The 56,597-nt window shown below is 38.8% G+C and overlaps 3 protein-coding genes across 3 annotated transcripts; 2 read left to right on the top strand and 1 right to left on the bottom strand.

The window, feature by feature from the left end:
* Positions 1-19,435: 19,435 nt before the first annotated feature.
* On the top strand, positions 19,436-34,710 carry tin (tinman). The gene is made up of 3 exons (XM_065237618.1): positions 19,436-19,791; positions 33,505-34,097; positions 34,161-34,710. The coding sequence occupies exons 1-3, from the start codon at positions 19,613-19,615 to the stop codon at positions 34,655-34,657; spliced, it is 1,269 nt and encodes a 422-aa protein (XP_065093690.1). The 5' UTR covers positions 19,436-19,612; the 3' UTR covers positions 34,658-34,710.
* A 9,287-nt stretch (positions 34,711-43,997) lies between these two features.
* On the top strand, positions 43,998-45,117 carry LOC135714284 (uncharacterized). The gene is made up of 5 exons (XM_065237620.1): positions 43,998-44,007; positions 44,058-44,122; positions 44,356-44,560; positions 44,763-45,027; positions 45,111-45,117. Exons 1-5 carry the CDS (start codon positions 43,998-44,000, stop codon positions 45,115-45,117), a joined length of 552 nt encoding a protein of 183 aa, XP_065093692.1.
* A 937-nt stretch (positions 45,118-46,054) lies between these two features.
* On the bottom strand, positions 46,055-46,909 carry LOC135714283 (uncharacterized). The gene has a single exon (XM_065237619.1). The coding sequence runs from the start codon at positions 46,907-46,909 to the stop codon at positions 46,055-46,057; it is 855 nt and encodes a 284-aa protein (XP_065093691.1).
* Between the last annotated feature and the right edge of the window lie 9,688 nt (positions 46,910-56,597).

Here is a 56,597-nt window from a genome sequence, read left to right as displayed (position 1 = left end):
TAGATCGATATTTTGATAAATTTCAACTTTTAAGGGGAAAACGGGTGAATTAGGCTACTTCTCCAATTTGGATATACTGATGGGACACCGATACTGGATTCCTTGGACTTTTTTTTACATAAGGTAGCATGGTTTTGAATGTATTTATTGAAGTTGTGTATTTTTATAGATCGAAATTTCAAAACATTTCAACTTCAAGAGCAAAACGGGCGTTTTGGGCGACTTCTCAATTTTTGAAAGTAAAAAGATACCGGTAATCAATTCCTTGGACTTTTTTTTACATAAGGTAGCATGGGTTTTGAATATCTTAATCGAATTTGCGGATTGTTATAGAATGATATTTACAAAAATTCCAACTTTTAGGGGATTACGGGTGAATTAGGCAACTTCTCGATTTTGCATGTTAAAGGAGATACTGGTTCTCGATTCCTTGGACTTTCTTACATAAGGTAGCATGGTTTTGAATGTCTTTATCGAAGTTGTGGATTGTTATAGATCGAAATTTAAAAATATTTCATCTTATAGGGGAAAACGGTTGATTTGGGTCACTTCTTGATCTTTGACGTTGAAGGGATTACCGGTATTCGATTCCTTGGACTTTTTTTTACGTAAGGTAGCATGGGTTTTGACTGCCTTTATCGAAGTTTTGGATTGTTATTGATCGATATTTTGAAAAATTTCAATATTTAGGGGAAAACGGGTGAATTAGGCCACTTTTCGATCTTTAACATGAAAGGGGATAACGGCATTTGATTCCTTGGACTTTTTTACGTATAGCAGCTTGGTTTTTGAATGTCTTTATAGAAGTTTTGGATTGTTATTGATCGAAATTTAAAAAAAAAATCAACTTATAGGGGAAAACGGGCAATTTGTGCCACATCTCGATCTTTGACGTTGAAGGGGTTACCAGCATTCAATTCCTTGGACTTTTTTACGTAAGGTAGCATGGTTTTTGATCGCCTTCATCGAAGTTGCGGATTGTTATTGATCGATATTTTGAAAAATTTCAATTTTTAGGGGAAAACGGGTGAATTAGGCCACTTTTCGATCTTTGACATGAAAGGGGATAACGCTATTCGATTCCTTGGACTTTTTTACGTGAGGCAGCATGGTTTTTGAATATCTTTATTGAAGTTGCGGATTGTTATAGATCAATATTTTCAAAAATTTCAACTTATAGGGTAAAACGGGTGAATTGGGCCACTTTAAGATTTTTGACATCAAAGGGGTTACTGGCATTCGATTCCTTAGACTTTTTTACGTAAGGTACAATGGTTTTTGAATGTCTTTATCGAGGTTGCAGATTGTTATAGATCGATATTTTCAAATATTTCTCATTTATAGGGGAAAAAGGGAGAAATCGGACGTTTCCTGCCATTTTTTCGGAAAGGGGTTGACACCATGAGATTCCCCGGAATTTTTTACATAAGATTCACTATCTTCCGTAAGCTGAAAACCCGTTTCTGAATTGCGTCTGTTTTTTTGCTCGAAATAAGCCACTGTGCGATGTATTGTCAAAATATCTAGAGAACATTGATTGAAATCTTTAGAATAATATTAAACCCTCTCAAATATTAAACCCCCTCTTGTTAAAATATTCAGAGAATACATTGTTCAGGAATAAGACCAACTGATGGTCTTTGGAATAATTCCTGGTCAACCTGCTGTCTTCTGACGGTATGTTATAACTTTGTATGCTTTGAATTATTGAACAATTAAACATCTTCAGATTAATAATAGATCATCCTGAAGCATTGTCAACATATCCCAAGTACGTTATGTAGGTATATGACCAACTGAAGACCAAGGATTTTTTTTTAAACTAAGCAATTTTTATCAAGGTATAAAAAATATTAAGATATTGCTTTGGCTGTTTCAAAATATTATACGATCATGATTTGAAAACAAAATGTTGTCATTGAATTAAATCTGTTATTTTCTTGAAACTCTTTCTTCTAATGGGTGCTCTAAATAAACAATTTTTTCACATATTTCCTATTCTTTTTATTTCCCATTATTCTGGTAATTAGTTTTCCGAACATTGATCTAAATGGGCACCAATATGCTCACGTGGTTGACCCATTGTGGTTTAAAATTTCCGGTAATCGGATAGTAGAAATAGATTTTCTAATGCGATGGACATTGAGACTGGGATCAGAACATGCAAAGCAATGCAATGATTGCAACTTGGTAGTAACCAATGAAAAGCACATATCAATGGTATCCACTATAACTATAACCTGCCAGACGTGTGGGCAGATCTTCGTCGGCAAAACTGTAGATCCTGCACATGAACTTCATATCAGAAAATCTGCTGTATGGGGAAGTGTTGTTGCCGGGGAGACTCATTACCACCTTGAGGAAATTTTGGCACACCTGGATGTGCCATTTTTAAGCCACAACACATATAACCGGGATTTAGAGGAAATGTACACCATAATAAAAGCAGCAGCTGATAGGAGCACATTTAGAGCGATAGAGGAGGAGAAAAAGCTCTGCCACACATTTGATCGACAGGGCGTCCCAATTTCTCAAGTAATTTTGGACGGAGGATGGCCTGTTCGATCTTACGGGAACCGGTACAAATCTAGACCTGGAGCAGGTAAATATTTTCAGCATTTATAATACTGTAGGATTTATATTACCTTAATTATTGCAGCAATTATGATTGGAGAAAAATCTGGAAAAATATTGTACGGTGATGCCAAAAACACTTTCTGCATACAGTGCTATATGAACGATAAATTTGACAAAACAGACAATCACGTGTGCTATAAAAATTTCAAGAGCACTGCAGGAGCTATCGAGCCAACGATCGTTTGTGAAGGCATTAACAAACTCTATGAGAATGGTCTGAAATTTTCTACAATTATAAGTGACCGAGATTCATCGGTTTTTGATGATCTTCAAAATAATTGTGCTTACGGTGAAGAGCTGGAGAAAGCCTTATTGCGGTAAGTTTGCATTTTTGCAAAGGTAAATAAACCTAAATATTCCTAAATTATTATTATGCTAATTGTACCATTACTAAAATTCCGCTCATATTTAAAAAATGTAAAAAATCAGTTAAATTGGTTGCAATTAGGAGTGCCTCAACTTGACTGAATGTTTAAATGGAAATTACTATACATTTATCATAGAAAGTACTAAATTGAAGTGTGGACATAAGCTCGTGTAACAACCGCAAAGACACAAAAAAGAAAAATCATTATTGGTAAGCGGTTCGGGATATTTCACGGAATCATTTATTATTCATGCACAAATTACGTTGCATATGAATGGGAAAGGAAGTCAAGCTTCTTTTATTGCCGTTTCAGGGAAAAGAATTCGACGCAATTGACAACCACATAGCAAGCTGATAATCTAATGTCAAATGCTTATTTTTCTCTGTATTGGCAATACTTATTGCAGCATCTGGGGGAGGGGATAAAATGAGAAATGTTACTTAACGGATTGACCAAAGTTAAACCAAATTCGAATAGCAAAAAAAATGTTTTAAGGTTAAATAAATCGTCGACAAACTGAAAATTTTCAATTCTTTTTTATTCGAACTTACTTAATTTGGAGGATGGTTCTTGTCAAGAGTTACTTATTGTAACATGAGGGTGTGTTCAATATGTTTCACAGCAGGAAAATGTGTTGTCTAATTAAAATTATGTCTGCCGGTGAAAAAAATTAAAAAATTGTTAAAAAATCAAAATAACTGTTTTTCTTTCAGAACAAAAAAAGCGAAATTGAAAAACTTTTAAGCTAATAAAAACTCATCAATAGTGCTTACTTTTCTGAAATCTTCAATGAAGACGCATTAAAATTCACAAACATCGTAAGAGATCAACTTTTACTAAAATGTTCAAACATATCATCATTGCAGAATGAGATTTCTTGTGACTGAAGCAATGTTTTTCAAGAGTAAATTTTACTAAATGTGACCGAGAAAAGTTCAACCATCCAACAATCCTTGACCCCCTGATCAACTTTGCCGAAGAAATCATCCGTCTAAATAGTCAGGATCTTGAGATACAGCAGCACAAATATATTGACTTTCAATAATCACTAGCGCCACCTAGTGGAGGAATTCCGAATTTTTCTGTCCATCATCCAACAATCCTTGACCCCCTGATCAACTTTGCGGAAGAAATCATCCGTCTATATAATCGGTATCTTGAGATACAGCATTCAAATCATGCAAAATAGGAGATTTTAGGGCAAAACTGTGAAAAACCCCAACTTACCCTATCGTGCCCAAGATGAAACCCACTCCAATCGATTTCTGAGACTTTTTTTTCTATAAGAATGACTAATTTTTAGTCTCTTGCTCCAGCGAGCACCGAAGTTATTGAATTTTAACACATTGTTTCGATTTTGTCCCCACAGTGGTCCTCTACGGCCACGAGACATAAACTATGGAACAAAAGGTGTTGCGTACCATCTAAGTACGGTGAAGTGTAGATGGATGACGGAACGTGACGAAGCGAATGAACCAAGAATTGCATCAGCTTCTACACTGCAAAAATTAGGCGACTACGGTGGGCTGGCCAGGGCTGACAAATGTCATTTTCAATGAAAGATCTCACGCGTTTTTTACAGAGATACTTCAGTCACTATCATTGGATGAGAAAACGATGATAGAGATTTTCTTCAAAATCTCATCGATTTTTTTTTGTCATGACAGAACGTGACAGTGTTGTAATCATCGTAATAACTAATTCATTTAATGCTATCAAAGTAACTTGTACCGAGGAAATCTTAATAAAATATTCACTCTACCAATGTACATACGGTTGTTTGTTTAAAGGGCGAACACGAAATTATTGCGACACATTCAACAGGGCATAAGTTTTTTACCATTGGGTAAAAATCAACCAAATTTTGCACACTTTCTCATTGATGTGTATTGTGTACATGCTGTCAAATTCGAAGTCGTGTTTTTCGATTCAACGAAAATGGAGGTGAACCAACGCGAGTTGAGAGAACAAATTCTTTCCAAACACCTGGAATTTCCTGACCTGTCGCACCGGCAGTTGGGAAAAATGTTGAACATTCACCATTCAACCGTCTCCAGAGTGTTGAAGCGGTTCCAGGAGTGGTTGACGTTGGACCACGGCAAAGGAGCTGGAAGAAAACCGGGACCGGAGAACAAAAAGACGGAGGGAAAGGTGAAGCGGATGATTAAAGCAAATCCCAACGTCTCAAGCCGTGATTTGACTAAAAAGATCGGCATGTCGCAGAGCTACGTCCAGAATGCAAAGAAGAGAGCTGAACTACATACATACAAGGTACAGAACTTCCCAAACCGCGATGAGCGGCAACAATCGACGGCTAAAACTCGGGCACGGAAGCTCTACGAGAAGATGCTGACAAAATATGGCTGCTGTGTGATGGACGACGAAACGTATATAAAAGCCGATTTTAAGCAAATTCCGGGGTTGGAGTTTTTTACCGGCAAGAGCAAGTTCGATGTGGACGACAAATTTAAGAAGAAGAAAATGTCGAAGTTCGCCTCCAAATGTCTCATTTGGCAGGCCATCTGCTCTTGCGGACTGAGGAGTGAGCCTTTCGTGACAAAGGGCACAGTAAATGGCGAGATCTACAAATCTGAGTGCCTCGAGAAGCGCCTTTTGCCGTTCTTGCAGCAGCACGACGAAGGTCCGCTATTTTGGCCAGATTTGGCATCATGCCACTATTCTAAAAGTGTCCTGGAGTGGTATGAGGCCAATTCTGTCCATTTTGTTCCAAAGGACATGAATCCGCCAAACTGTCCGGAGCTGCGCCCGGTGGAGCAGTACTGGGCAATAATGAAGCGGGAACTTCGGAAGAGCAAGAAGACAGTCAAAGACGAGAAGGACATGTTAAGAAAATTGAAAAAAAAACTGAGAAACTGGTACCGGATGACACTGTAAAGACTTTGATGGAGGGCATCAAGCGAAAATGCGTTCAATTTTACACTCAAGGCTCCATCGATTAACTTTTCTTTTGATTTTTGAAGTAAATATATGTATAAAACTACCCTAAAATTTTGGTTTGATTCTAAACATTATAAGAAAATTGGCATGACATTTTCGGTGTCGCAATAATTACGTGTTCGCCCTTTCAATTCATCTAAATCCGTTAGAAATGTTGATGTTAAAACCGCATAAGAATAATTCTCATGACTGCTTGATCATTGAAAAATGACAAGAAAGCTAATGATACGTAGTTTCATCTCGTGATAGTGAGCGGGCCTGTTTTCTCATCGTCACATGACGGTCGTGATATTTAACCAGCTCTTGGGCTGGCACGTCGTAAGTGAAAATGGTTCTCGAAAGCAACAGAAACAAAAGAAGAGGCGCGCAGCGGGCAGGTGGATCGACCAAGTTGTAGGCAACATGTGGCCATGGATCAAGTAAAGTGGAGACATCAAGGCCTTAGTCTGGTTGGTAAGGCAAGTGTCCCTGCAGCCATGTATAGACGTTCCAGCTTTTTTCTTTTGTTTTTCCTTGATTTGTTTTCGTCTATATTGTTTTCCGTGCTAAGAACTAATGCCAAAGATGAATACTAAGATGAAACTGTCGGAAGAAAAACTTTCTATTTTAGTGTCTTCTTTCACGGTCCCTTTCATCCAATGAATACCCCCCGTATTCAAGGTAATTTTGTGGTTTTGCTGCCCCCTTGGTAGAGATGAAAACTTTGCGCTCATTTTTATCAAAACAAACACACCAAAATCAGAGATGTCCCATTTTTTAATTACTCGATTAACAACTAATCGATTATTTTTTGTTCGCTGTGCTGTCATTTTCCCACCAATGAGAGTGCAGCACATGTTTGAAACGATCGGTGCTGATCCTCTGGAGATGTTAATGCTTATATCGGCACGATATAACCGATTACAAATATTTTACTTTTCGTTTCGTTAAACGATTAATCAATTATTCGTAAGAAAATCGGCCACCACTAGATGAATGTGAAACGTCATTTCAAATATAAGGACCATACATAAATAATGATACAATTTGAAAGGGACCGGGGCTAATCACAAATTATGTCCCCATGGTAACTGAAATAAACACGAGTGTTCACCGGTTGCTAATGCTACCGACGCCAGGGAGGCAGCTCCCACACCTGGACCCTACTTATCGACCCATCAACTCAACGGCTTTACTTCCCTTATGAACGAAGGCGTTATCAGAGATGTTATGCCTCAGAACATCCCGACGGTGCCGACTGGGATTGAAACCAGGCCTGCTGGGGTGATAGGTAATCACGCTTACCACTACACCACCGGTGCCGCTGAACAAGCTAATGTCTCATTAGTTTTGTTCGTGATTTACCAGTTCTGATAGCGATTGTAAGAATGAGGATGATGTATGGACAAAGATTCAAAGCGCTAGTTACACTTATCAATATATTCATACCGAGATTCATACAAAAATTAGGGAAATATTGATGGCATAAAGTTAACCTGTCATTATTATTGTCAATCTTCAAATATTGAAGAAATTGAAATTTAATACGATTTTTGTGAATATATTCACATGCACACTTAGAAAAAAAACTAATTTAACACGTGACGGAATCCATCTATGACATAAAATATGAAACGTAAACAAACGTATCTTGTAATTTTAAGAGCTCCGAGACTGAAAATTTCGTTGCAAATTTATGTCAAAATTGACGCTCGTATATGTCAGTCTCAGAGCACCTAAATTTACATGATTTTTTCTAAGTGTGTGTGTAACGTCCGCTTTAGATGCTTAGTCCAAGGTTATGCGAATTGCTCAGGTTATACACGGGTGCAAGTAATTTCAAAACAACCCAAATTTGAGAAGGATCTACTCATATCCACCAAAATTAAGTAATGGTGTGCATTAATCGATTTGCTTGGGTCCAATAGGCTAGTCAAGTAGTGAGCCAATTTAAAATCGTTAGTTTCCACCGGTTGGTATAATGCTTTTCCCCTGTTAAAACCAATTTGAATGTGTCAGTTTATGTCTAAAGCTAGAAAATAAAAAGTGATTCATTATGCAACATTCTTACTCAGCTCACTCAGCAGAATCTAAGATCAAGAGGAGACAATTGGCTTCTTACTATTTTATCTCTATCTCTATCTCTATCTTACGCACTTCAAATAGGCCGAGCTGGTTCGCGTTTGACAGAAAAGTGGTTCGTTTTCGGCCCCGTATTGTCTCCTCTTCTCTTAGAGCCGAATTCAATCGTAAATCAGCATGCAAAACATAACACAGATAAAAATTCTGAATTTCAATTATGATGTAAACATCCATTCACGAAAACTTGTATTTCATTTCACGCAACCGAGCAACTTGTAAACAATGTTGTTTACAAAGATGGGCTTTTGTATAAAATATTTGCTACATTGCACGAAATCGTCAGAATTTTACATGATAAATAATGTAAACGTATATGATATGTGGCGCTCCAATCATGCGCATCATTGAATCATTGAACAGTTCTAAAAAGTAGTGTAAATTTCTGTTCAATGATTTGATATTTTACGATGTTTTAAAATGACCCCAGCAGGCCTGGGTTCAATCCCAGTCGGCGCCGCCGAGATGTTCTGAGGCATAACATCTCTGATCACGCCTTCCTTCAGAAGGGAAGTAAAACCGTTGGTCCCCGGTTCATAAGATGATGGGTCGATAGGTAGGGTCCAGGTGTGGGAGCTGCCTCCCTGGCGTCGGTAGCATTGGTGCTCAGCACGGAAAACAAGATCGGCGGAAAACAAATCCAGGAAGAAAAAATGTTTTACCATGAGGACAAATATCTTTTTGAGGTGCTACAGTTCCTTATTTAGGAACAGATCGTGTTCAATGAATGAAGATTTGTGCCTAAATAAGGAACTGCTGATAAGAGATTGGTAATTACTGTAGCACCTCAAAAAGATATTTGTCCTCATGGTAAAACATGGTAAAATATCAAATCATTGAACAGAAATTTACGCTACTTTTTCGAACTGTGAAGTTAGGAATCATCCACACAACTACACTCAAAATCATTCATGTTGTCTGTTTTGCTCAATTCTACGTTCACCGAAGAAAATAGAAGCAGTGAGAATACGAACGAAATCAGTGCGGCTCGCACAATGTCAATCTATCCAGCAGGCCACTTTTCACAAAAGTTGATAAAATTATGTTTTTCATAGTGTACCAACTGCGTACCATAGCGTACCTTGAAGGATTTTGAACGTACCTCGCAAATTCCTTGTTTTAGAGTGTCCTGCTGAATAGACGGGTGATTTTTCGAAAACCTTCATTAAACCTTCCAAAACCTACATCAATGTAGTGTACCAATAGCGTACCTTCCGAATCTGAGGTTCATTTTTAACGTACTTCAAAATTTACTATACTTACTTTTATAAAACTCTTTGAAATACATTATATGTAAAATCTGACCTCGGATTTGAATTTCTCGGAAAACTTTAGCGCGATTTGACCCAAAAAACATATTACTTAAGTGTATTATACGCTACTTAATGACCAAAAACGTTATTTTAAAACAAAAATATCGAAATACCCTTGAATACCTACATCCAGCTAAACATTCTGTTTACCCCTGAAAGAAGATATTGAACAAACATGGGAGAAGAAACTTTTAATATCTTTAAAAAACATTATCAATCTCTTCCATTTAATTCCACTTAATTAATTTTGGTATCCATGACAGATACGTATTTCGACTACAATGTGCAGTCTTCATCAGTGTCATTCCCACTAAAGAACTTATCAAAATCTAACCCCCTTAAGTACTCATCCCCTAGGTAAAAAAAGTCAAGATCATAGGTATAAAAATGAAACTACAATGTGTTGAATCGGAACCTACCTAACTAATAAAAACCAAAGATTTAAGTAAGCTGAAGGAGAAAAATCTATACAACTCTCTAATAAGGAAAATCCCCAAAGGCTTGGTAGCCATCATAATGAAGTAATGAAATTGGGTTGTTAGCGGAATGCTAAATAAAACAGGAAAAAAGGTTATCTTCCATTTAATTCCACTTAATTAATTTTGGTATCCTTTTTTTACCTAGGGGATGAGTACTTAAGGGGGTTAGATTTTGATAAGTTCTTTAGTGGGAATGACACTGATGAAGACTGCACATTGTAGTCGAAATACGTATCTGTCATGGATACCAAAATTAATTAATAATTCAAATGGAAGATATCCTTTTTTGCTGTTTTATTTAGCATTCCGCAAACAACCCAATTTCATTACTTCATTATCAATCTGTATGGGTACAGGTTGAACGTACCTCAAGGCAAATCATGTTAATATGGATGAGATGGATGATTTTCTAAGAAAAATTAATTCTTATGATTATTTTAGAAAGTTTGTAGTTTTGTGAATATTTAGTATTTTTTTACGCATTTTAGGATCTTTTTGAGAGCTGCATATAGATATGGTATTTTTTTACTCATTTATTTGTTTACGCTGGTTACCGTGTACTCGCGTTCTCATTTTTGACATTTTGAATGCCGAACGTCGACACCAAGGTCAACACTAGAGTCGGTGTATAATGAGTCACGCCAAGAGTGAAGCCAAGTCTACCTATTGAACTGTCAAACCGGCTACCTATCGAGCAAAGTAAACAAACATTACGATGCTATGAAAGGTCCACGAAAGGTATTGCAATAAAATATAAAATATAATCGAGAAATGATCTTAAATACGCAGTGAGCATTAATTTGTCATGGGATACGTTTAGTAATGACCAGTAATGAGAATTTCTACTATTTTTTTGTTAAGATAATTTGACAAAATCACTGATATAATGATTTACTACAGCCGCTATTTTTATTTATGGCTACAAGTCATTTGAAGTTGATGTAGAAGTCCTCTGTTGCCAAGTGAAAAGAAAGGGAATCTTTCGAAAACCGTGATGCGAGTTAAACTGTTTTTCTCTTGGCGTGACTCATTATACACCGACTCTAGTCAACACCATATCGACACAGTAAAACCGTCGACCAAAAAAATGTTATAGCGATGCATACATTAAGGCGTAGACTGTTTGAATACTGCTAAGAGAAGAATAACCAGTTAGTTAAAGTTCGCCACAAAAACAAATCAATAAAAGAACATGTGTATTTTTAGAATTAATGGAAAAATTGATTTTCCTACGAAATCGCCCCGTCATTGCTTCTCAATGTTTGAGTGCATTGAGATACGTTTAATCAGCACCCATACCCAACAGGGATATGTAAGATTCTCTTACAGATTTGAATGAAAAGTATGCATAATTTGCAATGTTTCGCGAAATGAACAGATTCTGAAAAGTGGTCTCCGAAAGGATTTCCAAATAACTTTGTAATTTTTATGTAAGTTCATTTTTCATTTGATTTTCAATTTTGATTCCACAAGCACAATTTCACGTATGTATGTTATACGTAGAATGTTAAGATTTTTTTTTAATATAATCATAAAAAGTAAATTTTCTTAGAAAATCATCCATCTCATCCATATTAACATGATTTGCCTTGAGGTACGTTCAACCTGTACCCATACAGATTGATAATGTTTTTTAAAGATATTAAAAGTTTCTTCTCCCATGTTTGTTCGATATCTTCTTTCAGGGGTGGGTAAACAGAATGTTTAGCTGGATGTAGGTATTCAAGGGTATTTCGATATTTTTGCTTTAAAATAACGTTTTTGGTCATTAAGTAGCGTATAATACACTTAAGTAATATGTTTTTTGGGTCAAATCGTGCTAAAATTTTCCGAGAAATTCAAATCCGAGGTCAGATTTTACATATAATGTATTTTAAAGAGTTTTATAAAAGTAAGTATAATAAATTTTGAAGTACGTTAAAAATGAACCTCAGATTCGGAAGGTACGCTATTGGTACACTACATTGATGTAGGTTTTGGAAGGTTTAATGAAGGTTTTCGAAAAATCACCCGTCTATTCAGCAGGACACTCTAAAACAAGGAATTTGCGAGGTACGTTCATCTGCGCAACAGACTGCGTAAAGCACGTAAACGATTCTTCGCTAACAAAACCATTGAAAACCGAGAATCGCTTCACCTTGTGGAACTGTCCTACAAAGAGCTCGTAGCATCAAGCTACCATGAATACATGCAGAGGCTGCAATCGAATTTGAAACAAAACCCATCAATGTTCTGGAGGTTCGTGAAGCAACAAAGGGCAAGCAATCGTGTTCCGGACAATGTCAAGTATGGTGACGCTTTGGCCTGCTCTTCTGAAGAGGCAGCTAATCTTTTTTCGACCTTTGTTTGTTTAATGCGGAGTCGCTCCAACCTCACCCGGGTTGTTTTCAAAATGTGCCATCCCATGATATCCACCTTCCTTTTTTCAATTTTTCTCGTGAGGAAGTGTTGAGAGCGTTAGCCAAACTAGATGCGTCGAAAGGAGCCGGAGTCGACGGTTTAACTCCAACACTGCTGAAGAATTGCGCCGAGTCTATAGTTAAACCTTTGACGATACTGTTCAATCGATCGTTAAATGAAAAAACATTCCCAGGTTTATGGAAAACTGCCAAAATGATTCCCATCCACAAATCGGGTAGCGTGCGGCACGTTGAAAATTACCGCGGGATCTCGATTCTCTGTTGCCTGGGAAAGCTCTTTGAATCCTTGGTCCACGAGGTCTTACTGTCTGCAGCAAAACCGATAATTTCGGAATACCAGCATGGATTCGTTCCCCATCGCTCTGCAACAACCAACTTATTATGCTACACCAACGTTTTGTTTCGTGAGATTGAAAGCCGGAATCAAGTGGACTCTGTATACATTGATTTTTCGAAAGCATTTGATACTGTTCCGCATAGCTATGCCGTGGAAAAGCTGAGACATATGGGTTTTCCCGATTGGATAGCCGACTGGCTAATGTCTTACCTGACTGGTAGGAAAGCATTCGTCCAGGTGAACTCAGCACGATCCAGGACCTTCTACATTCCATCTGGAGTTCCACAAGGGAGTGTGTTAGGTCCATTGATCTTTGTGCTCTTCATCAATGACTTGTGCCTGCAAATATCTTCTGGAAAGTTGTTCTTTGCCGACGACCTCAAAATCTTCAGAGTCATCAAGTCTGTTTTGGACTGTGTTGCTCTGCAGATTGACATCGATGCCCTTTCACGATGGTGCAAGGAAAATGGAATGTGCGTGAACATCAATAAGTGCAAGGTGATCACTTTTAGCCGTTGTTGGATTCCCATCAATCATCTTTACAATATTGACACTGCTCCGCTGGAACGTGTGCAGTCTATCCGTGATTTAGGAGTTATCATGGATTGTAAGCTTCGATTCAACGAACATATATCCACCGTTACTGCCAAAGCCTTCTCCGTTCTTGGGTTCATTCGCCGCAATGCATCTCAATTCACCGACGTGCACACATTAAAAGCCTTGTTCTGTGCTTTAGTGCGAAGTATCCTGGAATATGCTGCTCCCATTTGGGCACCGTACCATACATCTCAGGTGATCCGCATCGAACGTGTGCAGAAATCATTCATTCGCTTTGCTCTTCGGCACCTACCGTGGAATGATCCTGTCCATCTACCTGCATATCCAGAACGATATCAACTAATTGATCTGGAACTGCTATCGGCAAGACGGCTGAAATTGCAGCGGCTGGTTATATTCGATATCGTCCAGAATAACGTCGACTGTTCGGATCTTCTCCTGCAAGTATCACTGAACGTTCCACAGCGTCAGCTGCGGTACTCAGCACTTATCGCAGTTCCCGCACATAAAGGGTGTCCACGATGAAATTGCCACACACAAAATTGATTCGCAAAATTCGAGTTTTCATCCGATTGCCATCAAATTTTCAGGGATTGAGAAATAACTATTAAACTTCATTTTACCATTTTACTCGTATTTTATTTACAGTCCATACGCAAATGCCCGCACCTTGGCCTTAACCCCGGCCATAAGATTCTGCACAACCTGTGAATCAACCGTTTTTTGCATGTAAACCCATACTTTCTTCAGTTCCTCGACTGTCTTCACTACCTTAGGTCGTTTAAGAAGGTGCTGCTTCATAATCGCCCAGTACTTCTCGATGGGGCGGAGCTCCGGAGTGTTGGGAGGGTTGAACATTTTCGGCACGAAATTGACCTTATTGTCCGCATACCACTTCAGCACGTCCTTGGAGTAGTGGCATGAGGCCAAATCCGGCCAGAAGATTGTTGGGACGTTGTGGGCCTTCAGGAGAGGAAGCAGCCGCTTCTGGAGGCACTCTTTTATGTACACCTGTCCGTTCATCGTGTCCTGGGTCACGAAAGGTGCACTCCGCTTCCCGCACGTGCAGATGGCTTGCCAAACCAGGAATTTCTTCGCAAATTTGGACATCTTCTGAGTGCGGACATGCTCCGGAACGCTGAACTTATCCTTGGCCGTGAAAAACAGGTTGCCGGGGATCTGTTTGAAGTCGGCCTTCACATATGTTTCGTCGTCCATGATGCAGCATTCAACTTTCGTCAGCATGTTGAGGTACAACTTCCTGGCACGGGTTTTGGCGGACTTGTTCTGCTTCTCGTCGCGATTAGGGGCCTTTTGTACCTTGAACGTTCGAAACCCAGCCTTAGTTTTGGCCTTCTGGACAAAACTTCGGCTTAGGTGCAGCTTCTTAGCCACATCCCTAACGGAGGCGTTCAGATTTCGGTTGAAGGCCCCAACTACGCGGTTGTGATTTTTGGTGTTGTACGGAATACTTTTTCCTTCACTTCTGGGCTTCCGATCGGTGGTCAACCGTTCCTCGAACCGCTTAATCACTCGCGACACCGTGGAATTCGCGATTCCCAACGTTTTACCGATGGAACGATGCGAGAGATCCTTGTTCTCGTGATGAATGCGCAAGATTTTATCACGCACGAGCTGTTCTTTCGACTCCATTTCCGCGAGTTTTTATCACAGGACTTTAAAACTTGCAGGATGTAAATAATGCACTGTGAACTAAATCCACCCAAATTTTCATTAAATTCTACCCAACGGTTAAAAAGTTAGAGCAATTTCATAGTGTGGCAATTTCATCGTGGACACTCTTTAGAACATGTTATGGTCATAACAACCCGCTCAGTTCTTGCCTCAGAGCTTTCAACAATGTTAGTGATTTGTTTGATTTTAATGTGTCCAAAAATTGTTTTAAAAATAGGATTAAAAACATAGCATAAGTTAAACTAGTCTGTACGACACTGTCGAAGACGAAGAACAAATAAACAAATAAACAAATAAACAAAATCCTTGAAGGTACGCTATGGTACACAGTTGGTACACTACGAAAAACAAAATTTTATCAACTTTTGTGAAAAGTGGCCTGCTGGATAGATTGACAAGCTCGACAAGCTACTACTTGGTTCTGATATTGTATGCGAGTGAGTGTGAGATTTCTCCCATGCTTGGGCATTACTCGGTATTTATGTATTGGTATATTCCGAATCGATTCAAATGTCAAACATTCTCACCAATAAACTTAACCAACATGGAAAATATAAAGTGTCCCAGAATAAATGTATTTTACCATGTTTGTGGGAATATGGTGCCAAAATGTGAAGGTAAACAACGAAGTAATTTGCTATCTGTGGAGTTTAAGTTACGCATATACGCGATATTTTGATGAAGTGGATTTAAGTGGAGAAGATTTCACGTCAAATGTAATATGCATGGCTTACTATTGCAATCTTTTGCATTGGTGGCACAATCGACGAACAAAATTGAAATCTATTAAGCCAGTGATCTGGATGAAAGATCCAAACGGACATGTTGCATCCAGGTGCTACGCATGCATTAATGTTGATCCTACATTCAACAAGAAAAAGTCGAAGACAAAACAATATGTTGCCGCTTTTACTGCTTCACTTCCAGTGCCACTTTCTGCTGGTTTCGAGCCTCCCATAGCTCCAAGTTTATGTACTGTCTGTACTGACAGCCCGAAGTGTTTTTACTGTTGCACAAGATCCCGATTGGATGCCCGACGATGTAGATAACCTACCAAAACCGTTAACACAAAACGAAATGGATTGCATTGTGGCTAAGTTGACGTTATCGCAACGAAAATCAGAAATGTTGACTTTATTCTTGAAGCGCAGAAAATTCACAAAGCAAGATGTTAGTGCCGCGGCATACCGGAAACGCCAAACTGAATATCAGAAATTATATACTATAAACGACGAAAATACGTTCACTAACTGTAACGATATCAAAGGTTTAGTGAATAAATTTGAAATGGAGTACATTGCTGGCGATTGGCGATTATTCATTGACGGTTCAGTTTCTAGTTTGAAGGCTGTTTTGTTGCACAAAACAAACAAACAACCCTTCATTCCGTTAGCATTTGGTACAAATAGGAAAGAATCGAATGAAATTTGAATTTGAAAGAAATCAAATATGATGAACATAAATGGAAGATTTGCTGTGACCTGAAAGTTGTGAACATATCGCAAAGTGTGATTGCAAAGGGTGGTTTGCCGAAATTCTTTTGCTTTCTTTGGATTATTAGATAAAAATAACTACCGAAAACGAAAATAAGATTAAATTTGTTTAATAAACCTTTAATACAGAATATCGATCGCATACTGCTGCCACCGCTCCATATAAAATTGGGAATTGCTTCGAAATTCATCCAAGTGGCCGTTCACGATGCTGAAGGAGTTTATGACTGTTTACAGGACATCTTTGAAAAACTCAGCGTTGACAAAATTAAAAACGGTATGTCGTTCAATTACATATTTTCATATCTATGTTTCTTCACTTTTCACATAGCTATAATTTGTTTTTTATTGTTTTCCACATTGAACAGGTGTACTCACTGGACCAGATATTCGAAAATTAATGAAAAGTGAAAAGTTCACAAACGTGCTGACACACAAATTACCGGCGTGGCTGGATACGTCTATTAACGTCTCTTTAAACTGTTCCCCTACAAGAGGAGAATTTAGTTCATTCGAGACGGAAGGCGTGCCTGGGATGCAATAAAATCTGTAATGAAAATGAAGGCATTGAAGAGGAGGTCGAAAGACACACAGAAAGTTATATGTCCTTGAATGTCTTATTCAGTGGTGATGACAGAGATGATGATGATAAATTACAACGACCTTCGAAAAGATCAAAACCATCTCGAGCAACTTTGAATAAAACCACATTTTTTTTTTGCTTTTATAGGTATGTTGAAATTGTGACAAAATTCCTTACAACGACCAAAACAAATAAATTCGATCGTAGGTTATTGCAGTGTTCAGCATAGTTACTCGTGTTTATGTAAGATAAGCATGCTTAAATATACATAATTTGTTATGTATGGCCAAAAACGTGAGAAAAAATGTTTTTTTTAGCCTTCTGCACTGAAAACACCTCGAAAAAATAAAATACTGGCCTTGGCATGTTCACAAAAGTATTGTATTTCGATGTGAAGAATATTTCGTCAGAAAATTGCATTGAGATATACCACATAGTTTACGAGATATAGCCGTGCAAAACCAAAGCGCGAGTAAAAATATTGATGATGGCATAAATCAAACTTTCGAACTAAATTCTCAAAACCCAAATAGGGTTTTACTAATTTGGGTGGGTACTGGCAGAAATTGAAGTTCAAATTTTGTATACATTTTATGTGTTTCACTGTGTTATGATATAGTAGCAAGAATTTTTTGGTCTTCGAACCAAGCATACCAATGTTGCCTGCTGAGTAGTTTGTGGACCATGTCAGAAGATTCCTATTTAATTAATAGCTAATTTTCCTGACGTTCAATCTAAATGCGGTCTACAGCAAAGTAGCTAATGCAATTTCTCATGAGTTCATATAGCAAACTTTTCCGCAGATCATTACAGTAAAGGGCTAGAACGATGAGATTAAAAAAAAATCACTATTCCCAGACTTTAAAGCGTTAGTGAAGTATGAGTTCGCATCCAAATGAGCTCAAATTTTGAGAGAATTACCAGGACTTGATTTGAAATCTTTATTTTGAGTCACTCTACACATGTTGTTTAATATGCAGAATAGAAACGGTCATTTCTTTGAAGAAGATGCTCAGCAAAATGGAGACAATTTCAGAATGTCCAGAAATTGTTTTAAGCTTCTCTGTTAAAAACTACACGGTTTGGGAAAGCAGGATACGGCGTTGCGTCAATGTATTCCGCGTGCTGTATATGCGCTGAGTTCTGCAGTGGAATACCGTACCGTAACTAATATATTTGGTGTAGGGAAATCCACGGGAAGCAAAATAGTCCAATTGTGTTGTCATGAAGTGTGGCAAATCATGCGACTTGAGCACATGGGTTTGTTTTCATTTATCAATAACCGCAAAGGAATATGATTTTTTCCCTGTTATGGTACTAAAGGTAAGATTGAAATATTTTTAACTATTAAGAACACTGCTCATTGTTTACACTTGTGCCATACTTTGTGCACTTTAATATCATTTTCATTGGTTACACTTGGCGAAAGTGTTTTCTACAAAATGAAAAACATCTTCGAACAAACCTCCTGCGATTGAATGAGTGGTTTCGATAATCTACGGAAAAGCATTTATATTTAATTTTTGCAAGATTTTGATTTGGAAAAATATGTACATTCCCACCTATTGTAAAACATCCCGTAATCTATAGTTTCCTTCAAACGCACATGTTCATCGCACTCGCCTAACATACAGCTGATCGGAATATCAGTTTCAAATTTGTTTACTTTTCGGTTGTCTGTCATCCGATAACTCCGGCAGTCAGTCAGCAGCACACGACCAACCACCGAGTGGTGTCGAACTGTCGCCTGTCAACAAAATCAAACATCATGGAGCCGCAAAAAAAAAACTGCTGCACACAAATGCCGATGAAATCGTTTTATTAGCTTCCATTATGATGCTTTTATGTCGGGGAGTTTGCTATTGCTTTATGATTCTCTGGCCAGGGTGACCATGACTGAATCGTTATAACTTTCTCGATTGTTAGAATTTGGTAACCCCGAACCGGCTGCCTGCTGATCCGCCGGATCCGTTCTCAATTTCAAGTGGTTTTCCCAGCGCATATGGGATTTGTTTCAGGGCGCCACCAGAAGCCAATATTCAACCACGCGGGTGTGTGCACTTGTCCAAAGAAGGAATCGACGGATGACAGTAAGAAAGGGAGGAAAAAATAGAAATTGCTCAATTTTCCACTGGTCGATATTCAAGTGGTTGCTTGTTGGAAGATAGCGACAAATTGCCGGGATGTCGGTGGGTCTCTTTCGCTCTGGACCAGCCCTCCACAGATGCTGATTTCCCTAGATCCAAGCGAGAGAGATTTTCGCGGGAGGATTCCCTTGCATACGGCTCAGTCATTCGGTTGAGCTTTCGGTGATTGGACGTTGAAACGGTTGAAGATTGTTTTTTTTTTTAAATTGAAAATCTCTTTCTTTGGGGAAGTGATACCGGGAACTGTTCCAAGTGGGTACTTGACAAAAGAGAAAGTGTAATCATAGTGCTTTACTCCCTGGATTCGGCGAAGGGGTGCCAAAGTGACACTTGATCTCATGAATGTGAGAGCAGCAAGTGCGAAATCAGTCGAAGGAGGCAATGAAGTGATCAATCACGAGTGGAATTCCAAAACGAAAATTCTGTGCCTACTTGAATCGGATTGACGGCAGTGCAATTTGTGTCGAAGAAAAAGGATTAGAACCGATTCCGGAAGTGGAGGGGAAATGTTACAACAGGGATATTACGATGTCGTGCAGGCACATTCGGAAGTGTCGTCGGGAAGTGAATCGAACAACAATACTCCGTTTTCGGTGAAAGATATTCTCAACCTGGTGGACCAAAATGCTGCGGCGGCAGCTGCGGCCGCTGCAGAAGCGGATTATCTAGGATGTTCCTTGGAAAGGTGCGTTTGTTTTATTTTAGATTCGGAAGTATAAAACTGTGTTCTGGAGTAGCAATAAGTAAAGATTATTATACTCATCAGGATAGAAGGTTAATGCTCTACAGGGGAAATGACTCTAATGATAAAAGATTGGTCTTTAAAATTCTCCTGTTCTTAATTTTTTCTTATAACAATCCTCGGCAATACTAAGGGACATTTTGTCAAGAAATGCTTTCCTTCGTAATTTATTGTTGTTTATTAATTTATTTGATAAGGCTCAACCGAATTAACTTTACAGAGCCGAGGATTCTTGGTCACTATATAATACATCTTAAAACTATAGTCAAAAGGTACAACACAATAAACACTTTATCTTCCGCTATCCAAAAAGCCTCCTCCATCAGAACTGGAGCCGCTTCCAGTTTTTTCATTGTATGGCAAATTTTTGTACGCCAACGAGGGTCAGAGCGCGTCCATTGCAGCAATGGACGCAAAACGTGGTCAGCACTCACACACTCATCACGAAACGGTTGCTTTCCAAAGTCGACGACGCATCGACCGAAAGAACTGCTGATGAAGAACAATGAGGAGGACCACACAATGGTTGCTGCCGAGAAAACAGACGATCGAGTAGCACACATCGAGAGTGGCCTGCTTTTGTCGACAGCCGAGTGAACACTGACATTCGTAATTTATGTATGGGCCCAATATTAGAAACACTTTGGCTAGCAATAGGGCCATTAACCCTATATGGCCCGAACACAAATCGAGCGCACATTGTGATCGCCGGAGTTAAATTTATCATTATGCCTAGTACATTTAATGGCCAAGTATAACATTTTCTACATATCAAGATAATCCTTTCCTTTATTTAACGTCGGTCTCTGTTCCGCAATCTAGTGCCAATCACCGACGGACATCGATTGCCATCCATTGACGACAATCGAATGTGCAGGAAGGCAGCTTCCACACCTGCGTAGGATATCGCACCCATTCAATTCAACACACACATGGGCCGGGACCAACGGCTTTACTTCCCTTCCGAAGGAAGCCGTGACCAGAGATTTTTTATGCCTCAGAAAAATCCCACCGACCTCGGCTGGGATTGAACCCAGACCCATTGGGGTGTTAGAAAGCAGTCACGCTTACCACTACACCACCGGCGCCGGCTTATCAAGATAATAATGAATAGCATTTCATCACAATACTATAACAAAAGTATATTCTATAGCATATATTTCAAGTTTATTGAACTGACGTTCAGTAGCATAAACAATAACAACATTCAAACAAACGATCATAGAGCAGCAACGATTGTTGTTTTTAGCATATGCAAGTATCATTAACTATGCGTCAATTAATACGAATCATTTAATAATTTACGCTAGAATGAATCCCATATCAAGACGGCAATGGTTTTCCACGAAGTTTCTTTTGATATTTAATGCCAATGTCTACATTTAGGCGCAACTGTTTAAGGGTTGATGTCCTTCTCAATTAAATCAACCTCGTTGTCGTGGTTCCGCTGAAGCACATCCAGCACTGCTCAGGAAATCCGGGCAAAATTCCGAGCCCATCGCACAGAGGAGTATTTGGGTCGAAAAGCTGGCCAAAATTATGTGCATGTATCTTTGAATTAAGACTGGTTTGTTTTGTCATAATTACATATAATATTGACTTATGATTGCTGAAAATTGGATTATATCCACCTAGAAGTGATATTATTGCCTTTTTTATGAAAATGAAAAAAGTGAAATAGACCTTTTCCGATTTGAACTATATTTGGTGGAGGTTCTTATTAGCGACCAACTTCTAAAAAGGCTTGTGCCGATCGATCCACTTTAACGCACAGTGGAGTGAACTGGACAAACATGTTGTCAAATCAATTGAGGATGATAAATGTGCCCTTTATATATGAATGAATTTACCTAACATTTGTATAATCAATTTATTAAGCTTAACGGAAAAGCTAAGTGCACATCTGGTTATCATTCTTTGAATTATGTATCAGTTATAATGCTAATTCGTTATCTCAACCCTTGAAATAAGCAAAGAAATGTTAACCTAATTTTAATAATTTCGATACATCAACCACTTTTTACCACTTTTAATAAATTCGATACATCTGAATAAATACCTAACAGATTTGTTTTAACTACATTTTTTCACATTTAAAATAAAAAAACAGTTTAGAGGTTATGACAATTAAATCAACACTGCATGTCCCTAAATTAGCGGTGTCTGATTCACTCTCACTGGCATCTACATCCGTCAAATACCTTCATTTCTGAAGATGTAATGCTTCATGGGAGAATGAGATGTTTTTCTTCTTTGCCTGCATTTCTCTTAGTTCAAAAGTAGCCTGTTAAGAATATCACGATTGCATGCCTTCCGTGAAAATTTCCTCGAGAAGTTCAAGCGGAAATGCTTATCTCTCGCCTCGGCTGCCTACTCGGAGAGCAATCGTTTTGGTAAAATCGGGTGCTCAATCATGATAGCTCCATGCATTAACAGTTTGTGGAGAGTTGATGTTATTGGGTGCCATGGATGACGTACAACCCAGCAGTTTGGAGTGCATAAACATCAAATATCGTTGCATCGATTGCGTATCCAATGTATGTGTATGTCAAAACTTCAAGAATTACCTTAAACCTGATGATAAGATCAAGATCAAGATCAATGCCCTTGATCTCGAAAGCTTATTCTGGTTCAGCGAAGCATCTTCGAGCGTTTTTCCCATCGTTGGTACACTTCCTGCCTTCGGAATGTCTACCAACAGCCCCATCTCCTGCTTGAATATTGGTATAATTTTTGCTACCTTCCAGATGCTTGGAAAGTAGCGAACTGGTAGCGGGGAAAGATTAGATTTAAGGACATTGTGGATAATATTTTGAATGCCCTCGGCTTGACCTTCCTAATCTTCTGTTCGTTGTTTCCTACTTTGAAGTGGTTAAGACTAGGGTTCTGATACATGGTAATTATCGGTGCACGGGAAAAAATACGTTCCGAAATTCGTCAACCTCCAGTCACGATTTTCGGAACAAGTAAATTTTTCGTTTACGAAAGTACACTATTCAAAATCATGAAATCGTGAACATTGTTCCACAAAATAAACGTAACGCCTGCAAAGGCAACAAAAGTCATAGAATCGTGAACTCTGTTCGGAAAGTTCTGGCAAACGTGATTTATGTTCATGCGTTGTGATTGATACCGTGAACCTTGTTCTCGAAAACGGGAACATGGTTGATGGACTGTAAAATGTCAACTTCATTATAACTACCAATATTTAAAATGGAGTGAAGAAGTAGAATGAAAACAACGGAAGCCTTGATGCAGGTTTTACCCGCATCCCAAACTGGCAGCAGGTATCTTTCCAGCCGATGGAATGAACACACTTTCAGCCGAGTTTTCAGCTCAAAAAATCAACACCACCTGCGACTTCCATCGGAGCGGCGGGAGCAAGACCAACGGATGCGTTCGGGGATTCTTTTTCTTCGAGGACGGCCAGTATGATGACATGTACCAGTCACTGCCATTGTGCCGGACCACCATTCTGATAATACGGCTCAGCTCACTCAATAATAATCGAGACACTATTCTCGACGGATCCGAGCACTCTATAAGGATAAAATCAACAACAACTGAAAATGACAGCTGCAGCATTGCGTGTGATCCAAGTTCACGATTTCAGGAACGAAAATCACACTTATGGGTTCATGGAAGACGAAATCATGATTTTATTTTGTGTTTCCTGTAGCGTTATGAAATCGATGGTCGCGCTGAACAGGCGTGACTTAAATTCATGGATTTGCGATTTATTTCATGAAAATGTTATTTACTCGATCACGTTTACAGGAACTAAGTCACGGATTCAAACGAACTAGCAGTTCATGCTTTCGTGATTTGTTGTTCACGAATACCGGAACGGTTTTTTTGCGTGTGTCATTGCTTATTTTTGTTGCTATGGAATCCAATTTTGACTGACAAAGGGGCGCGTCTTTGGAGGGTGTTCCAACACTCCGAAGGGTAAAAATAGCGGAACCTTTCAATTAGAATCGATTTCTTGCGATGAAGGCAAGAATGAAAATTGTATCAAAACCAAATACTTCATCATTTTTCAATAGTGATGAAGTAATACGACATGCACTATACTAAGGACACGGGATATACTACAATAGATCAAATTACAATCAAATATTGTCTGTAATCAATGATCCCTATGGTAGTGAAAAATCAGATCAGTCAATTCAAGTTCTTTTTGACCTCACGAGGAATATTGATTGGAAAAAAATTGCATCGGCGGTAACTCTTGGTATTGACTCTATCGATCCTCTACTACCATTGGACGAGTATCTTTTCCTTACCGAACTAATCTACAAAAGCGTATTAGAAGCTCATAAACGATATGTTCCAGATGCATCCTTCGAAAAAAGGCCCGCCACCCCTGGATGGGATGATGAATGCACACAATTATATCTTGAGAAATCCGATGCCTTTAAAGATTATCGTAGACATGAAAGATCTGAGCATTTTGAAATGTATCTAAAGCTTGAAAAAAACTTACTAAAAGCAAAGAAACGAAATTACTGGAGTACTTTTATCGAGGAACTTTCTAGAGAAACTTCGATGATAACGCTTTGAATGAGAAACCGAAAATACTATATGTGAAACCGCTCATTGTCCAGACTCTGTACCATGCAGCACAACTAACTTTACGGGATACAACCCGAAGTAACGGTTCTCTGGATGAACCATTCAAAATGCTGGAATTTTCAATGCCACTTCTTTCATCAAATAACTCTGCTCCGGAAAGCGATATGATCAAATTTGATCTTCTAAAAAATCTTCCCGATATTACTAAAAGACGATTACTTAATCTATATAATTCATTTATGGAATTCAATACATGTAGTTCCACCTAGAGAGGGTCTAGTATAAGAGAGGAGCGGACTGGCTGGTTTTGTGCCAAACGAACTGTCAAAGCCAGAGCCAATCAAGCAACGCCTATCTTTATTGCATTGGCAGTGTTGCAAGAATCATCTACGCATAGGTTGCCAAGGCAGTTTGTTTAGAATACGCTCCTCTCTTATACTAGATCCACTCTAGTTCCATCAGAGACAGTTTAAAATAATAGCTATTTAAAAGCCTGGGAAACCAGCGACTGATCACAATTCTTACCGTCCGATCTCTATGTTTTCATGCCTGAGGAAATTATCAGAAAAAATATCCTATCAAGACTTGACCATTGGGTTGAATCAAACAACCTGCTTTCAAATACGCAACTTGGTTTCCGAAAGAGTAAACGAACAAACGATTGTCTATCGTTGCTTTCATCTGATATTCAACTGGCCTAAAACAGTCTGCATATTTACTGCGTAATTCGGAACCACGCGAAGCAAAGTGTGCAGAAACTGTGGGATTTCTATAGCGATGGTGAAATTAATTGAAAGCTAAATTGTGGGTGGAAAAGTCTATGGAATTTATTTAAACGGAACTATGGTTTTATTGGGCTATTGTGGGGTGTGTTCTATGGGCAGATCGTCCTAACTGCTGCGATCTCGCATGTGAGAGTGGAAAAGGTACTACAGATTCCCTGCGTCCAAATCGATGATGCAAATCGTTGTCCGTGTTCGTTACTTGGTCGTTAATATTACTCATTGTGCAATTAAACGAGTTGATGTCGTCGATTTTCCTAGTTAGGGGGCGTTTCGGCAATTACTTTCTTCAATCGAGGACTTTGACGACCGGGTGAAGTGTTGTTCGACTTGTTGCGTTTTTTATTCTTCCCAGGTTGACTGTGTTCCGGTTCTACAACTGCAGATAAGCGGGTGCTTAGATGCATGGTTGATCCCGCTGCTCATGACTGTCTGACTTGCTGCTGCTGTTGCTGCTGTTGTGGTTGTTGAGCTGGTTGGCTTTCCGATACGCACATGTTTTTGGTATGGACAATCAGCTTGTCGATCTTCTCGTCCTTTCGATTCATTGCTTCCAAAAGATTAAAAATCTGGACGACTTTCTTCTTCATCTTGAGTTGTTCGAGCTTTAGAAGATTGATACTTGGCTGGGCTGCTGCTGCTGCTGCGTAGGCTCTCACTCCTGTTTCAACCTGCTTGCGTGCTTCCAGGTACATACGTTATACACAAACTTTACCTCCTCTACTTGCATCTAGTATATACAAATTATTATTAATTATAATATCTCATAGTTTCATAATTCAGCCATTCAACAGCAAAACGATATAGTGGTTCTCAGAATTTCGTAACAATTGGTAGTTTTGTTCCGTATAAAAAATATTAGACCTGTATTTTTTTATTTTCTCATAAGGGTGACCATTTCCATGTTAGGGTGCTCAAAAAAATCGTTTTTTTTTCTATTTTTACCAAAAAATGGCATTTTTTTTAAATCATTACTTTTGAACCACTGGGCTGATTTGAATGATCAAAATATCATATGAAAGGTATATAATGCTTTTCAAAAAAAATATAAAAAAAATGAAAATTAGAGTTTTGTATGGAATAAATTTGTTTGTATTTGTTTTTACGGTTTTCATGGTTTTAAGACAATGGGCGTAACACGTTTTTATATTTTTCTTTAAAAATTCAGGCTTTTCTACACAATATATAAAAAAAACATCAGCAATATATGTTTCTTCGTTTTTGAGCAACGATTTTTTGAAATTATCATGTTTAGAAATTTCGCTCTTTACTCCAATACGACTAGATTACCCGGCGTCTCCATTGATACATATCGAATGTAAAATTGTTAAATTACTTACTTATTTCAATTTCCGATGTAACCAAAGGCACGTTATTTCGCCTTTTTGACTATGAAAGGCTCTCATCAGAACATAGAAACACTGGTATAGACATTGTTGAGCCGTACACACTAAGATCATTTCACAGATTTCTGTAAAATTTTACCGAAATCTCAACAGCTGAACGTTCGGTAAACAGTTTTACAGTTTTCCTGTAATTTTTTACAGATATTGTCCTCGTTCTTGGATGTAAATATGTCTGTGTTTTTTGTACTTTTTTAACCAGTTTGACCAAATGTTTTAAATTTTCACGCGAATCGGTTGCCTGATCTGTCTGATGACATATTGTCACATTGGCATCGGTTCTGGGATTCCATTTCATAGATTCCACGATAGGTAAGGTATATTCATATTCATGAAAATCATATCATGTTGTGGTTCCAATCACGACAAAAAAGTAGATATGCCTAATGAAAACAGTTTGAGATGAATGCTATGAAACATGGCCACATTGACATCGGTTCCTGTGATCCTGAAACCCAGTTCTTCAGGCCATAGTAGTATTTTAGGCGAATCATACGGCATATCAAATCATAGGATATGGCCATGCACGATTATTTCAGATAATTTCATTGTCATATAGACACATTGGCATCTGTTCCAATGCCTCCAGTATCTGGTTCCGTAAATTCTGGATTATGACTAGGAATGATAAGTTACTATATCGCGTGGTACGTAAAATCATGCATGTTCAACCGAGGTGAATATTATAATGCAAACAAAAAATAAATCTGAGGACAGTAGCCACCATCCAGGATCTGACCCTGGTGCTCCGGAAGCAATTATAAACTAACGGTCCTAGCTGCCCCGTAACGTGGGTAGATCACCTTTTCGTGGTACGTTACGGGATGTAAGATCTACCACCGATTCCTAGTCCCGACTACTTTAAACTAGGGAAACAGGATTTTTCAGTAATCAAAGGAACACATCTTAATCATTGTTACTTTTTATGCCTTGTTGATAGTGACAAGACTCGGCTTTATCCACCGGTGTCATTCCTTAATTTTGTTGCTAAGGAATCCCATTTTGACTGGCAAAGGGGCGCGGAGGGTGTTTCAACACTCCGAAGGGTATAAATAGCGGTACCTTTCAATTAGAGTCGGATCCTTGCGATAAATGCAAGAATGACAACTGTAAAAAAAAATCGAATACTTCATCATCTCTCAATAGTGAAGGAGTTATAGGGCATACACTAAACTAAGGTCACGGGATATACTACAATAGATCAAATTACTGGTCGCAGTGGTGTTAGGTTCCCAACATAGTCATTCTGGACTTATGATCCTGGTTAAAATATTCCATAGAGTTTGGCACTCTAACCCACTACAGCAAAGTCAAGTAAATATTACTATTCCAATCAAACATGATGCTGAGGACATTTGCATCTTCCATGTGTTCCAGAGTTTTCCAGAAGTCATTTTGGACTTATGGTCATGACTAAAATACTCCATACCCTAGTATCGTTCCGAATCGTTCGTGGCAACTTCTATACGACTTGTATCAGTCATAAACAGGCTGCTTAAACTTTTCGAGATGGAAATGTGCTACTTGGGTTGAGTGTGACACGTTAAATTGTCACAGCAAATCCAATTGAAATTATATTGCCTATTGTGAATATTACGTTAGGTGAGCGAAAAGAGTGGATCATGGATTAAACCTAGCAGAATATTGTGGAGTGTAGAGAAGCAAAAACCGCGATAGAGCGGTTGAGAACCAGAGGACAAAGAATTTCCGGGGCTTCCGGGAACATCTAAAACCCCAAATGTCCCAGTTTCGCAACCAGAACAGCAGAACGCCATGTTAACGCTTTCTGGAATTGTGGACAGCATTCTCGATCTGTTCAACATCACTGACCCTCTACGGAGCATCATTAACATGATGCTTCCAATCGTGAAACCTTTTCTGAAGCAATTTGCTTCCAAGTGGCCCCTCCTTGCTTCATTCGTATCCCTCGATGGATAATTTTCCAAAAAATTATACGATATCTCTCCTTCAATGGAATTGTAGAAGCATTTTACCAAAACTAGACATATTCAAATTTTTACTGCATAACATACACTGTGATGCGTTTGCTCTCTGCGAAACATGACTCTCTCCAGATGTTAACCTTTCTCTTCACGACTACAACATTATCCGTCTCGATCGTGCAGATTCGTACGGTGAGGTGCTCCTAGGGGTCAACAAACAACACTCATTCTACAGAATCGACCTTCCTCCAGTGTCAGGTATTGAAATTGTCGCATGTCAGGTGAATATTAGAGGTAAAACCTTTAGTATTGCCTCGTTATACATCCCTCCGAGAACGGCTGTTTCTCGGCGAGCGCTACCTGACATCTGCTCAGTGCTACCTGAGCCGCGGTTGATCTTAGGGGATTTTAATTCCCACGGTACAGGCTGGGGAGAGCTGTACGATGACAACCGCTCAACCATCATCTATGACCTATGCGACGATTTCAATATGACCATTCTAAACACCGGTGAAGTAACTCGAATAGCCAAACCTCCAGCAAGAGAGAGCAGACTAGACTTGTCACTCTGTTCGAACTCACTATCATTGGATTGCATGTGGGAGGTAATCCAAGACCCCTATGGTAGTGATCATTTGCCCATCAAAATTTCGATTTCCAACGGTTCATCTTCACAGTGTCCAATCAACATCGCGTACGATCTCACGAGAAACATCAATTGGGAAGAATACGCGAACGCGGTCCGTGACGGTTCAGAATCGGTCGACGTTCTCTCTCTCTCGCGCGCTTCAAGCACAAACGAAGCCTGTACCTGGCACTACCATTCGCAAACGTCCTCCCACTGTGTGGTGGGACCAGGAATGCACCGACGTGAATAACGAGAAGTCCACCGCGTTTAAACAGTTTCATAAATACGGTTCCCGTGAATACTTTGAGCGGTATACGGAGCTAGAGGTAAAGTTTAAGAGCTTGGTCAGGGCCAAAAAAACGCGGTCACTGGCGTCGGTTCGTCGAAGGGCTATCGCGATTATTGCGATATAGTAGTGACGTCACTACTTGCGTGTACTTGCGTGTATCGTACAGTGGTTGTGTGAGTGATTGCTTCACCTCGGTAATCCAGCTCATTGGTGTAGTAGCAGTCTTACGACATACGAACAAAATTTCAAAACCAGCAGCAACGAATCGGCAGTTTGACGGACTGCTTGTTGTATGTACGAGGAACGTTACGAATGACCATCCGAGGCTGTCATAGTCGAACGAACAAAATACATGACTAAGAACGAGCTGTCGTGTACTGCACAAGACGGCAACGTTGCATGTCGTATAACAGCCTCACTGTGGGCTGTCGCTTATAGCTCAATCTCAAGGCTATCGTACGAAAAAGAAAGCGACAGCCGTTGGAATACTGTCATGAGGCAGTACTTTTGGTATGCCTGATTGTGTCTGTGCGTTCAGTGGGAGAGCGTTTTGCGCTCCCACTAGTTGAACAAAATGGATGTTTTGTCAGAAGACGACATGGATGACCATTCATGTCAGAAGAATGGTGATGTCATCCCTGGTTCGTCGTCTCAGTCTGTCAATGGGCAGGCTGAGAAAAGCTCCAGATTGCGGGCCTACCCAAATGACTCGACTGGCCCATGGGTTGTCTATTTTCAGCCCAAAAACAAACCCTTGAATGTTGTTCAGATATCTGATGATCTGACAAAGCGATTCTCTGCCGTGACCGAAATAACGAAGGTTAGGCACAACAAACTTCGTGTGACCGTCGCTAACCTGAAACAGGCCAATGAAATTGCTGTTTCCCAGTTTTTCACACTGGAATATAGGGTGTACATTCCAGCCTCTGATGTGGAGATCGAAGGCGTGGTCACTGAGGCGAGTCTGAACCCCGAGATACTGGAAAAGCAAGCGGTTGGCCGATTCAAGAACCCCTTGCTTCCTCCGGTAAAGATACTGGCCGTTCATAGAATGAAGTCAGTATCGCTCAGCGAGGGTAAAAAGAGTTTTACCCCCACAGACTCGTTTCGGGTGACCTTTTCTGGATGTGCCCTTCCTCAATACATCGAGCTGGAAAAACTTCGTCTTCCTGTGCGGTTGTTTGTACCTCGGGTCATGAACTGCCAGAATTGTAAGCGGTTGGGACATACGGCCTCCCGCTGCGGCAACAAGGCACGCTGCTCCACATGCGGGGAGAAGCATGAGGATGGCGAACGTTCCAGGCGGTCTTTTGCAGAAATGCTTAAGACAGCCACGCCATCGACCACTGACAAAAATCCCTTTTTTCTTTTGTCAGATGACGAGACTGACTCTGACTTGGCTGAGGAGGGAACTTCTTTCAGTTTTCCGGAAGGTTCCGAAAGAACCCCAAATCAGCTTGCCCAAATCAAGGAGTGGTGGAAAAAAGGAGACTTCTACTCCTCCTGGAATCCGCAGAACTGACTATACCCAGGATTTTCCACCTCTTCCGGGGACATCCAAAACCCCTGATGCCCCAATTTTAAGAACAGAAACCCCTTCTTCATCTGGGCTGTTCTCATTTGATGACATTGTGGACGGTATTCTCAAATACCTCAACATTTCTGATCCTCTGAAAAGCATTGTCCTCACATTGCTTCCCACTGTGAAATCCTTCTTGAAGCAATTGACTTCAAAATGGCCCCTTCTTGCAGCTATCATCTCCTTCGATGGATAATTTTCCAAACGAGGTCGGGGATTTGATCACTGTTCTACAGTGGAATTGTCGAAGTCTTATTCCGAAATTAGATTCGTTCAAGTATTTAGTCCATAACAATAATTGCGATGCATTTGCCCTCTGTGAAACATGGATCTCTTCAGAAATTGATCTCCCTTTTTATGATTTCAACATTATTCGACTGGATCGTGAGGATTCACGTGGAGGAGGGGTACTTTTGGGGATCAAAAAGTGCCATTCCTTCTATAGAGTGAATCTTCCCGAATTCCCCGGTATTGAAGTTGTCGCATGTCAGGCTACCATTGAAGGTGAGAGCCTTTGTATTGATTCTGTATATATTGCTCCTAGAGTCTCTGTTAATCGCAAACAACTGTTCGACATATGTGCGGTACTTCCCGCTCCATGGTTGATCATGGGAGATTTTAACTCCCACGGTACAGGCTGGGGGGAGCTGTACGATGATAACCGTTCTACTTTGATTTATGATCTCTGCGACAACTACAACATGACAATCCTTAACAATGGAGAAGTAACACGTTTGGCTGGTCCATCCTCGAATGGTAGCAGATTAGACCTCACCTCACCTCACCTCACCACGCACGGTAGTGATCATCTGCCGATCAAAATTTCGATTGCCAGTGGGTTCAACTCGTCAGAATCCGTTAACGTCGCGTATGATCTAACCCGTAACATCGATTGGACTAAGTTCCAATCCGCGATAGACGATACAGTATCGTCAGTGGAAGAGCTTCCGCCGTTGGAGGAATATAACTTCCTCTCTAATCTCATCTTCGACAGCGCACTTCAAGCTCAAACACGACCGGTGCCGCGATCGTCAACTCGTAAGAAAACACCATCGCTCTGGTGGGATCAACAATGCACGGAGGTTTACCGTAAAAAGTCCGACGCGTTTAAACTTTTTCGGAAACGCGGAACACGCGAGCATTTCAACGCATACACATCTCTTGAACGCGAACTCAAGAGCCTCATCAAGGCCAAAAAACGGGGTTACTGGCGGCAGTTTGTAGACGGATTGTCGCGCGAAACGTCTATGAATACGCTTTGGAGTACGGCGCGAAGAATGCGTAACCGGTCTACTAACAACGAAAGCGAGGAATGCTCGGATCAATGGATTCTTAAATTCGCGCGAAAAGTGTGACCATATGTCATCAGATACATTACAACCTGATTTCATTGATCATAGCTTGTCATTTTGACATAATATGATATCATAAACTCAATGTAATTATATTCCGGAATTCACAGATCCACGTTCTGGAACCGATGCCAAACTGGCCAAAATAAATTCAAATCATCTTCATTCACTTGATTCTACCTATTTGACATGATTTGACATGCCACAAGATACTTTTGCCTGAGATATTACTATATCCTACAGAACCGATTTCCGGGACTCCCGGAGTCGAAATATCGTAGCCATGCGTTATGGAAATATATAAATTTAGTCTTACTAATCATATTTCAGCTATCTGATATCATTTGCTGCACCAGGTAACCGATTCGCTTAAAAATTTAAAACATTTGGTCAAACTGGTTAAAAAAGTACAAAAAACACAGGCATATTTACATCTCCCAAGAACGAGGAGGGTTCTAAGGGGGTGGTATCTACGACAAAAGTTAGTTCAACTATTCCCCTTGAATAAAAATCCAAGCTTATGAAAATCGGATGAGGCATTGCTGAGAACGAGTTTGTTGAAAAAAATTCGTTTGTGCTGGTACTTTACGGGTTAATATTACATCAGATGTTTGTTTACGTGTCAATTTTTATGTCAAAGGTGGATTTCATCACGTGTAAAATTAGTTATTTCTAAGTGTGTATGTTTATTTAAATTACATTGTCATCTCTGATTTTTCACTCTAAATACAACATCAGTATTCTTTATCCGCATCACCCCACCAAAATATCCAATACATAAAACTGGTTAACTAGAATTAAGTCAGTCAAAGCCTCATTTACCATTAAAATATCATGTTACATGCAACACCTTTCGCAACAAACATAAGTTGCATAGAGACTCCACCTTCTACGCTTTTTCAAGGTACAATGAAGTTATATATGCGGTGCGTTGTCCATAATTTAGACCTTCATTTAGTCATACTAAGGTTGTTGTAACTCGCTGAGAAACAAATGGTGTAACTTGGGATATCGAGTTGTGGAGAGTTCAGTGTATACAAAGAAATATTTAAAAAATATATTTCCTAAATTAATAAAAAAAAAACAACTTTTCTCATCGTTTCAGTTCGTCAACTTCACATTTGGGATTATCCTATCCCGGTTATGAGACCTCATACCCTCCCCACAACGACCCATATCAGATGATACCGCACGGGTACATTCCTGCATCACACCATCACCACGACTACTCGAACTATAGCCCGTCACCCAGCACTTGTTACGACTATAACTCCGTTTCCGCACCTCCACCGCACTACCACCATCATCCGTTACCATCCTACAGCTCATACCATCATCATTCGTCCTCCATGATAAACGGAGCTGCTGCGGGAATGAGTTCCAGCAGCAGCCATTCTGACCTCGAGATGTCCTTGGGAGTGGTTGTGGATTCGAAAGAATGCTCCTTCCAAATCGAAGATGTCCGATCTACGAACCCAGCAGCAATGAGCGGTATTGAATTGGATACAAACTCAATCAACACTGAATCAACCCTGGATGATGGAACCCAAAACAGCCCTCAGACGTCAACAGTGAAGATGAAGGACAATGCCAGTTTCCAAACTACACAAAGTAGCACAAATCGTGTCACCTCTGAGCACGTCCAAGAGCTTGACAGCCTCTGCCAGATGAGCGCTGGTCAGGAGGAGGCAACGCAAAGTAAGTGTTACCCTCATGAGTTTAGTTGTATGCAGGTCATTAATGAAATTTCATTATTTTCAGAAGAATGCAACACCCAACTGGTAACGTCATCACGTTGTGAACTTCGCAAAAATGGAAAACTGCGGGCGAAACGGAAACCACGCATCCTTTTTTCCCAAGGACAGGTGCTGGAGTTGGAACGAAGATTCCGTCAGCAGCGGTACCTGTCCGCTCCGGAACGGGAAACGCTGGCAGGAATCTTGAAGCTTACTCCCACACAGGTCAAAATCTGGTTCCAAAACCGTCGATACAAATCCAAACGGATACAGATTGAGAATGCAACTGCTGCAAAAGAAGCCGCCAGCAAGGAAGCCGAGAAGAGCAAGAATGTGTCCACCGAATTTATCGACGGGGCTGTTGGAGGATATTCGAATGGATTTAGTGCGATGGGTCCTGTATCAGCCGTGGTGCCTCAGCCTCCCCCTCCTCCCCCGTATCCCACCTATGGCATACAGTACAGTAGTGACCAGTATGGACCACCCCCGAATCCGTACTATGATCAGAAGGGATATTGGTAGCGGCGGTAATGGGTAGCTTTAAATTGTGTACATACAAGTGCTTTAATTGAATACCAAAGTTTTAGAGAAATTTCCACCAAAAAGTTAAACCATTTTACTAGGATGTGCAGATAGACAGGACAATAAAGATAGAGGAAAATTTATCGTCCCGCTGTTCGTGTTGAGAAGGAAAGAAACTCAATCCCGGGGGTAAACAGAGCAGTATCGTGTTTTTAGGTCATGTCAAATGTCAAAAACGAGGGATCATGAAATTTGATAGGTTTGTTGATTTCTTTGGCGGTGGCTGTGTTTTCTGTCGTAGAACTGGAGAAGGAGAGGCAAACAACAATTGACCTGCAATAGATGCGTTGCTGGGTCCTATAATGATGCTCATTGTTGATGACCTATTTGAATCTATCGGTGGATTTAAGATGAGCATTCGTCGATCAGCTCAGGATTACCAAAGCGGGAATATTAGTAGGCGCTGATTTAATTTCTTTTCTAAGATCATTTTCTTCCTGGCTTTGATACTCTTCCATGGTCTTGTGCTTGCTCTTAACAAAGTCGACGGAAATGAACAGAACATTTTGAATATCGACCAACTGTATGGACGTGCAAATTGCAGCTCAATTGAGTTGAACTCCTAATCGTTTTAACCGGACTTCAGTGTTTTCTGAAGCACTACCGCATGATAACTGTATTTTCGGATGATGTAGAATTCAAAGGAGGTTCAAAGGGCTACGAATGTGATTCAAGTGCGTAAAATAACGGCTGATTTTAAAGGCCACGTAGAGAAAACGCACAGTGGTTCTCCTTAGAACAAAAGTTGGCCAAAACCTCAAAATTGTTGCAAATAGGCAAAAAAACAGTTGGAATAAATGTTTTTTAGCTGTACGTAGAAAACTTGACAATCAAAACGTCACAAAAAGGAGTATAGTAAAACCAAAACCAATGTACAATGGTCCAAAGACGTATTTAGGACGAAAAAATGATTGCGCCCAAACCATCAGTTTTAGATATATGGTTTTTTGGGAAAATTTGCTTCATATTTTTTGTTCAATCTTTTTATGTTCGTAAAATTAGGGTGGTCCATAAAATTGGTGAATTAAATATACAAACTTTTTTTATTATTTGAGATAGATCAAAGCAGTGTTCTAAAAGTTGTATAACAATTAATTCAAAGCCATTTTGTTGAAGACACAACGTTTTTATCTCTTACGGTTCATGAGTTATGATTTTTTTAAACAAGTAGGTTAGGGTGGCCACTAATATCGGTTTTCTTTGAATATCGTTTCATGCGTTAGTTTCTCGCAAAAACATTGTAATGATTACATTTAGAACTTTTGATGACGCATATTTTTGTTCAAGCAACTAGGTTACTATCTTTTTTGATTAGAAAGTTAAAGGCTATTTTTTTCGAAAAAATTGCTATTTTAAATGATCAATATCTCAAAATGGAGCAAACCGAATTTGAAACATTTAATTTCATTGAAAACATCATTTTTTCTTCATTTTTGGTAACTGGAAGAACTTTTTCAGTTTAAAGCATTTTATTTAATTAAAAAAGTAATATTTTTCAGCAATAACTAGCCATAAATTTTCAAATCAAAGAGATAACAACTTAGCAAAAATATGCGTCAGAAAAAGTTCTTAAAGTTTTTTTAATAAAACATTTTTTTCCAGGCTCATTTTCTGTAGCTTTGCGGAGCCAATATTCATTCTTTAAATAACAAAATTACTTAAAACTAACATAAGTAAAGCGGGGGCCGATTACTCGCGGCTATCTCGAGGTTAGGAGTAACAAATTGTAACAAATGGATGACAGGGTAGGGATTGAGAACACAAGGTTTGGAGTAGTTCTTAAAGTGACTAGCATAAAATTTTCACGAGAAATGATCGTATAAAAATATATTTAAAGAATGCCGATTGTCTAGGGGCCACCCTAACCTGCTTGTATAGAAAAATCATAACTCATGAACCATAAGAGATAGATATATGGTGGGTGTGTGTATGTGTTTGCGTGTTGATGTCCTTTAAAAAAGGCATTGTGCAGCTTGCTACAGTATACCGCAGTTATAAAACTAAGAAACTTGTTATTCCTAATTTCAACATATTTCCCAAAAAATCGCATTACTAAAGGATAGTGGGCGGATGTGTCCGTCATATGCTTTGCTAAGTCTAAGTGTGAAAAAAGTATATTTTTTTCTAATTTTGTAATATAAACTGTCACTTAAAACAGTGCAAACACTCTTTTTACCGTTCATTTGACGTGAAATAAACAGAGGAACATTGCTTCTCAAGCAATCAAGTTGATAAACACATTATTTTTTGCTATATTTGAGCAAAACAGTTACAAGAAACATTACGATTAAAAAAAAAATGTGATATCGCTACACTATAACAACCATAAAAATATATGTAATCAACAAAACTGCACAAAGCATTCAAAGTAAGATACTCTTAATGTGTTAAAATAGTAAAAAATATTAAAATAAAAAAAAATAACAAAACTTTATTTTTTGAGGTTTTGGCCAGTCAGGAACCACTGTGCAACGGTGAAACGATGCTACATGGGCAAAAAGTTGCGATTTTCCACAGCAAGGGCCAAATTGGGAGGCAGAAAAAGGCCACCTCTGTAAATGAAGAGTACGTTAAAGGGGGAGTCAGTTGGAGATAATGAACGAGCAGCAGTGAAATTATTTATTTATTTAGGTTTCTACACCGAAAGCTCCCCCGCCTAAACGCCCTGAGACCCGGAAAAATATAGGCTTTGAGGCTCTAGAACAGCATCCAGGGGTGTTGGCCTTTCCCAGTTATTAATTGAGAGCTTCTATGACTAGCAATACATGAATAGATATATTGTGTGGCAAACGCAATGATACCATACTCTATACTCAGACAAGGTAGACCATTTCCAAACTGAAAAAAATACCTAGATAATGTGAAAAATCATATCTACAGGCAATGGCGAATGACGATTGTTTCATGATTTAAAGGTATATAACTAATGCTACATGTGTTCTAATTATTAATCTGCATATTTGACAGACTAAATCGACGACAGGATTTTGTATAAACCTGCTTTAAAGAATATTAAAACCTTTTAAAATATAAATCAATGAAATGTGGTAAATTGTCAATTCGTCCTTTCACCCTTCACCCTCATCTCATTCGGTAAACCAATCGAGAAGGTGGTTTGGCTTTTTCTTCTTAAGAATAGATATTGAATTGTATTACCATAAAATTAGTCCTCATTCTACACTTTAATATGATTTACGAGGACTGACGTAAGGCAGTCATAAGAACAAAAACAACTTTATGGGGGTTAACCATGTTCGCTCGCACGGCAACACCCACGATACATTATTGTTAGATCATCAACTACTACCGATTCTCATAAAATTTTAAACTTACTGGGAACAAATCCAACCCAACCGAACATTCACTTTATCTTTATTCGAAATTAATAGCAGAAATCCATCTCCTCGCGGTTGCTACACTGCCTGGTTTCCCTCGGTATTGAGATTTACTTCCCATCCATAAATTTCCCTCTCTTTTCTGCATTTGCTCCGAAACCATTTTTCCATTCATATGTTGCTACACATCGTCGCAGTATGAATTGCGTTTAAGCATGGAAGCAGGGGTTATCGTAATCTCTGGAATTGAATGGGTTTTAGCAGAACGTTAAGCAGATGCCCTTTCTGGCTTCTGTAATGTGAATGAATAACGGAAAAATTTAAACATGATTTCTCACTTCCAAACAGCATTGACAATTTCATTGAGGTTTAAACAAATATTTAGGTCTAAACAATCACCCTCAAACAATCGTTGTAACTTGGGATTATTGTTCATGCAACTATTACCATGAACAAAGTTGAAGGTAAAGATTAGAGAAAGACCCTAGTGCAACACACTTGCACTAGAACGAATAATAATTTACAAGTTCACGCTCACACAAGTAGAGCTACAGGACATAGCTGTCACCTATAAATTGTAAAAATTGTTCCTAAAGTGCTACCATGAACAACGGTTATTCCGCGCAGCTTGTAATACCGCTCACTTGACAATCAATTTGATTCAATATACATACAGGTTCAATACATAGTGCAGTTAATATGAAAAAATACAGCAAATTTAATTGGGAATTCCGTCGCCAGAGGTGCTTCAATTTTATATTACTTATACTGCCGCTATTCGCATAACAGTCCCATGGCAAAAAAACAGCAAGTTGAGAAAAAGACAATTGAAATATTTAATCAGTTTTCCTTTATTTCGCTTCCGTATGCTATTTTTAATCGTATGTTCGCTATATATCTGTTCAAATAAACAAGTTCTATCGACTTCTAATGAAAAAAATCCTGGATGATCGATGTACCTATCTGAACAAAATATCAATAGGACTGACATGCAAATAATTTTTGATTTGATCAGCAGAATATTCGCATACCAGTCTCGCTGTGAACAGTGTGATATGCAGACCTAAAATAAATAGCTTGGCGGTTGCAAACAAAATGAAAGAGAATGCAATCGTGCCCTATCTCTTGTGTAATGTTTAACATTACATCAGAGGGATCGTCCATTAATTATGTCACGATTTTAGGGAGAGGGGGTTTGGAAGCCATGACATTCTATACAAAAAAAAAATGTTCACGCAAAAAAACTTGGTAGATAAAGGGGGGTTGAAAATTGGCCATTTTGCGTGACATAATTTATGGACACATCACGTAATGTACGTATAATAAACATCAGCAACTCTTATTTACGGTTTGACAGTTGATTTGGATCTGAGTGATGCGGAGAAACACGAAATGGTTGTCAAAAAGAATCCAACTGGTGCTGTCAAAAAGAATCCAACGATCGAGAGCTGCTAAAAGTGTTACTGTTCTAAAACAATCTTCGTCGGCAAGTATTGAAGTATTGTGGTCAATGTTAAAAGTGTTGTCCTTTAATTCAACAAAACAAGTCTTTATTTTTAATGCTCTGTTCAATAATTTTTTTTATACACGTGTGTATTAACAGTACATAATATTTATTGATCACATTCAAATAAACATGCTTCGACTATCGTATTTAGTTTTTCGCATTTGCCATACTTTTTCCGCGTTTCATCTATGTCGTATCAACGATTTTATAAGACAGCTCTTAAATTCGTGGCAGTTTGGTAACATTACTGGGAAAGGAACAGAATGCAGGTATGTTGAAAACTCTTTCCCTGAATTTTCAATATCATCCTCTCCCAGTTTATTGTTGTTTTACATCAACAGGCTGGATGAAGCCCCAATGATTTTAACCTTATCAACTATGGTAAAAAAAAAATACATTCAAGCATGGTCATAACATAAGAAAAAAACATTAAAAAACGTATATCTTATAGTCAATATCTTAACTCCTGCCGGCGAAAAACAGAAGAAAACTTTCGACGAAGCGCATCACGGGAGAGATGAAAGTCGAAAACAGATGCAACTCTGTTGAATGTTCTATGCAGTCCGCAAATCGAACCGTACGCTCCATAATTTGAGCGACGTAGAGGCAGTCTTAGCATAAGGTTATTACGAAGCGGTTGGGGTTGAACATTCAGGACAGTTTGCCTCAGGATAGCCTCACAATGTGTCCTTCCTTGTCCTTGTGTTTGTGTCTCTTCTAGTCCGGAGAAGTTCTAGGTCGATAAGTTGACAACGGCTTTCGTAACTTGGTAATCGAAACGGATCGTTCCAAGGCAATCTACGCAACGCAAAACGAAGAAAGCGACGTTGAACAGATTCAATTCTCTCGGCACCGTTGTTGTAGTTTGGGTTCCAAACCGCCGATCGAACAAGCGAACAATATAGAGATTTTAGACAGTAGATATCAGTGAAGTTTTTAGCTATCCTAAAAATGAACCCTAAAGTTCTTGACGCCTTATCAACAACATATGCAATGTGTTGCTTGAATGAAAGCTGCGAATCCAAGATCGCACCCAAGTCTTTCACCTGATTCACGCGTTCGATTGTCGAGCCAAGCAGGTCATAGCTAAATATTATCGGTTGTTGTTTTCGTGAGAACGTAATAGCGGAGCATTTGGCTGGGTTCACTACCATTCTGTTTAACCTGCACCAACTAGCGAATACATTCAGTTGACGTTGAAGAAAGTGACAGTCAGCAATGGAGCAGATTCGTAGGAAGATTTTGAGGTCATCTGCATATGATAACCGAGGAGCTTCGATGACCAGATGCACGTCGTTGAAGTACAGTTTAAAAATTAACGGTCCCATGTGGCTTCCCTGAGGTATACCTGATGTGGCGAAGAAGCTAGCTGATCTGCAATCTCCTATGGCAACTTTTAGTTGCCGACCGGTAAGATATGATCGAAACCAACTCAGAAGATTACCGCATACTCCGAGCCTGCCGAGTTTAGCAATCGCAATAGCATGGTTCAACTTGTCGAATGCTGCGGATAGGTCTGAATAAATAACGTCCGTTTGAACCCGATCCGACATGCTTTCGGTTATATACGATGTAAGACACAGCAGATTGGTAGTTGTAGAGCGGCCGACAGTAAACCCATGTTGATCAGCACTCAAATACTGCTTGCAATGGGACAGCAACGGTTCCATAATCACTAGCTCGAATAGCTTCGAAACGGCACTTAACGATGTAATTCCTCGATAGTTATCCACAGCTCGTTTCCTTCCTTTTTTGTGGATGGGAAACATGTGCGAAAATTTCCAGCAAGATGGAAATATGCCACCTGAGAGAGACATTCGGAACAGGCGAAGAAGCGGAATTAACAAGCTAGCAATAAGCTCCTTGTTCCGTATATGTTGCTGAACTGGCGGCAATATACTATACGCTAGAAACGATCGCCTCACTTGCACCAGATCACTATTTTATTTTTACGGATAGTCTCAGTTCTGTCGAGGCTATTCGATCCATGAGGCCGGTAAAGCACTCCTCGTATTTTCTCATGAAAATACGAGAGCTTCTGAGTGCTTTATCTTTAAGATCTTTTGTCATCACCTTTGCATGGGTCCCATCTCATTGCTCGATTCCGGGCAATGAGATGGCTGACTCACTTGCTAAGGTGGGCGCTATGGAAGGCGATATTTACGATCGACAAATCGCCTACGATGAATTTTTCTTCATTTATCGTCAACAGTCACTCGTCAGCTGGCAGAATAAGTGGAGTGAAGGGAGTTTGGGACGATGGCTATATTCGATCATCCCTAAGGTGTCGAAGAGTTCTTGGTTCAAGGGGTTGGATGTGGGTCGAGACTTCATTCGTATGATGTCTCGCCTCATGTCCAATCACTATTCGTTAAACGCTCACTTGTTTCGTGTTGGGCTGGGAGACAGCAATCTCTGTGAATGTGGACAAGGTTACCAAGACGCCGATCACATCCTTTGGTCTTGTGCTGAGCATCGTGGAGTCAGATCTGAGCTGTGCGATTCCCTTCGGGCTCGAGGTAAACAACCTAATGTTCCAGTTCGGGATATTTTGGCTAGACGTGATCTGGAGTTTATGAAACTCATATATGTTTACTTTAAGAATACTAACCTTAGATTGTAAGTTTGATTAACCTTGTGTTTAGTTTGTGTATTGTGCGTGTAGTTTTTTTTTATGTTTGTTTTCAAGATGAATAGAAATAAGTTCATGTTTTAGGATTAATTAAATATTTATATAATAAATCATATTTCAAACCTCCTTCTCCCTTTCCCCATCCAAAAAATTGTAAATCTCCACTAACCTCGAGACGACCGCGAGTAATCGGTTCAATTCCTTTAACTCTAGATTTAAGACATCATTCATGTATAATGCAAATGATAACTCGGCTCTGTAAAATTTATTCGATTGAGCCTGTACAAATAAATTAATATATATAACAAGCTAGCAATATGTCTCTTCAAAAATACAGATGGAAATCCATCAGGTCCAGGATTGAAGGATGACTTGAGCAGAGTCGCGGCCTTAGAAATCATTTCTGCATTAACATCAATTAATTATACGATTGCCGCTCATTTTCTAACAGATGGCGCTAATTTGCTGGTAGGAAACCTCAGGAATCAGTATGAGAGAAAATAAAAAAACGATTTTGATTTACTTTTTGTCAAGATTATCATGGAAAAAAATCACCGAGAACATAGAGCTTGATTTTCCGCTTCTATGCGGTGAGATAGAATTTCGTAATATTGAAACTATGTGAACATAATTAATTAAAACTGATCTTTCCCATACATAATGAACTACTTTTCCTACCAGCACAAATTGAGCGCGAGAGAAGGTTCAAGTCCTCTCTCTCTGTCTTTCTCTGTAGTCAGAACTGTCAAAAATACCTGTCATCCGTCAGCTTTCCGTCAGTTTCATTTTGGTTTAGCTCGCTGCTGTTTTTCCTCCTCAATAAAAGTAAATAATAATCTGGAAATTAGATAGCAGAATTCTATTTTATTACACGATGGTTGGACTTCGAAAACAAAAACTGACCGTTCAGGATAAAAACTTCGGGAATCCATCCAACCTGCCGGTTCCACACGTAACCTTTAAATGTGTTGCTATAGTTTGTATTAGCTAACAAAACATGAATCATTTTGTAGATGCCAGCTTTGAAAACTACAAATGCCAAGAAAACAGCGGCAGCATTACGGAAAGAAGCTTGTAACCTGAGAATTCCAACAAAAGGGACCAAAGCGGAATTGGAAAGAAGGTAAGACAGGACGTATATTAGTGCTGTGTAGGAAAATCACGCAGTCCCGGGATAGCGATAATTGGTCATTAAATCAACCAATTTTGATGTGATAATACACATTTCCCATCAAACTGGAAAACAAGTCCGTTTGTTATTTGTAGAAGTGCGAGTTTGCATCTTACGTCTTGGTGTTTGCATTAAACTTTTTATGAAGCAACAATAAGTGTGCCGATGAAACCAAAACGATTCAATGGAAACGTGAACGTCCCACACTATTATCTATGCATCACTTATTGCCATAGGAAAGCTTCTTCTAAAAATACGATTTTATCACAAGTTAAAATGTGATTCCACCGACTAAGCAACTTGTTTCTTTACTGTACATGCGCTGTTATTCTAGCGTATACTAGCTTTTCTCAATGTACTTTTCCCGCAACGAAAACTAGTTAGTTTTTATACGGTAAGTGCACTAATTTTTGGCCTAGCTCTAGTTGTAATATAGGATAATAGCTACTATTATTAAACTAATTTTATATCGCATACGATTGATGATATACTGTTGGATTATATTTTTTTTTTCATATTTTAACAGGATAGAGCTTTATAGAGCCAAGAATCTGAACACCACCTTGATTTCACCCGTTAAGCTCATACCAGCACTTGATCTAACGAATTTTGAAGATCTACCAGGACCAGGATTGATGTACAATGGTTTGTAGCTACAATAGTATACCATTATTTTGAAATTCGACAAGCACTAGCTAGATACAAACATGGAAGAGAGCTGCTGAACGATAATTTTCTAAAAAATGTATGTTTTGCTCAGGTAAGTTGAATAATCATTGGGCTTCATTGAGCCTGTCGATGTTGACAAATAAATAAATAAATTAAGAAGATAAACACCTGTAATAACAGAAACTATGTTTAAAAAATAGAAAGGATATTTCAGAACATGAATTCAACTGTAATTTCTTCTTAATTATTTTGTTTATCCTCTGGTAGACATAATTATGTTGAATGTTTTAGTATTGATGTTATATATGTACGTATGGATTTCAGATTGCAGATGATGTTTTCCAGGTACGTGCTTATTGTAGCGCGACCATGAAAAAAACACAGCTTTATCAAGTAAAGTTTGAGATATGCAGCAAGAGACAACAGATAACAAAATCAAATTGTGAATGTGTGGCAGGCGCAGGAAATTCCTCTGCATGCAAGCACGTTGCAGCGCTGCTTTGTTGTGTGGAAGAATTTGTAACTACAGGTTTGGTTTGATTGTCGTTATTAATTCTAATTTTCTAATAAAGGTTATCCATTTATGATATGAAAATGTTAATATTAATGTTCCAGGTCAAAAGCAAAAAAAAAAAAACATTCAAACTCGACCTTCTATTGTTTGCATGAAACTTTTCACAATTGTTTGTTTTAGCGTCTAAATTTAATTGATAACATGTTTTTACTCTTAGGACAAGTCATTCAAAACCCAGGATGTACGAACGCTCTGCAGGCTTGGCACAAACCTCCGAAAAACGCCCCAAAGGATCTTATAAATGAATCCATCGAAAATATTATGTCAAAAAGAAAGCAGAAAACATTGAGAACCAACTGTGCTGTGCCTGCTCTTGAAGATAACGCTCTATGCTTGCAAACAACTGATGAACTCATAAATATAACTTTAAATGCTGGGTTGAGCAGCACTATGAACACCAACAGGGTCGTTAATATGATTGGGTTAGCGAATGACCACGATTATGCTGAAAAGTCCATATACGAAATGACTATGGAGACAATTAATAATATTGCGCCTTCAAAAGCAATTGATAGAGAACAAAGCTCTTCAAATTTATGGTTTGAAGTAAGGAAATCTAGGATAACGGAATCTAAAATTAAAAGCATACTAACTGCAGTAAAAAGTAGTAAAGTCAAAAATATTCCGTGTAATACAGCTCCATGCAGATTCAATTTCTATAAGAAAGATTTGTCTAAGGTTCCTCAAATTGCCTGGGGCCAGTCTCACGAAAGTATGGCTTTTGAAGAATTTGTTCAAATGTATAAAGGTGACAACACCTTTCGGAAAAGTGGAATCCACGTTGATATAATCAGTAACTACCTAGCGGCATCACCAGATGGTATTTGTTGTTGTGGAGAAGAAATTTTAGAAATTAAATGTCCTTATAGTATTAGGTTCGACGTACCAACTAGAGTGAAATATTTGGATAAAGAAGGAGTTTTATTGAAATCGCATGAATACTACTATCAAATACAATTTCAATTACATGTAGTGAGAGCAAAGATTTGCCATTTTATAGTATATACGCTAAAAGGTATTCATTGAATACGATAAAAAATTTGTTGATGCAATGTTGCCTGAGCTACGTGATTTTTACACGCATGTATTTTGTAAGGAATATTGTACCGAGTTCGGTTTTCCTAAGTAAGAGATGGTTAATAATAGATATAATTTTATTTAGTTGTCAAACTTTCAACTTGTTAGATATAGTTTAAATATCGGTACAACGAAAACACTTAAAATAAAAATACTAAAAAATCAAATGTACGAAAAAAAATACGAGAAACCATCTAAACCTATCAACACACTTGTTAAATATAAAAGTGTTTGTTCTTTGATGGCGTTCCATGATGACCGTCAGGCTTTGTGGGGCCATGGGTTAATTGTTCATGTATTTTACGTGTCATAGTAATATACATGTGCATTAATTCGTTTTCGATGACTTCGCGATATTTGTTTTTATTTTGCTCACACACAACACTTACAATTTCCATCAACTGATTTACAAATAGATTTTTTAATATTAACTAACCAAAATAACAACTTAAAAATCCGCGGCATAAGCTCAAAAAGACTATGAGGAACTTTTTGAGCTAAAATTCTATTTCTCTTAACTAAACCAATAACTCGTTCAACATTAATTCTTCTTTTTGCAATAGCTCTGGTTTGCGCCACCTCGTTTTCTTTCATCTGACTCCCATTTTTTCTCGGCGGTTTATTTAAAATAACACCCTTTTCAGCTAGCAAATCCGTAGCATCAAATCCTCTGTCAGCCAATATACAATCTCCTTCTTTCATTTTTTGTATTATTCCTGATTTGGCCACAATAACGTTATCGGAAGCTGCTCCTCCGTAGAGTGTAGAAACAAATGTAACAGTTCCGGCCTCATCAATTACGATTAGAGATTTAAAAGTATTGCAGTTTTTATAGCTGGACCATGTCGCCTGTTGCTCTTCCGGCGACGTAGGCTTTTGTATTGGTATTTCTGTACAGTCTAATATAACCGTGTACAAATTTTCCCCACTTACTCTCATCCCCCAAAAATCGACCTTATTAAATTTGTCACTCAATAATATTGTCCAATACTTGAATATTTTTGAAACGCTACTGTAATGAATTTTGAACATGATGCCAAGAAAACTAAAATCAAAATTTAATCTATAATTAATGAGCGTAAGTAATAGCGGTGCCTTTAGTGGTAGATTTTGGAATGGCCAATCCGCGTCCAATTGATTCTTAACGGTAAAACAAAAAATAGCATTGAATTCCGAAATAGAATGACCCGTGAGATATTTCATGTCGTCATCCGACAGACTTTCCATTTTTCCAGTGGCCAAATTTATCAACTTAAGGCAAGATGCACGTTCTTCAGTAGACTCCAAATGTACATCCGTTGATTCTTGGGTGTCTCTGTAAGAAATTATATAAATAAATAAGCATACTTCCATGAAATACCTTAATTAATATAACTGCATAAATTATAATTATCGCGTACCAATTGTGATAGCTTTTATAAACAACACTTGAAATGCCCTTTTCGTTAGAATCGAAGTTTACCTTCGCAAAAAACGCGTAACAAGTTTTATTTACATTAGATAATAGGCTCTTTTCAAATTTAACGTAAGTTATATTACATAGAAGGTTTATAGCATAATCGTCAAAAAACGTACCTTGCTTCTCTGCCGTCATCTTCTACCTCGCATTCTCCAGCAACATCTTCGTTTTCCGAAATGACTATAGGAACGCGGTCAGTAGCTGTTGGATTGCGCCTTGGACTTCTGGGGGGAGTGGGCTGAAAATGGTTCTGTTGAGTTATTGTTCAGACTGCTAATAAATGAGGCGTAAAATTTGAAAACGGCACAAAATCTTTTATAACAAAAAAATGTAAGACCCTTTTCACGCAAGACCCTTTTCACGAAAAGGGTTCACACTTTCAGGATAGTTGGAACTACATGGCACATCGTTGATAATACTATCCAGTATCAATTCACCAAGTGGATCAACTTCCTCCTTATCGTTCGTTTCGGCGAATGGTGATATCGCCACTAGTGAAAAGTCCTTTAACACGAATACAATAAACTTAAGTGAAATATATAACATGACAATTCACTTACCTTTGATTAATTTTTGCTTTTCTTCTGAAGCGGAAGATTGAAATCCGGAACAGCTAGTGGCTGCAATCTCCCATCTAGAAACAGATAGTTAGTAGATAAATAAATATAAAATTTATGGTATTTGTGTTACCTTTCAAATATTGCCGATCCGAGAAATGCAGTGAGCACACACGAGCTGATCGGTATTTGAATTTTCCTCCTATTCGCAGCGCCCACAACCACTTCATTAAACGATAAGCAGGAGATAGAAAGCGATGAAACGAAACACTTGATGATTTAAGGCTAACACTTTTGCATCCGAATGCACAGCAACTCGTAGGCATGATAAAAGTAATCGAATGAACTTGCTCAATCAACCAATTGTTTTTGTTTTTATTGATCGAACACCGAATGTATTGATGCGGAATGTAAACAATCACAGTCAATGGTAAGGGTCTGATTGCCGGATAGTATGATTAAAAATAAAGATGAAAATGTATCTGAAAACAGGATGAACAATGCTTTCTGTACAAATTTAAAATTTGAATCGCTCATATGAAATGTTTTTATATACCAAGCAAACATTTGCCTAGCAAGAATGATGTTTTAGAGGATTTAACATTATAATTCAAATAAGATCCAACCCTCATCCACTACGGTGCTTCTCGTTATGCTCAGTAATGCCATCTGTTGCTTTATTTATGGTGTGGTTCATTTGCAACAGATGTCACTACTGTGCCTAGCAGCGCCCTCTGAAGGATTATGTGTCCAAAATCATCATTATATAATTAATTGCACCCAGCGTTTGATCGTTTACTGGAACGTTCCTGGCAGCCAGGTTAATATGGTCGTCAGTTAGTGTCTCATTAGTGAATACACTGGAAAACTTTTCGGAAAAAAAGTAGCATATATCCTGAACAGTGGCAGCAAATTCTCCGTTGAATTCCATAGACGATGGGAGGCCGGATTCCCTGCGTTGCTCGTTCACGTAGTTCCAAAAGGATTTCGGGTGTAGCTTAAGTTTGCGCTGGATGCCTCGTTGGAAACTTGAAAAGCATTCACGACTGACTCGCTGGTACATGTGATTCAGCCTCACATAATGTAGTTTCAAAGGAAGCGTGCGATACTTCGTAAATCTTCTCAATGCTGCTCTCTTGATTGACTTCAACCTACGTTGTGTATAACAGTAGTCCAACGTCACATAGTAATAGAGGATTTGTTCTGAAGGATAATCACGTAGACTGTGTGTTGATTTTTGTAGCAAAATAGTATAGCGGCCAATTTCCAAATCAAAAGGAACTCGGGTTGTGCACATTGAAAGACATTCATTACACGCTTTATTAGTAATTAATGAATTTAGTAGTATGTTTCTACAATTGTGAAACAGGGCACGATCTTGCGATGCAATAATAACATTTCCATAAGTAATAGAATCGCCTGAACAGAAATCATAGCACTCGAAAGTAAACAATACAACGAACAAACGAACTTGAACGAACTGCTGAAGGAAGAATGTAAACAAGCTTTGTAATGTCGTTTTCGTTTTTGCGGTGTAGCTACACCGGTGCTACACTGCCGTACACCTGCTTACACTACACCAGTGCTACACCGCAAAAACGAAAACGACATAAGAGTCATGTGGGTAGGTGCACTCCCAACACCATGTACACGTTATTTATGGAGCAAAGGATGAACTTTTGACAGCATGTATATGCAATTTGAGAGCAGTGCATTAGCAAAACAATATGTTTCATCGGAAAATTTTTAAGTTATTTCCTGTTGACTTGCAAAATAAAATCGACTGTATTCGCAATACCCAGATTTGGATGCATAGAATTCGCATCCGCCAGTCTATTGCTCTAGTGCCTTCAGTTTGACAAGTGAGTTGTTGTAGTCGATCATCTTACTTGTTATGTTATTGTGTTCATGTTACGAGCTGAAAAGCAACACTTGCGTGCGTTTACAGTAGTGTAAAATTTTTAAAATGTCTGCATTGCAATTATTGCAAGCATACGGTAGTGAGACGGAAACTTCTGACGATGAATTCATCGGATTTGATGTTGAACCAGCTGGTGATCCTTCATCATTTAAAACGTTTATTTTGGACAAATATGACGCAGACGGAATGCAAAACTCGATAAAGACACTATGGAGAACACAGAGCATGCTTCAAACAGCGGAGAGGAAGAGCTAGAGGATTCCGACAGAAGTTTTTTTTTTTTTTTTAAATCGAGAACAGAAAGCGGAAACGAACCAAAAAAGAAATACGGAATGCAAGTAATGCAAAAAATTGCCGCCTGGCTCACAAATTGCTTATCGTAAAATGTGGATGCCGGAGAAATTGTGACCAGATTGTATCGAAGGACCAGCGGCTCAATGTTCATGACCAGTTCTGGAAGCTGGATAAAACCAAGCAAACCCTTTACATCAGGGAAAATGTACACCCAGTGCCACTCCGACACAAGAACCGAACCACAGCGAACGATCCAAAAAAAAAGTTCGCCTATATTTTCTCCCTCCGTTTGATGAATGGAGCTGATGTACGTGTTTGTCGAAAATTCTTTTTGAATACCATTGGCTATGGAGACAACTGCGGGTAAATAGTATTATATTGGCCTGTTTACATGATACATATTAATTAAATTGTTTAATTTCAGAAACATTATATATCAATGTGTCGACAGCGATTACGAGGGAAACCGAAACTTACTAAGCGTGGGAAATATGAAAGATGTCATGCCAAACGGGAAGCTGTGAAATCGCACATCCTTTCTTACAACCCGACTGTGTCACACTACCGACGAGCACACGCACCGAATCGTTACTACCTTCCATCTAACCTAACACAGGTTTCGATGCATCAGAGCTACCAAGATTCAGTTAACCCTGCCTTAAAAGTTAACTACTCGTTTTATTCTAAAGTAATGTCGCGAATGAACATTTCACTCGTAAAACTCGGTCACGAGCAATGTGAGGTTTGTGTTACTGCGACATTACATCAGAGTTCACATGGACACGCGGAAGAAGATTGTTTTCTCACTGTATGTTCTGCTTGTAAGTCGCATGTTGAACATTTACGGTTGGCAACACTTCACGATCAGTTTATCGAAGTGATGGAGACGAAATCCGGCCTAAAGGGATCGTATTTGCTGTGGACCTTCAAAATGTGATTTTTTATAAAGAAAATTATACGAATTTTTAATCTTTTAACATTTGTTTTCTTATCACAGGTCAGCCAACTTCCTCGTCTGGAAGGTTTGAAGTCGATTGTATTCGCTCAGCGTGTGCTGGCTTTTAATGAAACATTCGCACCAGTCGGTAGCTATGCCAAGGAATTTCCGGTTATTCCGTGTGTCTAGAACGAGTCTACCTCTGGGATGTCGGCGGATGACATAACGAGCTGTTTTAACACAGTTATGGTGTGATGTAACGGAATGGAAAAGGTTACGTTCCGGTTGGACGGAGCAGTTGTCAGAACAAGAATTGGAATGTATTCCTTTATTTAATTCTCTTGCTCAATACGAAGGAAACTAAAGTGAAGGAAGTTCTGCTCAAGTTTTTCGAGTCTGGCCATACGTTTATGGCAGCCGACAGTTTTCCCGCGGCTGTCGAGAAAGCCTTGCGTCACGGTCCACCTACATCAACGTTCCCAGAGTTTAGCGATGTGGTCCAGAAAGCGAAGAAGAATGTTCTTGCGATGGATATGGCAGCAAACGATTTCTTCGAGATGAAGTTGACAGTTTCTCAGTACACATTGAATCACTGGTGGCCCGTATATATAGAGCATAAGGAAAATCATTCTAAAGAAAGGCAGTTACGAGATGAACTACAGCAGCTCAGTGGATGACAGCGAAGAAATGAGAACTTGCTGCATCCTTTCCAAGAAACACCTAAAGACGGTCACTGATAGTGATTTTTTTATTGAATGAAAGCATCCTTACACGTCAAACTGATCCGGTCGGCATATGTACTGATCGCAAGCAGGCGCTGCTGAATGCAATTTTGCCCGTCATCAAAGCAGACCAAAGGCAATTTTGGATTAATCTCCCTGAACGGAAGGGAACATAACTGAACGCTATTGTCAACTTCGAATCATATACAGAAATTCTTCGAAATAAAATCAAATTTAAGTATAACATGCTTTGTTTTAAATGCTTTTTGTATTAATTTCCACTTTCCAAAAATAGCATCACACTCAGACTTATTTTTCGAGTTGTGTCTCTCAGTCACCGTTGAGGTGACAATTGTCACCTAGTATGTCTCCTCCCACACTATCCATTTCGTTTGTACACCCAATGAAACAAATCAAAATACGTAACGACACGAGTTCGAGGTCTCTAACTGTGATAAGATAGGATAATTTGATGAAAAAAGCCTTTATTCCAACTTATTTTTTCACAGCATATCGAGCGGACATAAGTGTGACTGTAATGCGAATATTTTCAACATGAGACAAAACAAGTGGGGTTTGTTTTTGTATATTTCAGGAACAAAGCCTACTATTTTATCAGTTCTTCTTCAACTGCAGGTGAAGTTAAGCTTATTCACGCGAAAAAAAAACAAAATCGATAAAAATCGACATGGGACTGTTATGCGAATAGCGGCAGTATAGGGGCGATCCACTGAATAGATCCATTTATTATGTCACGTGGCATAATATGTGCATTAGGGTGGGACAAAAATCAAATTCCAGATCCAGTACGATTTCCGGGAACCTTTTGGGCCGTTGAGTTATTAGGTAAAACTTCAGGTCGGTCTGTGTAACAATATTTTAGCGTCAGCTGTTTCAATTTACATAGGAATTTCTATGGGGAGACTTACTTTGTCAAATAAAAATCTAGCAAAGTCACCCATTGTCCTCTTAAAATACATCAGTCCAACACTCCCTAGGAAATTTGACAAGAAAACTTTTCATCCAAGACTGCAAAACGATCCGACGTGAAAATAGTTATTTAGCCATTACTGATTGCAAATCAAACGAACTGCTCATTATTTTTTTTTTCTAGCAGCACTGCCAGCTGCCGCCTACTACTGTCTGCGCGAGACAGTCACGTTGTGTGGGGATGCACTCAGCATGGAGGAAAGTCGATATTAGCGCAAAGAACATTCGATTTGGATGAAACTTTGCACAGGGTCATTTGGAAACAAGCGTAGTTTTTCACAACGGCGTATTTGTTTTGGTACACAATTTATTCAAACAATCCTACTTGTAAAAACTTCGAGTGTAGGAAAAAAATGTAGGCTGAACATTAGGCTTTACGAAAAATATATACTCAGAAAAAATGGGTAAAAATAGTTTGACGAACATGAACTGAAAATATCTCGGTTGTTCTGTGATTAGGTAAAGGTTTTTAAAAAAGCACTTATAGAACGACTCATTAGAATGAATTCGAACTTCTGAGCGGAAAATGGAGCCCGGGGGCGTAAAGAGTATTAACCAGAGACTTCAAATATTAAAAATTAGATCGATTGGTTTGAAAACAGCCGAGTTATAGCGGTGAATATAACATATTTCCTACCGCGTTTATCGGGAGACTCGTACAGCATAGCTCACCATTGGAAAAGAGAAATGAAAACAAAATTCACAGCGTACTCTCGGTCATTCTGCAGCTTCAACTTTCAACATGAAATATAAGCGGGAGAATGAATGAATTGAAAAATCGGCTTCCACCGAGCTGCTGCGGCAAACACCACACAAGCAATCGACAAAAGGCAGAACGACTGCGCCATTTTGCCAGTCAAACCGACGTGCTTGCTTCGCACATTGAATGCAGAAAACGTACGCGATCACGCAGTCACAGTCGATATGCGATCCCCTTTCAAGCCTTGGCTACGGGATGACCTTCTAGGAGATAAGGAACAGCCGTAAAAGTGGTAAATTCATAAAATTTATCCTAGAAAGCACCTAGAATACTAATTTGAATGAATTCGGACTGGTGACTGAAAAATGGACACTGGAATCTACTGGGTGAGCTTTCGGGAGGTCCTGAACAACAGCACAAATGGTAAATTTATGAAACTAAGCCTAGAGCTATGTGTTTTTTTTCGACACCATTTCTAGAGGACTAATTATAATGAATTCAGACTTGTGCCCAGAAAGTGAACACTGGAGGTCACTGGGTGGCCTTCCGAAACATCCGGAACAACCTGAAAAGTGTTTAATTGACTTCTAGAAGAACCATTAGAATGAATTTGGACTTGTTACTGGATCAATCTCAAGTCGGCCGTGGTGTACAGATATCGCAATGTGCGTTTGGATTCCGTCCAGTCAGTTCCGGTGGAACGGCTAACCTTGCGTCCCAGAATGGATGTACTAATGGCAATGTCAGGCCTCGTATTCACCGCAATATATAGCAAAGCAACTACTAAGCTTTGGAACTTCTCGTTCCATGGCATCGGATCTGTTGTTGTAGATTCGGATATCCGGGGTCAATTGGAATGTGAGACGGCTTCGCTTTGTCTTGTCCAAACTTAGCCGCTACCCTCCGGATGTAAGCGCTTTGATTCAACAGGAACTGGCCACTTTGCGTTCTAAAGCGATTTTTAAAAAACCATACCTTGTTAAAAAAATGTATCTTAAATAAAAAATCAAAAGCGCAAAATTTTCAAAAAATCATAACGTTTTATGTTGATGTATTAACCATTACAAAATTTTGCTAGTAGCAAACATTATGAACCTCTATAGCAGTGAGGTTTCTTTTCAAAAATTAACTTTTCGTGATTTTTTTTGTAACTAATCTCATTTTTTTTTGTAACTAATCTCATTTTTTTTTTCATCGAAATAAACAAAAATTATCACAGTGTATAATTTTTTACAGAATTGCTGAATTAATATCTACAACTTTGTTCAAGACACCATATCTATCGAACAAACCGTTTCGACAATATTTGTATTTTATCCCTTTCTTGACGACAACAGCTACACCTCCCCCCTGGAGCAGGTGCGGTGAAGACGTATAATGTTGTGGTCAAGCAACCAGAAGATGTCGCCGGACTTTAGATCGGTCTAGGTTAGAAGGCTCACGTCGATGCTGTGCTTGCGGAAGAAATCGGCAAGCTCAATCTCTTTTGCTCTTACAGAGCAAGCATTCCAGGTGATGATAGTTATCGGTTTAGACGCCATACTGGATAATTAACTTACCGAGGACTTGGATCTGCTCGGGCTTATTGCGGCACTTACGAAGAGCACCGGTCATGTTGACGAAGGTTTCCATCAGTTCATCTGCTGAGAACAGATCGAGGTTGGTGTTTAGCGCTGTCACGTAGTTCTGTGCCGATTTTCCCGATACATATTTCATTCTTCGGTATTTGCAAGTTTATATTTTAAGGCCTGTATCGATATCGAAGCTAAGTGAAAATGTCATACAAAATACTACATTTTTCACCTGCGTGAAAAACGCAATTCAAAAATATTTCGCTTCGCTTCCCTAATAAAAATAACCATAAGAAAGAGCTTTACCATACACAGTTCGAAAAGTAGTGTAAATTTCTGTTCAATATGATGCACACAAATGGAGCATCATATATCATATAAGTTTACATTATATATCATGTAAAGTTCTAACACAATTCATGCAATGTAGCAAATATTGTATACAAAAGCCCATCTTTGTAAACAACATTGTTTACAAGTTGCTCGGTTGTGTGAAATTAAATTTAAGTTTACGTGAATGAATGTTTACATCACAATAAAAATTCAGAATTTTTATCTGTGTAGAGGTAACTCTAAGACTAGAAGGTCCCGAAATAACGTGCTCAACTTTTTGGCTCAGCTCTGGTACTCTCTTCGGTCCCAAGCTAATCGATTCACCCCTCGAAACATAGGAAAAACCAATAACCCCTAATTTTATCTGTCAAACTTTCATAGCGAATCAAAACAAACATTGCGTAGTACTAGAATTTTGACTAGAATGAGGTACGTTAATCGTTTGCTTGGGACCAATAGGCTAGTCAAGTAGTGAGCCAATTTAAAATCGTTAGTTTCATATTGATTGTTGGCTTTACGACGTGTTCGCTTATGGTATTTGTTTATTAGGGTTGGAACTGTAAATAGATACAACCCAGTAAAACCAATTTTAGTGGCTCGCCCCTTTTTTGCTTTTACGTTTTCTTTTTTCACGTAGCTGCTCGTGAAAAACACAGCAGCTAAGTGAAAAGTTGACGTTTCAAGAAAGAGCGTATCTGTCAAATTTTCACTTCGCCGGAGGTGTTAATTGATCAATTTCATTAAGCTGGGTTTAGACAGAGCAAGTCAATTGATCCAGTCAGTTGAATTAAATTGGCTTGAAAAGTTGAGCCTAGTTCACCTTTTTTCAATTCAAGTGAGTTGATCAAGTCAGTTGAATGGCATGGTTTACACGTTCAATTCGCGTTCAAGTCAGTTGAATTCAACTGACTTGATCAATTGACTTGCACTGTCTAAACTCAGCTTTACATGTCACATCAACTGAAAGAGAAAACACAAAAATTATCCAGAACCTTTTTCGCTAGCGACATTTTATGATTTTTCACTTCAAATTCCACTTCACTTTGAACTGTAGGTTTTACAGTGTACGTTTTGAGAAATTTCTCTTTCATCGGAGTAAAAGTTACTCTTTATCTGAGTGGGATTGAACGGCCGTGTAAGCGGTTAGTTCTGAAAGCAAAACTTGCGTGCAAGTGATGGTTTACACGCTCACTGTCGCTTAGACTAACTCAGTGGGAGGGCCATTTTTACTCAGTGGTAGATGAATAATTTCTGAAAACGCAGTTCACTCCACATATGTGCACCAGGGTTTCCAAAACTGCAGATAACAGATTACAGATTACAGATTTCTAGGATTTTAACAGATTACACAGATTTTTTAAAATATGATCAAACATTTAATAAATTAACCTTGAGATGTTTAAAAACAACACATTATTTTCACGTCAGTGT

This window comes from Ochlerotatus camptorhynchus, unplaced genomic scaffold (genome assembly GCF_037179485.1).
Source record: "Ochlerotatus camptorhynchus isolate MF236.1 unplaced genomic scaffold, CSIRO-AGI_Acam_v1.1 ptg000636l, whole genome shotgun sequence".
NCBI classification, from domain to species: domain Eukaryota; kingdom Metazoa; phylum Arthropoda; class Insecta; order Diptera; family Culicidae; genus Ochlerotatus; species Ochlerotatus camptorhynchus.
Note: the sequence above shows the minus strand (reverse complement) of the source record. Positions and strands in the feature narration are given on the sequence as shown.

Excerpts from the sequence above, each read along its gene's own strand:
- LOC135714284 (XM_065237620.1), top strand. Across the intron at positions 44,123-44,355 it reads AAAATGTATGTTTTGCTCAG|ATTGCAGATGATGTTTTCCA; the intron begins GTAAGTTGAATA and ends TATGGATTTCAG. Across the intron at positions 44,561-44,762 it reads GGAAGAATTTGTAACTACAG|GACAAGTCATTCAAAACCCA; the intron begins GTTTGGTTTGAT and ends TTTTACTCTTAG.
- tin (XM_065237618.1), top strand. The coding sequence starts at position 19,613 with ATGTTACAACAGGGATATTACGATGTCGTGCAGGCACATTCGGAAGTG. Across the intron at positions 19,792-33,504 it reads CTAGGATGTTCCTTGGAAAG|TTCGTCAACTTCACATTTGG; the intron begins GTGCGTTTGTTT and ends TCATCGTTTCAG. Across the intron at positions 34,098-34,160 it reads TCAGGAGGAGGCAACGCAAA|AAGAATGCAACACCCAACTG; the intron begins GTAAGTGTTACC and ends CATTATTTTCAG.
- LOC135714283 (XM_065237619.1), bottom strand. The coding sequence starts at position 46,909 with ATGGAAAGTCTGTCGGATGACGACATGAAATATCTCACGGGTCATTCT.